Below are 69,109 nucleotides of genomic sequence, written 5' to 3' on the forward strand. Positions count from 1 at the left end.
TGCTGAATAATATTCCTCTGCCCTGATGTACCACAGTTTTTCTGAAGGATACACAGCTGAAGGACGTCTGGGTTGTTTCTGAGTTTCGGCAATTATGAATAAAGCTGCTGGGAACATCCGTGTACAGGTTTGTGTGTGGATGTAGGTTTCCAAATCTTACAGGAAATATCAAGGAGCGTAATTGCTGGATCCTAGGGTAAGTACTTAGGTTTCAAAAAAAGATGAAGTGAGCAAAGCATATTTCCTTTTCCCCAACAGTCTTGGCTATTCCTAATGAAATTCCTAGGTTCTCTGACCTCTCTACTTAAAAAAAATCCTTCTCTGTATTTAGAAAAAAATGTAATAACTTTTAACTATCTTGGGTAAGAAAAAAGATATACCAAGAATGAGAAAGCATACTATGGATTCACTTAATAATAAAAAACTTGTCTGCCACAGGAAAACTAAAAGTTCATATTTTTTGGAGGTGGTATTAACCAAATAATGACGTAAATATGTAAGTATGTACAACAAAAAGCCTTATGAAGACAAAGGAGCCATGAGATTCTGTAAGATGGGGACTTAATCAAGTGGCAAAATATTATTTTACTTCAGCAAAACATAGGGAGGGTTTCAATGGACCTACCCTAGTTTATAAATTACTGTTATATAGAGAGCTTCAGATTTAATTACTTAGCAAATATGATAAATAGGCAAAACGGTCCATATTATTCCTCAGTGCCTGTACAGTCTAAATCACAGGAGCTTAATTATTGTGTCACTCCTACAAGGTTATCCTTGAGTCTTCTTTCTTTCATGTCCCACCCATTAGCAAATTATTGGTTAAATTTTCATTTATACCATTTTTCCTTTACACATTGCTATTAATCTGTACCAAGCCCCATCAACTCTTGCCTGAACTGCTACACTAGCCTCCTAATTAATTTCCTGCTTCTGCTCTAGCTCGCTCTCAATTTATTCTCTATACCATAGTCACAGGGGTCCTTTTATTGTGTCACTCTGAAAACTTTCTAGAGATTTCCATTTTACCTAAAGGAAAAGGCAAAATCCAATAGCTGCCTACAAATCCTTCAAATCTAGTCCTCTCCAGTCTTTCTTCCTTGCTATAGCCAGCCACATTCTGCCTCGGGGCCTTTGCACTTGCTCTTTCCTCTGCTGGCAAGGCTAGCTCTCTCCCTTTAGGTCTCTGCTCAAGGGTCAATTGATCAGGGAAGCCTTCCCCCAGGGCACCCCATGTAACACTATGACACCCATACACCCCCCTCCCCCACAGGCACAGAATCCCTATCCCCTTTCCGTGCTTTTTTTTTTCTATTTTAGTTAGCAATATTTAAATAACATAGAGATTCATTGTCCTAGCTCCTCCACTAGGGCATACACACCATGAGGTCAGGAAACCATGTGTTGGCCCTAGCACAGTGCTTGGCCCATGTGGCGTTCGACACCTGCCCAGTGCTTCTGCTTGCCCATCTGCATCTACAGCTCCAGAGACAACTGATCGGCTTGTCGCGAAGCTCCTTTCCTTATGCTCCTTTTGTAGGAGACAACACTCGGCCCCCACAGTGAGGACCCCAAATCTCCCCCCGGCACCCATCTGAGAGGATAAAGAGAAGAGACGTCGGATGAGCAGCTCTCCGAGGGCCTTAGCTCCTCGACCATTGTGGAGGCGATCTGGCCAGGCTCGTGAGACGGTTGAGTTCAGTTTGACGGAGAAGGAAGCGCTTAGTTTAGAAACCAGGCTAGAAAGAATTGAGAGGAATGCTGGCCGGCCTGATTAAAAACACGTGCTTATGTCTTCACCTTTTCTGTGTCTAAGGGTCACCGCTTTTCGCCCTTCTCGTCTGGGGAAATCGCTAAGGGCCAGCCAGGGCCTCCTGAGGCAGCGCCGAGGAATGGCCACCAAGGGTCCCAGGTGTCTACCTCAACAGCTCTACCCACGTTTTGGTTGTTAGCCAACTGTGCTCAGCCAGGGACAGTGTAAATATTCTGCGCTGAAAATGCATTTCAGTGTTAGTAGGAAGTGCTTTAACCTAACTGGGACGTCCTCAACCGATCACCTCCCAAAGAACGGACAACGAGCATCCATCATGGCTGCCGGCAACAGCTTAGCGACAGGCAACCGAGAGAAAATGGCGCCGGGGCGCGCGGCCAGTGACCGTAGGCCCAGGCTGGCGCGGCCATCTACGAGCGCCAGCCAGGGCCCCTAAAGACCTGCCCGGGCTTAAGACGCCTGAAGATCCTGACACTTGGCGACTGCAATATGGAGGACAGTTATTGTGTCTGCAACGCAACTTGCACAAGGAGGCCCGGGTTCCGGCTCGCGTTCGGAACCCGGCAAAATCCTCTATTCTCCAAACAGAATGCGTTACGCACACTGCGCATCTTCGCAATAGTGGGCCGGGTAACGACGCAAAGAATGTTACGTCGCACTGGAGGCTCTTCCCCCTCACCCCACCCCACGTTCTAGTTCAGGTGGCGCGAGAGCTCTACGCCCGCTTCGTACTTTATTTTTCTTCTATCGACTGCAAAACGTGCCCGTCTGCGCAAGTGACGTAAAGTGCTTCCAAGAATACCCTTAGTACTCCGCCAAGCCCTCGGGCTATTCCAAGGCGCTGTTTACGTATCGTCTCCGACGTACGTAGCGTTAAGCTGGAGCAGTCTCAGCGCCGGCCGCCATTTTGTGCAGTCGCTGGGAAGGAAGGAGACGCCTAAACCGCGGCACTGCCGGGTTTGAGCGTAGCCAAACCTACCCACTGTTTTTATAACCCCGATTCTCTGTGTTTTGCTCCCGTCTCCGACGAGAGAGGCGGCGACGGTGGCGTCTGCGACGGGAGACAGCGCGTCGGAGCGAGAGAGCGCCGCGCCTGCCGCCGCCCCAACAGCGGAGGCGCCGCCGCCATCGGTCGTCACCAGACCGGAGCCGCAGGCCCTCCCGAGCCCGGCCATCCGTGCCCCGCTCCCAGATCTTTATCCGTTTGGGACCATGCGCGGAGGCGGCTTTGGGGACCGGGACCGGGATCGTGACCGTGGAGGGTAAGGGGGGAGGGGGAGAGGGAAGGCCTCGAGTGTGCGTGGGCTGGGGGGAGGGGGAAGGTTGTTTGCTGAGGGAACCGCAGCCTGCGGCCGAGCGGGAGACCTGGAGCGGACTGCGGGCCTGGGAGCGACGCCTCCGACAACGGGAGGCGAGGCGTTCCTGGGACATAAGAGCGGTTTGGTGGGTGGGCCTGCTCCCCGGGATCACGGGTGACCCGGCGAGGTGGGGGAGGCGGCCTGGCGACGCCCCAGCCCCTCCTTGCGGACCGCCGTCGTGGCGGGGAGCGGGAGCGGCCCCCGTGCGCCGCAGACCTGGCCGGGCCTCGCCTCGCTGCCCGGCTTTCGAGCCCCGCCGATTTGGGCAAGTCATTTGATCTCCAGGCCTCCGCGTTCCTCTGTAAAACACGGATGTTCTTGCTGAGAAGAGGAGGAGGTCTCCGAGTGCGGCCTGGGAAAATCTTGATGCCAAATGGCTTCCCTTACGTTATCTGTCGCCAGAGAGGACTGTGAATGGCACTGCAAAGTAGAGACCAAGAGCCTGATTCCTAGTTTAAATACATCTTTAAATCCCCTGTAGTCGTATTTCAGATAATTCGAAGGGAGCACATTGGACAGTGAAGCAGGGGAATTGTTCGCCATGTAAATGATCATATTTGAGGAGGGAGGGTTTTTTTTGTTGTTGTTATACGTATAAGGGTTCCTCCCCATAGCCCGTTCTTTTTTCCTCCACTTGGCCTGGGTATATTCCCAGCGTGGTTAGAAAGTTTTCGATGGGATCATGCCACAGTTGAAAGTTAACAAGATTAAACCTGAAGTCTTCCCAGATAACAGATTGAGATCTTAACATCAGTTAAAGGAAAAAGTTGATTAAGAGATTGATGTTCCTCTGTGCTGTTACTTTTTTGTAATAAACCTCTTATCTCTGGATGAAAAGTAATGGAAAGCCAGTTATTGATACATACTTGACCTTGTGCAAGATCCTGGACCTTTGTGAGCCTAGTGGGCATCATCATTGCCTTTACTTTGCATTGTTCTCGGGAATTGAGGTACTATGTGAAATTGTGTCTCAGTAGTAGGTGTTCTGTTAATGATATTTTCTCCAAACATTTTGTCTTTTGTGGTTCAAACACAGGACTCCCATTCTAGTCACAAGCACTTCAATTATCACCCAAATTACAAAATAAAAAATGTATACCTTGTTAGGAATGAAAATACATAATATTAAATTTGGAGGGCTAGAAGTGGAATATTTGCTTAGTGTTTCACAGTATAGCTATATTTAGAAGTGAATTTCAGTGCAACCACTTAAGACAAAGAATTTGACATTACCCAGCAGAAAATGACCTGGTAATTCCTCTCTCAAGCTTTATACCCCAGACGGTAAAGCCCAGAGAAATCCTTGTACATGTACCCCCGGGATTCATGGACAAAAATGTTTTTACCAACACTGTGACAGTATTGGAAACCATTCTTATGTCTGGATAAAGTGTGGGTGTCCATACAGTAGAATACAATACAGCAGTGAAAAGAAAAGTACATCAACATGGATGACTCACAAACAAGTGAAAACGCAAGTTGTGGTAAAAAAGGATGATACCTATAAGAATACATAGGACAAGACTCAAAAAGCAAAATTAGAGGTGGTAGGTACAGGGTTTGTAAACTTGAAATAGGTAGAGGGAGCTACCAAGGTACTGATAATGTTCTGTTTTCTTGGATGTAGGTGTTTGGTTTAGAAGTTTAACCATATATGTTTTAACAATAAAAATTAATTGGAAAAAGTGAATTACTGATCCATACTTAACCCCATATTGACTATCAGATGACATTTTTTTAAAAGCTTTAAAAACTTCAAACAAAATGGCAGTTTTTTGTAAGGTCTGTGTCCTAATTATCCATTTACCATGAAATTTCACTTATGGTTTGAATAGCTATATTCTTTTTTTAAATTATTATTTCTTTAAAAATTTTATTATTTTTTATTAACATATAATGTATTATTAGCCCCAGGGGTACAGGTCTGTGAATCACCAGCTGTATTCTTAACTGAATGTTAACGAAGCTGAAGTGGATTATTTTGAAAAGGGAATGGAAGTGTGGTCAATGTACATGTAAAATCCAAGTTATGGGCCTTGTACATTTAAACTAGCATGATAATTTGCATGTAAATACATAAAATTTCAGACCTGCATTTATTGCAAAGCAATCAAAATAATTAATGAACAGTATAGTATGCCAGGGATTAGGATGTGTGTATCTTTAAAGGATGGCAAGAATGTGCTCAAAAATTCTGTAAGAGTAAGAGACCATCTTCAATATTGAGGGAAGCTTTAATTAGAAAGGTGGAAGACAGTGTATTTTTAAAGAACCCCGTGTTTCAAATTACATCTGTGGTGTAGAATGATAGATCTTGGTTAAATGGTCAGGGCAATAGAGAGATGAGAAAAACCTCTTTCTTCTTTGAATAAGCCTTAAAAGGAATGTCACTTTCCAGAGTTCTGTGTTCTTGTGGATCATTAGTTTGAGGTCTGGGTAGCATTGGAATGCAGGAGAAGCATTGAAACAGCACCTTCTAGGAGCCACATAAATTATTATAAACTAGGGTGACAGTCTCTAAAAATTGGTATTAACAATTCTTTGTAAGCTTGACAATCTAAAAACTTGGCTTACCTATTATAGGTAATAGGTTAGCTTCATTTGTAAAAAAGGGGGGGGGGGTTGATCCAGGTGGTCTTTAAAGATGATTGTTGTTCAGTATTGAGCTTTGGGCGTGAGAGCAAGGTGAAGATATAATTGATACTGTATCTTCAATATATGTATGTATCTTAGCTTCTGTTTTGATTTCTGATCTCTCTTACCAGTTCAGTAGTGTAAATGGAATCCGTCAAGTTCTGCCTTTTGAGTGAAGACACTTAGTGGTCCCAAGAAAATTTTCCCACTATCAGTCATTGTATGTTTGTATTTAGAGAAATGTCTAGCTGAGTAAGTTTTAGGAACACTTTGAATTCCAGGAAATTGAGACCCTTTAAAATAATACAGCTACTGCCTGGGGCACCAGGGTGGCTCAGTGGGTTGGGCCTCTGCCTTCGGCTCGGGTAGTGGTCTCGGGGTCCTGGGATCGAGCCCCATGTTGGGCTCTCTGCTCGGCGGGGAGTCTGCTTCCCCTTCTCTCTCTGCCTGCCTCTCTGCCTGCTTGTAATCTCTCTCTCTGTTAAATAAATCTTAAAAAATAATAATAATAATACAGCTACTGCCTATCAGTTACAAAGTGGAACCGTCAGCAAGATGATGTTATGAATGGCTTAGAGTGGAAAAAGGAATCAATTCAAATTCAGGAGTAGGGAAACTGAGTGAAAACACAGTGTTAAGTGTATACTACTTGTATAAGAAGCAATGCCCCACACTTTAATAGGTCGAAGTATGGAAATAAAGACCCATCTTCACGTTCTGGGAAAAGTTGGAACATTGTGAGTTCACCTAGTGGTCATTTGTATTCCAATTGAACTTGTCTGTTAGAAATGTTAGATAAAACAAAGATTGGCTTTAAACGTTAGTTTTTTAAACCTTAAATAAGGGGTGCCTGGCAGGTTCAGTAGAGCATGTGACTCTTGATCTTGGGGTCGTGAGTTTGAACCCCGTGTTGGGTGTAGAGATTACTAAAAAGAATGGACTTAAGTACAACCTTAAGACGTACTTTTTATGGTAAATTTATAGTTAATAATACTATTTCCCTGGGAACAAAAAGGTGGGGATGAAGAGGAAAAAGGTCATAAAACAGTTCTCGCTGTTCATTAGCATACTAAACGGAAGAGTAGCCTGCTGGTCTTAGAGGGGGCCCTAGTAGTTTTCTTTAGATTAGCAGGCAGTAGGAGTGCTTATCACAGTTCTAGATAAAAGGTTCAAGATACTGTTCCAAGTATGGGGCGACTGGGCTTGAAATACATTTTTTTTTTAACCTGTCCACAGTGTTGCCTTTAATTGGAACATAAACTAATGTCTTCCCTTGCATATATGTCTCAATATTATATAGGAATAGAGACTTCTGTTATACTCAATTTACTATCTCCAGCACCACTTAAAACTACTTGGTACAGTGACTATTTGCTCAGTGAATACAGTTATGCCAACTTACGGAGTGATTACTATGCCAGATACTTTCTTAAGCACTTTATCTTCATCTCAGTCTCCAAAGTGATAGTATTATGTCTACATAAGAAACTGGAGGGGTGCCTGGGTGGCTCAGTGGGTTAAGCCTCTGCCTTAGGCTGAGGTCATGATCACAGGGTCCTGGGGTCGAGCCTCACATTGGGCTCTCTGCTCAACAGGGAGTCTGCTTCCCCCTCCCCTCTGCCTGCCTCTCTGCCTGCTTGTGATCTCTTTCTCTCTGTCAAATAAATAAATAAAATCTTTAAAAAAAAAAAAAAAAAAGAAAGAAACTGGAGTACAGAGAAGTTAAATTGTTAAAAATCATACCATAAAAGGCAGAATAAAATTTCAAACCTTTTCAGTGATTCTAGACTCTGGTTTTCTAAACATAGGAGTTTGATTTTTTCCAGCTATTGTAATCATACCTGTAACAATATTACTGGATAGTAAAGGAAGTTCTATAAACTTTTTCTCCATACCTTTGAATAAGAATTTTTTAAAAAGAAAAAATATTGTTCGAGGGGGCTGGTAGTATCCTAAGAGAAAATCTTTTACTTGTTTTATGCCACCTAAGGTATGTTGCTTTTAAAATACTAATAAACTAAAAATTTTGATGTTTCTAGATTCGGTGCAAGAGGTGGTGGTGGCCTTCCCCCGAAGAAATTTGGTAATCCTGGGGAGCGTTTACGTAAAAAGAAGTGGGATTTGAGTGAGCTCCCCAAGTTTGAGAAGAATTTTTATGTAGAACATCCAGAAGTGGCAAGGCTGACTCCAGTAAGTTTTGGGGATTGATTTCTTTATTTACCTTTTCTATACACAGTAATGACCAACTTGACATATTAGGCATATGATGGAAAGAGCACTTGGTCCCAAGTTCCACTATTTCTCCCTCTTCCTAGTTCTTACCGTGGGCAGATTACTTTTAATATTTCTGAGTATCTGTTTTTCTCATGGGGAAAATGCAACTCTTATCACTTGCTGCATTGACTCACAAAGTTGTGGAGGGGGTGCTTACAAATTGGTTGAAGTTAAATATGTATGAAAGTGCTATTACAGCTGTTAGAGGTGTATTTTCCAGTGTAATCATGGATTAGATCATTGTTTAGCTTGACGGGAACATAAAGTTTTGCATGTTTGGAATAACTTACTTTTTTTTTTTTAAACTGTGTTTTCTTCCATAGTATGAGGTTGATGAACTACGCCGAAAGAAGGAAATAACAGTGAGAGGGGGAGATGTTTGTCCTAAACCTGTATTTGCCTTCCATCATGCTAACTTCCCACGTAAGTGTTCTTCAAACCAGGATTGTAATTGTTAATTTTTATTGAACAGTACACATGGGTAATGGGTTATTTAAAGGTTTTGATTCAGGTTCAGTATTTTGTTGAAGAGGCAAGTAGAAACCTTTCACAAAGATGGTAATATATGTTTTGTTTTGTTTTTTAACTTCAAGGCTGGAAGTAAATGCTGTATTGTTGCATACGAGTTTTTTATGCTTATCTATAAATTCTTTATTTTAAAACTTTGAGTTTTTCATCTCCCTCTAGAAGTTTTGCCTCTGCCTTTTAGAAAACAGAAAGAATTGGCCTTCTAGCTGGGTATAACTTGGCAAATAATATGTGACCAACAACCGTGTGCCCATGCTCTGTTAGAGACGCTAGGTTCGTGGTTTTAAAGTATTGAGGGAAGGGGGATAGATAGCTAAAGCAACAGTCCTCTGAGGTAATACTCAGCAGGTCAGAGATTAAGCAACTAAAGAAAGAAATGGCACTTTTCTTGGAGAGATAGAAAGCTGGGTAAATCTTTTCCTTTGATGAGTTGAACAGTTTTTTAGAATTCTGGCTGTGTCCTTAGTTGTACCTAAAAGTGCTGACATCTGTTCCCTTACAGAATATGTGATGGATGTGTTGATGGATCAGCACTTTACAGAACCAACTCCAATTCAGTGCCAGGGATTTCCTTTGGCTCTCAGTGGCCGAGACATGGTGGGCATCGCTCAGACTGGCTCTGGGAAGACTCTGGCGGTAGGTACCACCAGCAAGGGAATGTTAACATGATGGTAACTTACTTTGCTATTCTGATTATCCTGTTAATTCTTAATTCTTAAAAAATTCTAATTCAGATAGTATAGGTAATATTTCAGGTTTCTTAGCTATGGGAAATGTGTGCAAGTATTTTGTGTTCAAATTTACCTTGCACATAATGTGTAACAGCTGTGAGTTCTGTTTTCACTTTTGCGGTTAGGTGTTATCAGTTAACTGTGATAATTTAGAATAATGGCTTAGTTTTGGAATAAAGACTATTGTTCTTTCTCCCCTTCTCCCCCAGTATTTGCTGCCGGCGATTGTCCATATTAACCACCAGCCGTACTTGGAAAGGGGAGATGGCCCAATTGTAAGTGTGTTCATAATTCTTAAAATAAGCACAATTTAATGATAACTGTGTTTCAGGCACTGTGCTTGGCCTGTGTTTTCAGATTTCATTCTCCAACCCACCCTCCATACCTGGAAATGAAGTTACCTCCACCTTACTGAATAAAGTTTGATAACAGCGCTGTTAAGCGATCAGTCTAAAGTCATACAGCTGTTAAGTGGCTGAGTTTGAATTTGAACCAGTCTTACTCTTAACCGCTATGCATACTGCCTTCTACTGCTTCATAATACTGCATTTATTCTGCAGTAAATTCTAATACAGTTTCGAATTGCTTGTTGGTTCTGTGAGGAATAAGGAAGTATGAAATGATGTCCCTGCCATGTATATGTAAGTCAGATTTAGGTTGTGTATTATTTGTGGTTAAGTAATAGTTTTTTAAAAGATTTTATTTATTTATTTGACAGAGAGAGATCACAAGTAGGCAGGGGGGGTAAACAGTCTCCCTGCTGAGCAGAGAGCCTGATTTGGGGCTCCATCCCAGGACCCTGAGGTCATGACCTGAGCCGAAGGCAGAGGCTTAACCCACTGAGCCACCTAGGTGCCCGGGTTAAGTAATACTTTTGTAAATGTTTATAGGGTAGTATGGTTTTCTGGCTTGATTATTTTCACTTAAGCTACTTTGTGTAAAATGTGTGTAGTGGTTATGGAATGTTTTTTAATACCTTCTTAACCTGTTTTTTAAACATTGAGGGATGCCTGACTGGCTCTTTAGCTCAGGGTTGTGAGTTGGAGCCCCATGATGGGTGTAGAGGTAACTTAAAAATAAAATCTTTTTTTTTTTTAAAGATTTTATTTATTTATTTGACAGAGAGGGAATGCAAACGGGGAGTGGGAGAGGGGGAAGCAGGCTCCCCACTGAGCAGGAAGCCCAATGTGGGGATCAATCCCAGAACCCTGGGATCATGACCTGAGTTGAAGGCAGACGCCTAACAACTGAGCCACTGAGGTGCCCCTTAAAAATAAAATCTTAAGGGGCGCCTGGGTGGCTCAGTGGGTTAAAGCCTCTGCCTTCAGCTCAGGTCATGATCCCAGGGTCCTGGGATTGAGCCCCACATCGGGCTATCTGCTCAGCAGGGAGCCTGCTTCCCCCTCTCTCTCTACCTGCCTTTCTGCCTACTTGTGATCTCTCTCTCTCTCTGTCAAATAAATAAAATCTTTTTTAAAAAATTTTTAAAAAAATAAAATCTTAAAAAAATGAGCTTGCATTTGATACGTTTTTACAAATAGGTACGTTGTTACAGTGTGTCTGGGTTCTAATTTTGTGTTGTGTATAAGTCATTGTTTTTTGCCTACACGTCTAAGAGCTTAAGCTAGAAGTCAGAAGTGTCTGCTTTGCTATTTCCTTATTCGTTTTTTTCCTAATAGTTAATCCATGGTTAAAGCCACTTGTTCATTTTGTAAGAGTTGTTTAGTTAAAAGTAGGTAACAACCTGTAAATCCACTCAAATAGCACACAGACTATTAGGCATCCTGTATCAAAAGTAAATCCCATATCAGAAGCATGTGTCATTTCATAAGCTAAATATTCTCCGTTTTTTGCCACACTCCAGTGTACTCGTCTTAACCTGTGCTTTTCACATCTCCTCACATATTTTAAAGTATCAGATTAGACAATACAGAAAGAACTTAGATGACCTTTTGGGTTTTTTTCTTTTTTAACGGGATGGGTGTCTTAAACGTGTGTTTGTTTTAGTGTCTAGTTCTGGCTCCTACCAGAGAGCTTGCCCAGCAAGTGCAACAGGTGGCTGATGACTACGGTAAATGTTCTAGATTGAAGAGTACTTGCATTTATGGAGGTGCTCCTAAAGGTCCTCAGATTCGAGACTTGGAGAGAGGTAATTTTAAAAATTAATGATTTTTCTCATTTTACCACTTTTTATGAGTGAAGTTGGAGAGGAAAATAAAATAGTGGGTTCTTGGGGGAAAAAAGTGTTTCAGCAGCTTAGAAATTCTCAGTTGTGGTTAAATTGCTATTAAAGGAATGTTTAATGTAGTTAGAGACTGAAACTTTGTGGTGATCTGATGATTATACATAAATCTTGTTACGTCGTGCTTTCCAAGTATTGTGTTAAAATTTAGCTAGTGCTCTGCAGCATCGAAAGTGCCACCAGAGCTGGCACTTCTTAGCTGAGACTGGTACAGTGTTTATAAAGAACTCTTAATTGGCTACATCTTTGGTGGTGTTTTACAGGTGTTGAGATCTGTATAGCTACTCCTGGACGCCTGATAGATTTCCTGGAGTCAGGAAAGACAAATCTTCGCCGATGTACTTACCTTGTTTTGGATGAGGCTGACAGGATGCTTGATATGGGCTTTGAACCGCAGATCCGTAAAATTGTGGACCAAATCAGGGTGTGTAAAACTGATGATACCCTGTCTTTATGCTCATTGGCTGTCACAGTTCTTAGCCTAAAGGAAAGCTTTTCTTTTCCTGGTAGCCTGATAGGCAGACATTGATGTGGAGCGCGACCTGGCCAAAAGAAGTAAGACAGCTTGCAGAGGATTTCCTTCGGGATTACACCCAGATCAATGTGGGCAATCTGGAGTTGAGTGCCAACCACAACATCCTCCAGATTGTAGATGTCTGCATGGAAAGTGAAAAAGACCACAAGTAAGATTTTCCTCTTTCGATAATGCTGTTAAAGCTTTCCTAATAATCCTCCCAAGAGTTAAAGCACTGAAGAAGTCTGAAATTTTTTGAGGCCCCAAAAGAGTAAAAGCAGCACTAGCTTTCCAACTGTCCATTCTTTATCTCATTCTCCAGAGCATTGTGGTTACAAGCAAGGATTCTGCACCCTTAAAATTAAGTCCCAGTTCACATAGTTATCAGCTGTATAAAAAACATGAAAAGAAAGTACTACAGCTTTGGGGAGTTGATATTGTAGGCGTAGCTTTTACATTATGTATGGGGAGGTCATCTCTGAATGTGTGCATTTTTACTCGTCTTGTCTTCAGGTTGATCCAACTCATGGAGGAAATAATGGCTGAGAAAGAAAATAAGACAATAATATTTGTAGAAACAAAGAGACGCTGTGATGACCTCACTCGAAGGATGCGCAGAGATGGGTGAGTTCTGCGCGGAAGTAATTAGCCACAGGTTTTATATATATAGTTCAGTAGGACTTTCTAAGTTGGTGTGACAGATATTCTATACTATTTCAGTAATATCTGACATGCACTTGGCTCTTCGGATGGACAGGGTAATCTATTCACGTAGCCTAATAAACCTTGAGAATTCTGTGTAGTAGTGCTTTTTAAAGTTTAGTTCACCTCTCTTTAAAACATTTCTGAAATATTGGTCACTTTTCTTCTGACAGTTGGCCAGCTATGTGTATCCATGGAGACAAGAGTCAACCAGAAAGAGATTGGGTACTTAATGGTGAGTTCAGAACTGAACATTGTCCATATTCTGTTCTAGGGGTGGGTAGACTTTCTGTAAAGGGTCAAGAAGTAAATATTTTCTGCTTTGCAAACTGTACAGTGGCTTGTGTCACAGTCATTGGCTCTGATATAATAGCAAAAAGATGGCCATAGGCACTATGTAAAGAAACAGTCTTGCTTTGTTGTAGTAAAATAGTTAAGACAGATATTGCCAGATTTAATCTGTAGGCCAGAGTTGGCCCAGCTTTGCTCTTGTTAAATGAGTAATAGGGACATTTTGTAACATCTCTACTGTCCTTGAAGGTCAGTAATACTGGCTGTTCATACTTTCTCGTAACTTAGACCACCCTTTATTTAATAAGATCTTGTCCTTGTTAATGTTCTGATGTTTATCAGCCTGGAGAATTACCTAAAACCCTATGCTTCTGGGGTTTGGGGGGGTGGTTTTTTGTTGTTGTTGTTTTTAAGAGAGAGCTGGTGAGCAGGGGAAGGGGCAGAGGGAGAGGGAGAGAGACTCTCAAGCTAACTCTGAGCTCAGAGTCCTATGTGGGTGTCAATCTCACGACTCTGAGATCATGACCCAAGCCGAAACCAAGAGTTGGACACTCAATAGATGATGCCACCCAAATGTTCCTACTTTGGGGATTTTTATGGAGGCTTCATAGCATAGGCCTGATTGATAATATTAATTCAATCTCTAGTCCCTCTTCCCTTCCCCAGGGATGGGGGGTGAGGCTGAAGGTTCCAGGCTCCCTTATAAGCATGGCTTGGTTTTTCCGGTGACCAGCCCCATCCCGAAGCTCTCTGGGATTCCACAAAGTAGTGTCTCAGCACAAAAGACAACTCTCATCACTCGGGAAATTCTGAGGGACTTGGGGTCTCTGTGTCAGGAACCAGACAAGGTCAAAGACCAGGAATAAAAGATTCCCCTAATCATCTCTGTATAAGGGTTTTAGGAACTCAGGGCCAGGACTTGGGGGCAGAGATTAATATACATACTTTGTTATTGCAAAGGAAAGTAGTGTTTCTCCTTTGATTCCGCATCTTAAAATTGCTTCCTCCTCCACCCCCTACTTTTGGCTTTATTTCATTTGGAAGGTAACCTCAGTGTGGTAATTTCAGGGGAAAAAATTATAGCTCATTTTAATTTTGTTATAAATTGCTACACAGAAAAAAAAATAAATAAATTGCTACACAGTTAATAGTACTTCATTATTAGAGGTGGTTTTTTGTCCGTTGTTCCTTTGCTACGAGTGAGTATAATAAAGATTTTCAAAGAAGTACTGTTTCCCTTGAATTCAAAAGAGTTTGGCATGTTCTGACACCATTATTTGAAGTTTAAACCTGGTAAAATAAAAAGGCCAGATAGTTAGGAATGTTTGTATGGTCATTTTATAAAGGTAACCACTTAGCCTTGGTTGTATAACTTGGCTTTCTTGGCACTCTGCTTGTTTTACAGAGTTCCGTTCAGGAAAGGCGCCCATCCTCATTGCCACAGATGTAGCCTCCCGTGGGCTAGGTTTGTATAGATAGGGGTCTCTGTCAATGGTATATGTATCTTTCGGTTTAAAGATTTGTTTGTCATTTCAAACTAGAGTTTGTATATACGTGTGTTGAGATAATTGTTTACAAGAGAAGAATACAAAGTGTGATTCCCCCCAACTTTTTTTAACCTTGGTTTTTGTTTTTTTGTTTTTTTGTTTTTCCTTTTATTTTCAAAGTCTCTTCCTGCTCCTGACAAATAGGCTTTGGTCTGCAGCAAGGCCTAGGCATGACTGTGGAAACGGTTAGAGGGGCAGGAGACATTCAGTTGAACAGCTCAGCCTCTTCCTGGTTTTATTCTCTTTTCTGGCTGGGTAGAAGGAGCCTGATTGAACCTAGCTGATAGAAGCTGTGTCCACAGTTGTCCTCCCTATACCAGTCTATCTGTACCAGATGTGTATGTGGAAGCCCAATTCCATGAATGCTAACACAGTATATTCTTGGGATTTAGTAAGTCTATAAATAATGTTATTCAGCAGTTAAGTCTACATTGCTCAATTTTATTTACTGGTGTAAAATTATCATGGACACTCAGTTATCCCCTCTTCCCACCCATGTTCTATATCATCAGTGTGCTGTTTCCCAATGTAAGAACTTCATTTGAAGCTCGTGTTCTTCTGGAGTTTTCCACCCATTATGATTTAAGATTTAAAGAACAATTTTGTGTTACTTTATCCCGTTATTCTGAGGTAAACAGGTATAACTCAAAACTTTTGTATTAGAAAAAGATGACATTATCTCTATCACAAAGATATTTTTAAATTATTGGCAGGTATTTAATTTCTTGCCTAGTAATTCCCTTACAGTACTTAACATTAAGGGGATAAGTGTTCAGCCGGAGTACAAAAGAATGAAGGCTTTCTATACATAGCACTCATCATTCCCTCCTTCAGAGGTGGTGACCTGCAGCCATGACTGAAACTTGACTCTGCCCTCTGAGGTCATGTCTGGATCTGTGCGGTTAGAACTCGGGCCTGTTGGGAGAAGAGGCTGAGGCCTGAAAGCAGTTTACACAAAAGCTTTCAGTGATGGTGGTTTTTAAACAGGCTTGCTATGTGCTGGTAGCTTCTTTGTGCATCTTGCCTAGACAATTAAAAATATTTGTTCATTTTCCCCCTGCATTTCTAAACCAAATCAATTGGCTGCCATTAGAATAATTTAGACTCTTACCCCGCCCCCACTCATCCACGTGAGGGGAGAGGGAAGGTACCTGAGTCTGTTTCTTGTTACTCAGCATCAGTGCTTGTTTCGGGCCCCTTGTTTGCTGCCTTGTAAAAATCAAAGGAGGGGGAAAACCCACCAAAATGGCAGAATGCTGACCAAGGTCCTACAAGATCCTGGAAAGTGAAGGCTTCTACCTCACAGACAGGGGTGCAATTTTCAGCTGAGTCACCAGGCCTTTTTTCACTTCCTGTCGAGCGATGGCCTCTTAAATGTTCCCTTCAGGTAAGTTCTTCCCTTCCTGTAGTTTTAACGATAGTCCTCCTCAGGAAGCCACTAGTCCCCTTTCCACTGGGATAGTTTTAATTTTTTCCTTTTTTTTTTTTTTTCTTTTTGTTTAAACTACACACTGTGAAACTAAAAGTATTGAATTTATTTTGTTTTGTTTTTTAACAGAAGCTTTGCTAGCAGCTGCAGATCACTCAGTACATGGCCGAGGCAAATCTGCATTGGCCCGAAGCCGCTCTAGATGAGCCTGTTGGTTCCTTTCAGTCCCGCCCACTTAGCGATCGGATGCTCAGGCCATGTCCTAGGGCTTGTCAGACAGAAAGTTGTTCTCCTAGGCAGCTGGCCAAAACATTAACTTCTCAATTTCTTATCCTGCTACAGCATCTTCTCTAAAGGCAGCAAGATTATATTGTGGCAGCGCACAAGTAACATCAGGGCAGGCTTGACTGGAGAAAACCAGATTCTGCGCTTGCTCCTGTGTGCCCTGAGCCAGCCCTGTGTGTACACACAGGACACCTTTCTAGTGTGAAGACCTGGCACCATGTCTGTCCCCTGTTGAAGCCCTCCAGAAATACTCCCAAGTCTTAGTTTCTGAACTGTTGACTCCTGTCCCCAGTGCTTTCTGCTAGGAAAGCACAAATCTGCGCGTTCAGTGCAGTCCCTCAGCTTGCTCTGCTGCCCATGTCAGACACCGTGGGACTGACTAAGGAGCATTATCCCAGCTCCGAAGACCTGGCCATGGAGCATAATTCCCATCCCCTCACCTTCCATCCATCCTGGCCCTGTCCATTTTTGTTTTTCCTTTGTTGCATCAACGACCCTAGCCGGAGACTCACGCTGCCCCCTGTGATAACTGCCTTCTCGTCTTTCTGGTGTGATTTCAGGACTTTAGGGGTCAGTAAAGACTGAGGAGCCTTTATTGTAATAAGAAACAGACATTAATGCCCCTTTCTTCACAGGCCCTTTAACAACAGCTGAATTTTTTTTTTTAATCATCTCCCCTTTTCCCCTGAAATTAATCCAGTCTGGGCAATAGATGCAGTCTGACCCTTTGGATGTAACTTACATTTTTTTTATTAATTATTTTTTTCTACAATCACCCCAATTATCCTTGGGGGAGGCGTTGGAGGACCTGAAATTTTTACCCGAACCCAGGTTCTCCGGCGCTTGGCAACCAAATGGGGCTACAGAGAAGCATCTAAGCCAGTTCACAGAGCGAGCGTGTGTGGGGACTTCTCACTGCCACGGACCCTTGATGCATGCTCCCCGCGCTCCAGTGGTCCCGTGTCAGAAGGCGGAGTTTTCGAAAGGAGGCCGCCAAAAATAAAAGGCAAAGAGACGGGATCGGCTGCAGCGGTTTCCCAAAGGAGGAGGGAGTGTGCATCGGTCTGGTAACAAACAGAGAATGTTTTTTAATTATTTATATCACAAAAATCTGTGTTTTATCTAGGATATTTTCTGAATATTCTTTGTAAAATGCAGATTTTTTTTCCACAAAACATTAGGATTCTTTGTTATATTAGATTTGTTTGTTTAAGTAGGTAAAAATATACATTTAGCTGAAAGCATTACACTAACATTTACATACTTTAAGCATTAGGAGGTTATTGAACCCAATTCCCAGCAGTGGATAGAACATTAAACTATCTCAAGGTTTCATGGTTTTTCCCACCCTCTTTGGCTATTTAATTTCCCAGGTTATGTAGACAATCTTCGATAATTGAAGCAAGTAACTGAGTTGAAATAACCTTGAGTTGAGCAAAAAACAAAAACAAAAACAAAACACCTCATTTGGCAGAGCTGGGCTTGGTTTGGTAGTACAGTGAAATTTTAGTGTAATGTGCTCTTGCGATAATTGAAAGGGGAAAGCTAATTCAGATAATTCTGCAAAGGAAAATAGGTGTGTACTTAACTTTGACTTTGATGAGTTTTTTAAAATATGAGAGCAAACATTTTTTAATCTAAATATTTCAATTAAGTCTTCTTGAAAATGTAGTAATAAAGTATATGAAGTTTCTTTTTTCATTTTGCTCTGTGACTGGTTTAAAGGTAAGTTTGTTATACTACTGGTAGATTTTGCCAGGCTTCTCCCAACAGAGTAGAAGTAATTTGACCTTGTACCTTATCGGTAGTACCACTTACCTTCTGCATTTCCAGTGTTGAAAAGGAACTGGAATTTGGTGACGATTCCTGCCGGTATATTGGTTAAAATACAGAGGCAGGAGGAGTTTGGATGGTTGGATGGGATTCCCTTGGGGTTTTACAGCTTGATAAAGATGCCACTTCCTGTGCATGTCCCGAGAATCATTAATCCTCTTTTACTCTGTTGGGATGAGTCTTTTTTTGTTCCTGTTCAGAGTGGTTACTAACTTAATCTTCTTTCCTCTTGCTGTCATCTGCATTCGTGCTTCCCACCTGTTGTTGGCATGTCCTTTACCTTCTCTTTCCCTGCCGCACCAACCTCCACACTGACTCGTCCTTGGCTTGGAAGATGTGGAAGATGTCAAGTTTGTGATCAACTATGACTATCCAAACAGCTCAGAGGATTATGTGCACCGTATTGGCCGAACAGCCCGTAGCACCAACAAGGGCACCGCCTACACCTTCTTCACGCCAGGGAACCTAAAGCAGGCCAGAGAGCTGATCAAAGTGCTGGAAGAGGCCAATCAGGCTATCAATCCCAAACTGATGCAGTTGGTGGACCACAGAGGAGGCGGCGGAGGAGGGGGTAAGGGTAAGTCCTGGAGTTTTCCAGGTACTGCCAAGGTATCTTTCTGTGCTTATTGTGCCCCCCCCTTTTTTTGGAAGTATGTTGCTCAATAACGGGACAGTGATTAGTAGTTTTTCATAATCTCTCTTAAGTAAGACCATGTGAAGGGTAGGGGTGCTGTCAGGATTGTCCTTTTGCAGCCCAGTATTTCCGTAGATGGTACTATAAAACTGACCTTTGTGTTTTGAAGTACATGGTGCATGTACTTCAGAATTAAGCTGAATTCCGGTTGCTTTTAATACCTTCAAAAGCCTCAGTGTATATTAGGTTTTCGGCTTTTCAGGGGAAGAGATGAGTGATTTCACACTATTCTGTGGTCTTAGAAACAGGTGTAGTTAATGGCTCTGAAAACTGGGTAGTTGCAAAATATATTAGGATCAGAACTTCTTGACTACCAATTTGGTTATTATTTTGTCCCAAACTCAACTGCATGCTGAAGCTGTTAAAATTACCCAAGAAGTTTCTTAAATAACAAGGTTTTTGTTTTTTAAGTGGGTTTGGAATTGTGCCTAGGATCCCAAAGCTTTGTGAGGTAATTGCGATGCCATCAGGTCCACGAAGGAACGTTTGAGAACCACTGCGTATTAGTAGAGGGCCTGGGGAGGGTGGTCCGAACTTAGCCGCTTGTCTTTTGTTTTTTAACCTGTGGTAAGTCACCTAAACTTCTTTCCCATTGTTCCTGCATTTTGAAGATTGTGTTTCTTGGTAAATCCTCAAAGGGGAAAGGGACCTAAGATGGTGAGAAGTGGAATGTTCATTGTTTTGAGTATGTCCTATTAAAGAACCAATTACGGGTATAGTTTCAAAGTAACTAATTCGGAGGCTGGCCTAGCTAAAGAGCGAGAAAGAATGTTGAATACTTTGCATCTGGTTGTGTTGGGTTGTATATTTGGCATTACTGGCATTAAAAATACCTCGTGTCCTCCCCTCAGGAGGTCGTTCTCGATACCGGACCACGTCTTCAGCCAACAATCCCAATCTGATGTATCAGGATGAGTGTGACCGGAGGCTTCGAGGAGTCAAAGATGGTGGCCGGAGAGACTCTGCAAGCTATCGGGATCGTAGTGAAACCGATAGAGCCGGTTATGCTAACGGCAGTGGCTATGGAAGTCCAAATTCTGCCTTTGGAGCACAAGCAGGCCAATACACCTATGGTCAAGGCACCTATGGGGCAGCTGCTTATGGCACCAGTGGCTATACAGCCCAAGAATATGGCGCTGGCACTTACGGGGCTAGTAGCACCACCTCAACTGGGAGAAGTTCACAGAGCTCTAGCCAGCAGTTTAGTGGGATAGGCCGGTCTGGGCAGCAGCCACAGCCACTGATGTCACAACAGTTTGCACAGCCTCCGGGAGCTACCAATATGATAGGTTACATGGGGCAGACTGCCTACCAGTACCCCCCTCCTCCTCCTCCCCCTCCACCTTCACGTAAATGAAAAACCACTCAAGTGGTAGTGACTTGTGCAGACTTAACTACATTTAAAGGAACGCTGTCTTTCCTTTTTTTTTTTTTTCTCTTCCCCTTTTTTCTTTCTTTTTCTTTTTTTAATTTTTTCCCCAACCATTGTGATTTGTCTTTCATGCAGATTAGTTAGAATTCACTGCCAGGTTTCTTCTGTCCGCCAAAATGATCCAGTCTGCGATAACAGATTTTGTAAAAACATATATAGAGAGCTGACTGGAGAAGATTTTTTTTTTTCCCCAACTTCTTGCATGTTGAGGATACTTGAGCTATTTTTCATCTTAAAAGAAAAAGTAAGGTATTAGGCCCTTTTGTGGGAGCCCATTTTCTTGTCCTGAGTTGGGGGGGTAGGGGGGGAGGGTAAAGGGTTGAATTCTGCAGAAGAAGATGGCATCTGTGCTTTAGGTTGCTTTCCTTACTGGGTTAGAAAACCAAGAGGGAATTCCCCGCACATTTTCTGTAATGTTTTTTAATGTTCCTCAGGCCTGGTGAGTTACGACAGTGCTTTCTTTGCCATTGTCCTTTTGGCTGATCGCTTGTTAAGTGCATTTGACAGTTTAAAAAAAATTCCTGATTGGTTTTGTCTCCCTCCTATTCTGCCTTGCCCCTTCCCAATTACTGAAAAATAACCATTTTAGTCCGGTTAGATATTGAATTTTTGAGTTGAGTGTATCTTTTAAATTAAAAACCCCAAGTGTTTATTGCAATGGTTAAATGTAGCATCTCAGCATCTGGTGGGAGCTGCCTGTCTCTCTTCCCCACATAACCAGGGACCATCTGTGAAATTCATTTTCCGACTAGATAGCCGCTCGGAGCAGAATGAACATAAATGCTCACTGGAAATTCATTAACCAGTTAAATAACTTAACCAGTTAAGTATGCATTCACCCTGCAGTATAAAAACCACCTTTGATTATAAACAATATACTCTGGCAGATTTTCTTTTTAAACTGTTACCTGTAGAGCTAGAATGAAAGCACCTCTTTGCTAGCTGCTCAGCCCTTTTGGCCAAATTATCTTGAATAAAGAACCTTCAGGGTCTGTTAAGAAAGCTCTTAATTCTCTTCATACTCTTCTCTGCAGTGCTTTGTAACAGCTTTTGGATGCAAATTTTCTTCAGCATCCTTTTGCACTCAGCTTTTTACAGGTAGGTAGTGCTTAAGGAAAGTTACAGAGGACTAAAGCCTAAGTCCTCACTTTTCTTCCTGAAGGTAGGTGAGTTTGTCCCCTTCATAGTGATAACTGTTTTACTGAGACCTCTGTAGCACATGGGCCTAGGAGGAGTTTTCTGCTCTCGTGTTCACTGTAACAGGACAGGGAGATCAGACAGCCCCAGACCCTCTTCCATATCCAGTGTTAGAGTATTAATTCGTTGTGCTCTTACTGGGTGTTTGTGAATAATGTAGTTAAAGGGGGAGCGCTCCACTGCATCCTTTGGCTAAGGCCTGAGGGTGCCTGCTGGTTTGTAATATCTAAATACTTGGGTTTTTTTTGTTTTTCTTTTTAAAATTCTTCAGGGAGAGAGAAGGGATGGTTTCTGAGGGGTTCTGAAAAGTGGTTGAATGTGCAACATACAGGTAGGTTGTCCAGCATAAGCTGAAATGTACGCATGTAAGAACTCCGAGGTGGTGTCTCTCCCCTCCCCCCACATTTTCTTCTTAACTTTACTTTCTTTTCCCCCTTCTTCAGTTTGAGGCCGAGGGAGGATGGTAGGCACAGGAAAACTTGACAAAACTGCTCTGTGCTTTTAAAACCAAAGTGCCCCCTCTCTCCCTGCCAAAAAGAAAAAAATCACTATTTTTTGGTCTAAGCCCTGACCAGTCCGTTACAGATACTTCTTTCTACACCAAAACTGTTTTTAAACAGGTGCCACCACAAGGGGTGTCGTCTTACTCTCTGCAGGTCTTCAAGCATCCCTCTGTGGGAAAGGTCTCTGGGCAAGCAGGTGGTACTTGGTCTGCTGCTTGCTTCCCTTTTTCCACCAGGGATGTTGTGGTCATAAGTCAAAACAACAGCATATTCCAAATCTCAAAAGCTATCGTGGCCTGAGCACAATTGAAATCTAGCAGAGTTTTTCCTATGTAGCTTTAGAGTAACTCTTCTGCTTCTTTGTCACTCATAATTCAGGTTCTGCCTTTGCCTCAGAGCATGAGCAGAGGAGTCCTCATGTGACGCTAGTTCTATTGCAGTCCTGGGTGAAACTCCTATTTAAGCTATGGGGCTGCTGCTCCCCAGTTCCTCCCTAACAATTCATTGTGTGGACTTCTCTCATCTGAAAGGTTGGTGGCTTTTGCTCGGGATCAGTGCTCTGTTCACGTTCTTGCTGGTCTCTGAACACATTCCTGTTGCGTTAAGACTTGAAAGATTTGTAGATGTGTGATGTTCAGGCACAGGATGCTAAGAGCTATGTTACTCTTCTTAGTTTGTAAATTGTCCTTTTGATACCATCTTGTTTTCTTTTGTAGGTATAAATAAAACACTGTTGACAATAAGGTGTGAGCTTTTTATTGCTTGAAAATTCCGACTACAATCCAGTGGTAGTTGTCTTAAACAGTTTTTACTTGCTTCAAGACCAAGTTTGGGGGTGTTGAACTGAGTAACCACCTTAGCACCTCAAAATGTGAAAGGGAGGTGGGATCAATGATCTTAATGGAAGAATCAGAGTCCCAAAGCAACAAAACCAGACACCTGGTAGGTAAAAAAAACTCAGGCAGGTTTTTTTCTTATTGGTAAATGGTTGCCATGGTAAGGGTGCCCCCCTAGGTTACTGAAATTAAAGTACTGGGTAGAGCTGCCTCGAGCCGTAGCAAGACCCTCGTCTGCTTTACAGGTGAGGCAGAAAGCGGAGTCTAGCTAGAGTCGGGAAGTTTGGCTTTTACTTGTGGCTTAAAGACAGATGAGAAGTGAAGTAACACTTCACACCTGTAAGACCAGATCACCTGTGTATCGCTCCCTAAAGCTTGCTCTGGAAAGTGATAAACCGCATGCTTCCGATACTTGAAGTCTGGTCTTTGGGGGCATCTGCTGTATACACAGGTCTCTCTCCAGACGGGACGGACTCTTCCTAGCGTGAGGCTCTCGCTAGGACATTGGGGAGCAATAGTTTGACCCATATGTGGGTTAAGCACCTATGATTTATTGATACCCAGGTGACCTGGGGCCCCATGCTTGTATAATTCACCCAGGTTTTTTACTGCTGCTATAATTTAAGGGACAGATTCGTGAGAACGTCTTCTACATAGAATGATCAGTGCTTTGCAGAAATCCACACTAAGCATTGTTCTCATTTTAATTTTAACATTCGGCCCGAGACCTGTATTAGTCCAGAACATTTCAGATCATTTTGTTCAGTGTCCTTACTAAGGCGTAGAACCATCTCTGGGACCCTCAAATTGGCATTGGAAGACTTAACTTCTTTCCTTTAAGGACTAGAAGAAAATGGAGATAAATTAGAATTCATCACACTGATGAAAAGACTCCCTTACTAACTGCAGTCTCTAGTTCGCAGTTCATAATAGGTGACTGGCTGTTCAAGCCAAGGGGGACACTGCATCCCAGCATAACTACAGACTAACAGACCACAAAACTACAGTAAACCACCCCCCCAATCTTGGTTACTGATCCCACTTTCCTTTAGGCTGTAAATTTGACTTCCCTTTCTGTTCATACACGTCCAATGCCTCTCCACTCGAGTGGAGACACACTGGGTGACCTCCTGAACAACCGCACACACCTGGGTGACCTGAACAACCGCAGCCGCCCCATGCCTGGTCTCCCTACCTGCTGCCTTTTACTCTCCGCAGCAGCTGCTGGGCTGGTTCTTCAGCCTTCCAGTGGCTGCACTTGGCAATCACAGCGCAAACCCGTAACCCCTGATTCTGCTTGACCTCAGAGCTCTCCAGCTTTCTAGACTGTGACCACACTAGACTTCTAGTCCTTGTCACACCAACCTGGTACCATTCTCGGGGCTCCTACATAAGCCCTTCTCTGGAATGTTCCTCCTGTATTTTCCTAACCCAAGTATTCGGTCGTGTGTCCTCCCTCAGTTCCCTTCTCTCTACGCAGCATGCACGGTACATCTAGTATGTAACTGCTCTGTGCTCTTTGATGGTACTTGTTTCCTGAAAATGCTCGTTCATCTTCCATCACAGAAAAGAAAAGCACCGTGAGGAGCAGAGACTTACGTCTCTACATTCACTTCCAGATCCCCTCATACTGAATGGGTAGCTCCCTGTGCCCGCGCCAGCAGCCCTGCTCCGTTCTGGCACCTACCTTTGGTCACATACAGATAAAAGAAGTCACAGTAGAAGATGGTCTGTACCACTCCAGACACCACTGCAATCTGGTCGTAGAAGTTCTCTGTCTGGTACCGTCTGATCCAGTTGGCCAGGTAGAGCGCCCGGTACAGCCCGAGAAAGAACAGGTAGTGAGTAGTGATGGTCTCAGCCTCTCCGGTTTTACTGATCATGAAGAGCTGGGGCAGGATGGCCACTGATTCCAAGTAGATGGAGAAAGTCCAGAGGATCTGAGCCAAAGAGAGAGGTGGCCAGAGGAGGTGGATCAAGACCATGAAGGGGCCCATTTCTTTAAAAGAATGTAATTACTAAAAGAGTATGTTTACTGGAGTAATCTAGTGAAGCAAAAAGTTCCTGAAATAATCAGTGTCTCATTCCACCCTTGTCTCTGAATATAAAATATTTCTAAAAGAGGAATGCAAACTGTTGTTTGTTTTTTGTTTTTTTTTTTTTTACATCCCATGAACATTTCTTTAAAACATAGTTTTTAATTGTTGCAGAACCTTATTGTCTAAACTGGTCTTAATTGAAGCCATCGTTTCTCAAAATGCAGTCCGTGAACTGGCTTGCAGTCCCCCAGATTCTTGGGCTGAGGCCCAGATCAGTCCAGCCCGGACTGCGCTCTAGAAGCCACCTGTTGGACAGAAGTTCTCAGTAGCCGTAAGTTGGTGCTGTGATGCGTACGGCTTTGTGGACATAATGACCATCTGGATGTCCCCATTTTCAAATTACCAATTTTTAAACTTAGAACAATATAGGAGTCATTGTCCTGGCTGTACCAAAAAGCAAGCCCAGATACTACAGAGGATCCGGAGGGAAGGATGTCAGGGAACATGTTTACCTTGCCTTTCAGAATTAATACTCTGGCTCCCTTCCCTTACCTCCAGGGGAGTAAAACTGTAGTTCTCAAGGAAGGAGAGGCCAATGACAGGGACCAAAAGAAACTCCAGGCGGAATGTGTCATTCTCACTGTCGAATGTTTTCCGAAATTTCCCATAGATCATGTACACTGTGATATAGGCACAGAGGAGAAAAACCACCTAACAAGGGAAAGAGACACATGGGAATCAAGTCATTTTCCAACCTGTTTGCTGGGCTTCCAAGCCACCCTGAGTTGGGACCTTCCAAATCAAGGGCTAGTGCACTGGCCCAAGGGGGACAAAGCGAAATGTGTGTGCAATTTCTCCTGAGTCACTGGCCTAGATTCTGAAGCTAATGACCCTTTGGTTAAGTAACTCGATGCTTCTAATGAGGACTGAAGGCACTAACCATGACGACTCGGCGGTGCCCAGGCTTTTCCTTAGTGCAGAGCGTTAGGGAGAAGCCCGGCATTGGTCTCTGTCCAGGGATTTAGCAGTGGCTGGAATTCCAGGGCTCTTAACTCAAATTCCTGGATCGGCCTCAGTGACTTGTGAGCATTCTTGCCCTGGGACTGACAGCCTTTGGATCAGCTGATCCTTGCTCCTGCAGAAAAGCTCTCTTTTTCTAATCACAGTAGCTGCCCTCCAGCATGTAATGGTTTTATGGTTTGGCAGAGGTTCGCAAGTTGGTGTGTGCATCAGAATCACAAATGGCTGCCTCTTTCCCTCCTGCCCTGAGTTCCTACTGATTTCGTGGGCCTAGGTAGGCCTGAATATCTGCATTTCCAGAAAGTTCCTATGTGATGCTGATGCTGCTGGGTCCAGGAACTCACTGGGCTAGAGAACTCCTATGTGTACTTCAAAACTCAGATTAGTTTCTCACCAGAATGCCAAATATGCTTTGTGTCACCATAGCCCCGTGGGAACACATTCACTGCCATCTGGGATCACATGTCCTATAAATGTGTACCAGTCTCTTTCCCCTCTGGGAGATTTCTGTAAAAGGGTCCTGACTTCATGTCCACCTCTGCATCCCCAGCCCCTAACTCAGGGCCCAGCACAAAACATGCCAGAATGAATGAATGAATGAAGTGGTGATCACTTCCTCACTTCATAAATGTAGAAACACCTTTCTGAGGTTCCTACAATTCATTCATCTGTACCGAGGGCTGGGTCTGCAGTCCCTCTCAGCGCTGTCCAAATCAGATCCTCGGGTAAAGGAATGAACTAAGTAGGTGGTGGTTGCTATTTCTGTGTTGACTTTACATGAAGAACATGATTTTAGGACTTCAGACTGAAGTTCACACCATTCAACACTAACAACATCGTAACGTCTCTGATACGGAGGGGAAAGAGAACTTGCCTTGGTTAAGTATCTTCTAGGCGCTAGGCCATTTACATATACTCTCTCAGATGGTCTTCACAATAGTCCTGCAACACAGAATTCCCCTCACATAGCCTTTCTTCTTAAAAAATGGAACTATTAGATGATGTGCCTAACTAAAGACGACATTTCCCAGCCTCCTCTGCAGATAAGAATGGTCACTAAAGTGCAGGTGAGTTACTGGGTACAGTTTGGAGAAAGCTCTTTACAAAGGGCTTACCCAGCTGGCAGACACCCTATTGCTTTCTCCACTTCTAACTCCATCCTGCCCAGAATGTGGTGTGATGGTAGGGAGTTCCAGCATCCATTTTGTGACCAAGAGTTAGACACAACTCACTGAGCTACCTAGGTGCCCCAATAGCCATCATATATTAAACAGTCAGTAAAGGTTGGTGATAGAGGACTGTGCTCTAGAAGCCATCTGTTGGACAGAAGTTTTGGCTCAGCTATGATCTTGGGGTCGTGAGATTGAGATCGAGCCCAATCCCTGCTTCAGGCTCTGCACTCAGCGGGAAGTCTGCTTGAGATTCTCTCCCTCTGCCGTTTGCTCCCTGTCCCCCACTCCCCGCGGGCTTGCATGTTGTACACACACGCTGTCTCTAAAAATAAATCTTTTAAAAAATATATATGACGGCTACTGTGTATTTGCAGGTATTACCTCATTTAATTTTCACCACAAGCCCTCTGATGTGACTACTAGTATTATCTTCACCTTGTAAATGAGGAAAGGGAGGTACACGGAGGCCAGATGCCTTGCCCAAGCCCGGGTCCCATGCAGCTAACAACACAGGATTCACATCCAGGTCTGCCTGCCCCACAGCCTGAGTTCCCAAGCACACAGTCTCGGTTTGTCAGCCTCCGCAGGCCCTGCCAGCACGGCCACCCCTGCCCCTCACCTTCATGACTGTGTTGTAGATGGAGATGAAGTTGGTGAACAGATCCAGGTACCTGGTGGTGAAGACAAGGGCAAAAAGGATCTGGCTCTTCCCAGAGATGCCTGTGGGCAAAGGAGGACAGGAAGAAGTCCAGAGCCTGAGCTGAAAAGTGTGCAGGGTATCCAGTCCCATACAAGTGACAACACCCTGTCCCTGCATGGTCCCTCTCTGAGGGTCAGCAACAGCCCTTCCCGCTGGATCCCTGAGTTCCTCTCATGCACACAGACACCGAGTTCCCAGGGCCCCAGCACGGGCCTGCCCAGGTTCGGCTCCCGCCTTCAGTGAGGCTGTGGGATGGTGTGGAGGCTTCTCTTCGCTCCACCCCCAGAGTTCCATGACGGTCCCCAAAGCTCTGTCTTTTGCAGAGCAACTCACAGACTTTACAATGTGTCGACTCACAAGGGAGACCAGAGCAGGTGGAGGAAAAAGCAGGCCCAGTGGAGCGTTCCGTTTTATTTTCCAAATTCTAAAAATTAAAAATGCTTTCTTTTTTACTTATAAAAGTTCTATTTTTACCCTTCGTAAAACTAAAAAGAGAATACATAGATATAAATAAGAAAGCCGCAGTCACCTGAATCCCAAAGACTCAGCGGGCATCCTCCCAGATCTTTGCTTGTGCACACCTACGTGCACACATCGAGTTGCCACAACTGGGGTCATGCTTCTCACGCTATCTCCTCACCTGCTTTGGTCTCTCTTTTTTAACTTTTTATTATTTTGAGCTACTTTTAGATTGGCAGAACTGTAAAGATAGTACCAACCGGTCCCACACACCCTTCACCCAGCTTCCCCTAACGTTGACATCTTGCTTAACCACAGGACATTTGCCAAAACTAAGACATTCACATGGACGTGGCACGGCCAACCAAACTCCAGGCTTTAGTCAGGTTTCTCCCATCTTCCCACTGACATCCCTTTTGTGTCCCACAAAATCCAGGAATCAGCACTACATTTAGCTGTCACGTTCCTGAATCTCCCTGTGGCCACTTCTGCCACATCACGGAGGTGGGTCCAGGGCACTACCCCCCTTCTTATCGCCCAACAGATAAGCCCACACACACCAGTCTGGACACCTCAGCAAACCACTCCCAGCCGTGATGCCTGCGTTTCTGATCCAAAGATCAACTCTGTCCTCACTCACCCAACCTCCCCAGAGCCAGCTGAGGACAGTGTCCAGAACCACGTCCTTCCCATGGCTTCTGCGACCATCCACACTGCTGGCTCACCACCCCTGGCCGCCCCTGTCCTCGCCACCTGATCGTTGGAGGGCTACCCCGACTTCTCCCTGTCCCTGCATCAGGGATGTCCCGACTCCAGACACTCCTCCAAGTTCCAACCTATCGGCGCCAGCCTGACCTACCTCCCCATCATCCCCTCAAGCCCCTCCTCCTCTCTCCCCTCCTTTGAGAATGCCACCATTGTCCCCTCCATGCTCAAGCCAGGAAACCAAGAGCCATCCTAGGGTCCCTCCCCTGTGTTCCTCCCCCTCTGTCTTCCCAAGCTCCACTACCCCCACCTCCATGCCCCCTGTCTACCCAGCACCCTACCTCGTGGTCTCACTGGTCTCCCCAAGTCCGTCCTTGCTGCCAAACCCCACTCCATTCCACTTACCGACCAATGGCCTATAGGTAAGGAAATGACTGGGGACTTTGGCACCGAGAAGTGACATTACTTGATTAAGGGTCTGGTTCCTTTATTGGCCTCAGTGGTGCCTTATCTAGTCCTCTGGGGCTGGGACACTTTGGGAAGAGGGGACAATTTTATTTCTTTTTAGTTTTAAAGATTTTTATTTATTAGGGAGAGGGAGAAGCAGGCTCCCCGCTGAGCAGAGAGCCCGATGTGGGGCTCCATCCCAGGACCCTGAAATCATGACCCGAGCTGAAGGCAGAGGCTTAACCCACTGAGCCACCCAGGCGCCCCGAGGGGGGCAACTTTAAAGACTGAGGATGGATACTGCCGAAGCCCCTCATGTTCTGGAGGGCGTGGGGGGCCCGCGCCAGCCTTCCTACCAGCATGGCAGGCCTGAGCCCCACCGTCCTCACCGTGAAACGAGCCAGCTCACACAGGTGGGACAGGACTGACCGGAAGCCTAAACAGGACTTGGCCAGATCGAGAGTGCCTCCCTGGGGGCCTGGGCCTTGGACTTGCGGCAGTGGGGCTGGCTCGGGCGGAGGGAGCCCACCCCTAGGCATGGGGCGTGGAGTCCAGTCCAGGGGGCAACGCTGACCTGAGGCCAGCCCTGGGCTAGGCTGCTGCGGCCCCGTCCCACAGAGACCTTGCAGAGAGGTCCTCAGCACCATTTAGGAGGGTCCAGGAGGGGCGTCTGGTAGGGGCCTTCCCTGCCCCCACGGCCTTCCCCCACCCCTCCCCTCTCTGCGCCCTTGACCTGCCAAGTTCCCGGGCTTTGCTCACATTTTCCTCAGTGCTTGGGAGTCCTGGCAATCTTGAGCACAAAGGTTTTCCCACTCCCTGGGACGCAGTGAAAAATTTCCACCAGCGCTAGCCACACACACACAGACCCAGGACGTGGGAGCGAACAGGAGCCGGTCCCTGGCCAGAGTCCCTCAAGGGGCCGGGGGAGAACATGTGAGCACATATGGGACCCATGGAGCCCTCCCTCCACTTCACACATGGGGAAACTGAGGTCTGAGGTCACACGGTGCGTCAGTGGCTGAATGAGAACTAAGTCCCAGGGGACTTAGTGGGGGATGGGGAGGGGTGGCCAGTGAGGGTCTCACCAGGCTCCGCATCTCGGGGTGGGCAGGGCTAGCACTGGGCACCCCACCTCAGATCCCAGCCAGGCCTATGCCCACCCCTCTCCACACACGCACGGGATGCACCACCCAGCTGCCCTTCGCCTTTCCCTGTAGCACTCAGCACGTCTAACAAACCGTATCATTTACTTGGCTGTTCTGACCGCTGCCTCTTGGCAGTCTCCCAACTGGAATGCCCGCCCCCCGGGGCCGGGGCCCTGCCCCTGTGGTCCCAGTTATGTCCGGGGAGCCTAGGGCCGTGCTGGTAGAGCGGGTTGGGGAACAGCGCCCCCTCCCGGTCATGGTTGCTCATCCCAGCTCGGGGCCCTCTGCGGAAGCGCAGGGACAGGCCCAGCTAGATTCCTTCCCCTCGCCGGAGCTGCCTCACGCCCCCGAGTGGGAATCTGAGGGGCCGTGAGGGCCTGTCTCTCCAGAGGCCGAAAACTGGAATGGCCCGCAGGTCCGGAACCACTCCGTCTGCAATGCCTCCCACGCCAGCACCCACCCCTCACCCTCCACAAGCCTCCCGGGCTGGCCAACTCCCCACTGCTCTCTCTGCCTCCTCTCTGGAGGGGCCACACAGCTTTCGGAGTGACCTGCTTCAGGTCCCTTCTGGGCCCCCTCCCCTGCTCCCCAAACTTCCATCACTCCCCAGTCCCAACTCCCTACCCCGAAAGACAAGGCCCCCCTGCCCCTCATCTCCCTTACAGACCACCCCCAAATCAGGCTGCTCACTCTCCCTGGGACATGCCCTGCCTTCTGCGACCTGTGGGCTTTTGTGCCCCCAGTGCCCTCCACGCAGCGCACCCTTCCTGGGCGACACCCTGCCCGTCCTCCGGGACCCAGCGGATCTGCTCCCTCCACGAAGCCTTCGGGGGGGTCTGCTCTCTGCCTCCTTGGCCCCCGCCCAGCCTGCACACTCCTCTGTACCCCCTTGCCCCCATGCCAAGCACACGGTGGGCGCCTCGGGACCGCAGGGGACAAAGATGGCTGCAGCAGCCTCTTAATGCACTGAGTCTGTGGGGCCACCACCAGCCCCACCTCGAAACTTCTCCAACCCCCCAGCCGGGCTTCCAGACTGCTGGGCCAGAGGGGGACCTCTCCTGCCATCCCTGGGCTTCTGCTCATGGGCAGCTCCCTGCTCACCAGGGCCAGGCCAGGTGTCCCTCCTGCCACATCACAGCCTCCTGCGAGGAAGGGAAAAGGGCCCGGGAGGGGGCAGGGGAGAGTGGTGGGGAAAGGAAGGAGCAGGCCCCGGGAATTGGAGGCCACTTCCTGTGTGCATACCTCCCCCACCTCCCGATCCCACCCTGGGCCTAAGGCCTCCAGCTCCTCCAGAGCAAAGGGAGCCACTGGCAGGGCAAGAGGGTGTCACCTCCTCCTAATCTCCCTCCTCGTCCCACCAGCAGTGGCAATGCCAAGGCGCAGGGAAGGTGGGGGTGAGCGGAGGCACAAGCCCACCCACCGGCCCTTTCTCCGCCAGCCCTTCTTCTTCGATAAGGCACAACTTTGAATTGTCTTTGGAAGCGGAGCTGTGCAAAAACAAGTTTCTAGCACCGCCAAGCCGAAGCCCTCGCGCTGAAGGGAAATTCGGGAGCCCCCCATGCCAGCCTTGCATGGTTTGCCCGACCGAGCCCTCCCCCGGCCCCCCCCAACCCGCCGCCCGGGGTGACCCTCACCCGCGCAGCTCTTGGACCTCCAGATCTTCCCCAGGAGCAACATCATGGCCAGGAGGTGGCTCAGGTCGCCGAGGATCCGGAACACGTTCATGGTGCCCCCGGCGGCCCCGCAGCGCGCGCCGCCACCTCCCGGGAAACTTTCTGGAGGGCGAGGCGGCTGCCACGTCCCCGGCCGGGCTCTGGATCCCGCGCGCCGCTGCCCGCGCTCCGAGCCCCGCGCTCCCCGCCCGCCGCCCCCTCCGCCAGCGCACACTCCCGGCCGGGCGGTGACGTGGCCGACCGGCCACCGTGCCAGGCGAGCCAGGAAGCGCCGCCGCCCAAGATCCCGCCTCCCGCCGGGCCCAGCGCCTCGGGCCCGGGGCGGGGCGGCCGGGGCTAACCGGGGGGGCTTCCGGCCGCGGCCTCTGCCACCCCCGTCCTCCCGCGGCCCCCGCGGTCTCCCGCGCGCCACCCTGAGCCAGCCACGGAGCCCCTGTCGCCTCTCGGTCCCCTCATCTGCATCCCGGGTTAATAAGGCGTGGGCCAGGGTGGAGTGGGGGGTTCCGCGGGCTGGCGCCTGGCAGACGCCTAGTGTGCTGGAAGTACCTCTAAATGTGACCGTGAACCTGGGGTTCAACTCCTCCTTGCTGGGGGTTGGCTTCGCAGCTCTCTCACCTGTTCCCTGGGAGGCCCACCTTGTTCTGCCCTGACCAGCAGGAGGTGAAGTCATGGTCCTCAAGTTTGGAGTCAGGCTGACCTTGGGCCCAGCTTCCCCGCTGTACACCTTCCCATCTTGGCCTCAGTTGATTCATCTGTAGAATGAGGTTACTGTACGGAAGATGTCAGGGAGATCCTGGGCCCCCCTAGTGCTTTCCTTTCCTTGGTACAAGATGATACACAAGACCACAGACCAGGAGACTCCAGAGGGCTGTGGGCTGTTGGCCACCAAGGTGGGAAGCAGGAAAGGGCAAGGGCAAAGGGCCACCGGCAGACAGGACTCCTCCCAGTGCTGTGTGGCCTGAGCAGGTCTGCCCACCCTCTCTGGGCCTTGGTCTCTGCATCTGTAAGAGCGGACCGCATAAGCTAAGGGCCCTTATTACCACCCTCCTTTCGACCCCAGTAGGCCCTTGTCCCACCCAGGCCCTTCATCTCTCCCTAAACACTGGCCTCCTCCCACCCCCATCCCCACCACAGCCAGAGAGGCTTTGCTGCGATGGGATCTGCCACTCCCCGACTCGACTCCTCCGAGGTCCTCTGAGACTGAGTGTGGTCTGAGGGTCCCGCAGCACCTGCATCCCGGGCTGGGAATGTGGTCTCCAGCCCCAGCTCAGCCTCACTGATTCTGAATCTGCAGGTGAACGAGATCACCGGCTGCTTCACGGGCACATGGAAGTCTGCAAGGCACTGATCTCGACGAAGCTGTGAGGGAGGTACCGCCACTATTCCCATCTTACACTGGGGAAACTGAGGCATGAGAGGTTAAGTCGTGCAAACTTTAAGTAGTGGAGCCTCGATTCCAACATACAGTCTGACTCCAGGGTTTACGAAGTTCGTGTGTTGGGGTGTGTGTGTGTGTGTGTGTGTGTGTGTGTGTGTGTGTGTTTAAGACTTTATTTTAGGGGCACCTGGGTGGCTCAGTCCTTAAGGGTCTGCCTTCAGCTCAGGTCATGATCCCAGGGTCCTGGGATGAAGCCCCACGTTGGGCTCCCTGCTCAGCGGAAAGCCTGCTTCTCCCTCTCTCTCTGCCCCTGCTTGTGTTCCCTCTCTCGCTGTGTCTCTCTCTGTCAAGTAAATAAATAAAATCTTAAAAAAAAAATTGTTTTTAAGTGGACTCGAACTCATGACCCCAAGATTAAGAGCTGCTTGCTCCTCTGAGCCAGCCGGGCACCCCCAGGGTTTATGCAAATAAATTAATACATTACACTGTGGGTCATCATAGGAGATGATTGAGGTCTCTGCCACCAGAGGTAGGTGAGCAAGGGGGTGGGTCCCCATTTGTCAAAGATGCCGCAGTGGGGACTCCTGTCCCGGCAGGGACATCGGGATGACAACAGCCATCAAGTAGTTCTCTCCATGTGGCCTCGGCCTCGACAGACCCCCTCTGCAGGGCGCTTCAAGTCCTCACCTCGCAGCTGACGGCTATGGAGGTCCAGGGAGGGGAGGTGCATGGGCCAAGTCTCTCTGGGAGGAGAAGCCAGGCACTCATCTCGGGGCTGTGACAGATTCTGAATGGGCTGCTCTGTTCCCTGCTTCCCCCCACCATCCTGCCCAGATGCCTCTCTTCCCGCGTCGCCCAGAGAAGGCGGTGGCTATTTAAACCCCTCAGGTGCGGCTACGGTTCTCGGCCCTCCCAGCTGGCATCTCCTGCTCAGCGCCCACCTCCTCCCCAAGCCAGGGAAAAGCACGTGCATTTGCCATTTGGTGAAACATCTGTCCTCCTGAGAAGCAGTCCCAACTGCCGCGGGGGCTGAAACAAGGCTAGAATTCTCCTCTTCCCTCTCTTTCTCCAGCCACCGCCACCTGCTGTCCCCCTCCCCCACCATCCCCCAGGAGAACTGACCGAGGCCAGGGAAGGTCTGAGAACCATGGTGGTGGAAGGGACAGAGCCCAGGCTGTGTGGCCCCAGGGCCAAGAAGGTCTTGTCCTGGACCTGCCATAGTGGACTTGAGCCTGCCATGTCCTCTCCTTAGGCCTCAGCTTTCCCATCTGCTAATGGGGATAAGAAAGGGGAAAGTATTGCCAACTGGTGACTGGTCCTCTTTGCATCTAGTCTTTCCAGTCTCTCCAGGAAACCGATATTCCCTATGCCTCAAGACAGAGAGCTCATCACCCCCATTTAAAAGATTGATTGATTGATTGATTGATTTTAGATAGAGACAGGCCACAAGCAGTCGTGGTGGGGGGGGGTGGCAGAGGAAGAGGGAGAGAAAATCTCAAGCAGACCCCACGCTGAACACAGACCGCGACTTGGGACTCAATCTCATAATCCCGAGACCATGACCTGAGGCAAAATCAAGAGTTGGCCACGTAACCGACTGAGCCACCCGGGCACCCCATCATCACACCCATTTTACAGATGAGGAAACTGAGGCTCAAACTTGTCTCTTGCTCTCCCAGGTCACATAGACCCCTCCCCCGAAAGGTCTACCACTCTGTTCTTAGTAATGAGCCCTGCCTATGGAGAAGGAAAACCAATGCTCGGCCCTCGCCCGTGCCAGCACTTTGGCCACCGGCACCATCAGACACCATCTGTCCCTGATGCTGGGTGGTTCTGGGCGCGTTCCTCATCCCTGCACGCCTCACTTTCCTGACACCCCAAGTGTGTCTGTTGTAGGAACGTAGTTGGGGGGAAGCCAAGAGGGAAATTTCCTTCGGCTCAAAGAGGGCAAAGGTTCTTTTTTCCTCATTAACAAAGCGAATTGCATATTCAAAGTCAAAGGAGAGAGAATGGGGGAGTAACTCAATTATAGGGGGAAATGTGCGTAATAATCGCTTCTCCTTTCTGGTCCTACCCCTTTGTTATACTTCACCGCCCTACCGAATAGCCTGCCAGCTGTCTCAAATTCTGTGTGGAAGGAGGACGTGGATGTAGAGTGAAAACCACTATCCTGGGATACTCCCCCACCTCACTGGCTGCCTTTCGCTGGGCGGGGCTGTGGAAAGATTGGGGAGCTCTGGGCCCCAGCTCCTGGGACTCCCTGCAGGTCACTAGGGGCCGCTGTGGCTTCCTCCAGCACACGCGAGTGAATGCTCGCCTGTGGAAGGAAAGAACTCTTCCCAGGCAGCCCCAGGAGGTCCCACTCCGGAGGCAAGGTCAAGTCCATTCCCTAACCTAGCCTGAGGGCAGCCTTTCTCTTCCTGCCCTTCTGCCCCAGGTGTTTGGGAAGCATCCCCGTCCCCAATATCTTTTGAGTGACATGTACCAGGGCAAGGGCAGTCCAATTTTTGCACAGCTGGAAACCAAAGTTTCAAAACCTCTCCTCCACTTTGAGTTCCAAGCACATTTGCAGAAGACCAGCTGTGTGCTGCTGCCTTACAGGCTGAACCTAGAGGCAGCTTCAAGGAGCCCTTAGGGCACTGTGGGAGGTGGAAGGTGGTGTCTGTGCCTGCGTTAAATATGGCACAGATGGAGAGTAATTACCCTTGGTTGGCAGAGAGTTGAGACGAGGACTGCAGTTAGGAAGGCTTCAAACGATGCCCCAGTGGGTTTTGCAGAATGAGTAGGAGCTTGCCTGAAGGACAAAACCTGGGAGAGAAGAGCAGGAGTCCCAAATAGAAGCAACTATGTGTACCAAGGCACAGAAATATGATACAACCCACTGTCCCAGCACGTATTATTTGTACAGCTCTTTAAAAGGGGCCAATAGGGGTGCCTGGGTGGCTCAGTGGGTTAAAGCCTCTGCCTTCAGCTCAGGTCATGGTCTCAGGGTCCTCGGATAGAGCCCCACATCCGGCTCTCTGCTCAGCGGGGAGCCTGCATCCTCTCTCTCTCTCTGCCTGCCTCTCTGCCTACTTGTGATCTCTCTCTGTCAAATAAATAAATAAAATCTTTAAAAAAATAAAATAAAAGGGGCCAATAAACAGGAAGAAGAGAGGGGAGGGGGGAAGGATGAACGTCAAGGTTAGACAGATCTTTGTCCAAGTCTCAAGTTTCACCACTTACTGAGGAGCTGTCGGAATTCGGGCAATTCGTTTTACCTTTTCAAGTCATACTGTTCTCGTGGGTAACCTGGGTATAAACCAAGTACTGATTTCATAGGTTAGTTATCAGAGGCGAAGTTAGCTAGGTACCTAAAGCGCTTTGCAAGAAGTAAACCACTCGGCAAAAGCCAGTCCCTTGCTCCCCTTTAAGGGACACCAAGGCCCAGAGGGGTCCCCAAAGCAGAGCCAGGAGAAAACAAAAATTCTGTGTTCTCAGGAGGCGATCGCTCCCTCTCCGGTTTATTCCAGAAGTGCAAAAAAAGACAATTAAAAATAACCTCTGAGCCCGAGGATGCCTTCTGGAGTGTTCGTTAGAAGTGTTCTGTGGCTCGCTCCAGTGGTGATTACCCGGGTTTTATGCATATGTGAAACTCCAGCGGGCTGTACTCTGATGTATGACAGTTTGTAAGTTACACCTCAATTAAAAGAAAAACATAGCAGATCTTGCGACGCGGCCCCCTTCGCCGCAGGCGACAGGTGTATTCCTGAGACACCCAAGACCACTCTCTGGAGCGCGGGGCAGGCCCAGCGCCCTGAGCTCTGAGTCGTGCGCCGCGCGCCTGGGCCGCGGCGAGGTTCCCAAGGCAACCGCAAGCCGCTCACCGCGTCTCCGGAGTGACGAGGCGTCAGCGAAGACCCGGAGCCCGGATCACGGAACCGGAGCCACGGAGCGACCGGCGCGGGGCGTGGGGTGGGGGTGGTGGCTGGGGAGAGATGGTGGCGGGCAAGGGCGGAGGGGAGCGGCTGGTGCCCTTCGTCCTTGCGCTGGCATTCCTGAGGGTATCTGGCAACCACCATTCCCTAGCCCTGAGGCCACAAACTGCTGGGTGAATACACCCCTGGGATTCACTCTCAGCTTTCCAGGTGGGGAGCTGGACCGCTTGGCTACTCCCCGATACCACGGAGTGAGTCAGGGGCCAAGGCAAGCCCTGCACCCCCGTGGCCTGCTTTCCAGCTTGGGCAACCCGGCCAGGTGGAAGGCTGGTAGGTAGAGCTGGGTGCTGGCACCTCCTTGGGCTCTGGCTCCAGCTCAGCCAGTAACGTGCCATGTGGTCTTCAAGTCTCCTCTCCTGCCCGGTCAGAGAGATGGGACAGCACCACCCATAGCTCAGAGTAGCTGTTACCAAGTGTGTGAAAGAACGAGTGTAAAAGTGGCTTATAAACTGTAAAGTGTCGTGCACCTGTTAGGGACCATCATTACTGTCACTCTGTTGTCTTGTCCTTATCAGTCTGGCCCCATCTGTGGGCTTGGTGACAGCCGGATGCCTGGTAAACCTGAGGCTCCCCACTGTCTATGCCCAGAGGTTTGCAGTCTCGGGGTGAGAGTTCCCCTCCCGGAATTCCCCCCTTCCCAGGGAATGGACCCAGGGTAGCTCTCCCAGGCATCAAGGGATCCTTTGGTCCCCAGACCGCCTGCTAGACGGATTCACAGAGACAGCAGCCTCCATTCACCCTCCCGTACACCTCCTCTTAATCTTCTACCCTGTGGCTGGATCGTAGAAGTTCCCCACGAAGTGAGGATGTCTGGAGAGCCCAGGATGTGGTTCCTGCCCAGAACCCGATAGTAACACCCCTTAATGCTCTTTGAATGCCACATGCTGGGCATGTGGTTGTACAAGTTATGTATCCATGTGCTGTGAGACTGTATACACATCAGGCTGCGTGTGTGTGTACCTGGGCCAGGCACGCACGCATGCACTGGTGTTTGTGTGTACTTAGGATTCATACTGGAGCGCGTGTATGTAAATGTGTGTATTTATGGCTGCGTGCTGTGTGCCTGCAGGTGTGTGTTGTGTGTCTGAGGCATATGTATTTATCCGTGCATCTATTTGTGTCTTTGGTGGTGAACGTGAACATCAAGGGGGCATCTGTGGGTTTGTACTTGTGGTGTGCGCAAGCGGGTGTGTAAAACTGTGAGGTCTGTAATCGTGCACGTGTGGGAGTGCTCGGGGGGTTGGGTGTGGGGGCTCTTTTCTGCCCCATCTCCCCTCATCTGGGTGACCTTCCTCCAGCTGAGGACTGTGGCTCAGGCCACAGGCGTGCCCGGGTTCGCCCTTGACCCCTCTGCCCACCTAGGGCTGCCCAGGTCACCGGCTTGCCCCTCGTCTTCGGGGCCATGGGGGCAGCGGGAGCGAGGGCGGGTGGATGAACCTGGGTCCAGGGTTCATGTGCCACCCCCCCCCCACTGGCGTCCTCCCCTCCCCACAGCAGGAGCAGCAGCGGGAAAGGTTGGCGGAGGGGGCCTATTTTGGGAGCGTCTCCTTAGCAACAGCTGCCGCGGCCGTCTGCGGCGGTTTTTCTATAGGTGCTAAAATATTCCACCCTGGTGACTACTGAGTGCTGGGGGGGTGGGCGAGGGTGGGAGTGGAGGGCGGGAGAGACCCCTGCAATCTTCCATCCCCAGGCCAGAGCCTGTCGCGATGGGTCTTGGCCCTCTGGACTCCCCTCGCCCCTTTCCCCCACTCCTTCGGTCCTCGCCCCTCAGGTCTGCTGGGATTTTGGAGTTCGGAGGCAGGCCAGTTGTGTCCCAGGCTGACTTCTCATCTCAGCAGCTGGGCTGCCTCTGTTTGTCCCATCTGTAGAATGGGCTGGCCAGACTTTAAGGAACTCTCTAAGTCCCAAACCCCTAGACTCTGTGACTTTGGCGTTTTGAAGGGGTCCATCCGGGATGCCTTCCCTGCTCCTCTCCCTGCTTGGCCTAATCCATCTCCCCCCGCAGTCCTCAGGGCCCTCTGTACAGGCTCTCGAGGCCTCTATGAGACCAAGGAGGCCTGACTGGGCTCCTGGGGTGAGCCAGCTCATGAGCGTGAGGGCTCTGCTGGCCTGAAATGACCTTTCCCCAGAAACTAGGATCCGATTTCAATTCTGGCTCAGACTCTGACTTACTCCCTGAGTGACCCTGGGCAAGGCACTTCCTCTCTCTGTGTCTCAGTTCAGTTTCCTCACCCAGGAACGGGGGAAAGTCATAGAATCTCCCTCCTGAAGACGTTGTGAGGATCAGATCTGAGAATGGAAAATGGGCTGGAAGCTTTGGCAAAATGTCCAGTTAGACAAATGTTTTATTTACCATCATTACGCATCAAACTTCAGAGCACGTCTCACCCGTCCAGAGAGCCGGCCCTGGCCACATAACAATATGACCCGTGCCTCAGTTTCCCCATGGGTAACAAGTGCCTGCATCATAGAGTTCTTGTAAGGATTAAATGAGATAGTGCTTGCGAAGGCCTAGAATGGTGCTGGGCCAATGGTATCACCCCAGGGGGCCCTGTTCTCCACACTCCTTCCAGGGGGCGCTTCACAGTTGTTCAGCCCATATTTGAGAAGGGTGCCCCTCTGCCCCTCCCTCCTTCCCCCCACACCCCACTTTTCCAGGGCAGCCACCAGGCCAGGCCTCTGGCTAGGTCAAGAGACCACAGGTCATTTGCCTCACCCTCATCCTCCTAATTTCCATGGAAAGGTGTGATAGTGACCAGGCACTTACCGGCCACTAACCCAGGATTCGGATTGCCGAAGTTCATCCATCCATTCACACCAAAGATTCCCGGGAAGGAATGCCAGTCCTGGCTGCCTGCCTGCGAGGACACCGCAGAGTAATGAAGGAGACGGGCATGGAACGGGTCATCCGGTGTGGGGCTCCACACAGTGTTGAAGGGAGGACTGAGAAAGGATGGTCACGTTTATTGAACACCTACTATGAACTGTGAATTTCTTGTGCATCTACCTCCCCTAATCTGCCTCTGTGAGGCGGGGGTAGAACTGTTAGGGACCCCCTTTTACAAACAGGTTCAATAAAAAATTGGAGTACCAGGGCCAGATGAATGAGTGAGTGGGTAATGAATGACTTCTGCTGGGGGCACCAGGAAGTCCTCCCAGGGGAAGTGGTGGGGAGACTGAGCTGAGAGAGCAGCAGGGATTCTCTGGGCAGAGAAGGCGGCAGGGCACTTTAGGCAGGAAGAACAGCACGGGCAAAGGCAGAGAGGTGTGGAAGCATCTGGTATGTTCTGGAATCTGTGGGAATCAGGGTGTATGTGTGGTTATATAGGGTGCTGGATAAGGTGGGGCCTGACTGTACATCATACTGGGGAGTTGGGACTGGATCCCAACTGGAGGTGGGGAGGATCCATGGGGAAGAGAGACAGTCATGGTGGTTAGTGTGCTGAACTCATGCTCAGGGATCAGCTTGGAGAAGATCCTGGAGGAGATTTCATCTTCAAAAAATTCTCAATCTCTCTTTAAGGTGCCTAAGTCTCTCCACCTCTTAAATGAGACTAGCCACAGATGGCCAGGCTCCCAGGGAAGTTCTTCTGGCTGTCTAACTTAGGTGTTCTCTCGACCTCCACCCTAGCAAAGGAGTACTTTCCTTCCTCAAAGGGGGGCGGGGCTGGGGGGGCAGGATGCCCAGGGAAGTGGCTGACTGAAGGGGGGCTGCTGGGGGCTGTGAGATGCTGGAGACTCCTCCCCATGGCCCAGAGTGTGGGGCCAAGCCTGGGGCACACTCAGACCAGGATCCTCCCCCGTAAAGACAGTGTGGAGTAATGGGGACGCAGAGAATAAGAGACTGGGGTTTGGTCCGGCTCTGCCACCTGTGGGTGACCTTGGACAAGCTCATTATCCTCTTTGGCACTCAGTCCCCCAGTCTGGAAAATGAGGCGGTGCTGTCTAGGTGACTGTAAGGGTCCCCACAGCAACGCCACCTCTGTCTTCCGGAGCACAGTGCGTAGGGTCCTTAAGTGCCGGTACTTCAGGAGCGGAAGGGAATCGCTGAGCAAAGTGGCCAGGAGCCTCCAGACCCAGGACAGACCCTCTCCCACCCACCCCTTCCCGGTCCAGAGGAACCCTACCGACCTGCCCCTGGGGGCTAGAAAACCCGGGAGCGGATTCTCGGAATGGGTTCTGGGAGGAGCGCTCCTGGAGGGAGGAGGAAAACCCGGGCAGGATTCGCGGTAGGAGCGGGGCCCCGCAGCCCCCAGCCCCCGGCCCTGCCCCGCGCGGCCCGCCGACCCAAGGGGGTTTGAAGACCCGCTGGGCCGCGGGGAAGGGGCTAGGCGGGGCCAGGCGGGCCGTCCGGGGCCCCGGGGCGGGGGGGGGGGGCACGCGGCCTCCGCACTGGGGCGCGGGTCACGTGTGAGGAGGGGCGAAAGTCTCGCAAAGCGGGGCGGCGTGCCGCGAGTTGGGAGTTCTCGGCGCGCCGCGGGCGGCGGGAGCTCGGGCTCCCGGGCGAGCCGGGGACGCGGCGGAGGCGCGGGCCTGGGTCCGAGACAGCGGGGGCCGCACCGAGAGTGGGAGGGAGAGAGAGACAGAGAAGGACAGACGGAGACCGGGAGGAGGACAGATAGAGACGCGCAGGGGAGAGAGCCAGGGCAGAGGCGGAGGGAGGCAGGGGAGACACTGGGAGGGCGGCAGGCAGAAGACAGAGACCCCGCAGGGAGAGACGGAGAGACCCGCACGGGGACAGAGGAGACCGGCAGAGGGACAGGGGGACGGAGACCCGGGGGTGGAGGGCAGCCGGGGTGGGAGGCAGCGGATCGCGGTCCGGTCGGCCGCGGGGTTCTCGAGGCCGGGGCCGGAGGCGAGCGCCGCGGGGCAGGGAGCGGAGCGCAGGGCGCGGGGACAGCGCGGAGTGACAGCGCGAGAACAGCGGGGGGCGGCGGAGGGCGGGCGGCTGCGGCGGGGGCGGGGGGCGCGAGCGCGGGCGGTCGAGAGCCATGGGCCCCCGGACCCCCGCGCTCTGAGCCGGGGCCCGGCCCGACGATGCTGACGCCCAGGCGGCGCCGGGGGCGCGGCGCGGGGCAGCGCTGAAAGTTGGGCGGCCCGCGGGGAGCGGCGCGGGACGGCCCCGAGGCGCGGAGACCCGGAGACCGACGGACAGACCCACCGGCAGCCGGGGAGGGTGGGCGGCGCCGGCCCGCCGAGTTCGCGGGGAGGGGGCCCCGGGAGTCCCCTCTCCCCGCCCGGGACGCCGCCCGCCCGACCGCGCCGTGGGATGTAGAGCCCGCTCGCCGCCTCCTGGACCTTCGTCGGACCCTCCGCCCCGCGGTAAGCCGGGCCCGCGCCCACCGCTGGCGCTGTCCGTCTGTCTGTCCGGCCGCGTGCGCGTCTGTGTGTCCCGTCGAAGGCGGGGGGCGGTGGGAGCCGTCGGCCCCGCCCGCTCGGCGCCCCATCCCGCGGGTCTCCGCCGCCAGGCGCGCGTTTCGCGCGGTCCAGCGACTCCCTGGGAGCTGGCGAGCTCTGTCTCTCCGTCCGTCGGTCCGTCGGGAGCGTGAAGGTCTGGGTTGTGGCCGGAAAGGCGGAGACGGGTGGGTAGAAGAGGGCTTGACCTCCTGCCCCGGCCACGACCTTTCCCTGCCTCCACCCACCCCCAGTTGTCAGCCGGTTCTGAGGAGCTTCAAGGCAGGTGACTCGTGGCAAAGGGTGTGGGGGGGGGTCCCCTTTCCACTTCCCCAGCTGCAACCTGTTTGCAAATGCCCCTCTGATCTGTCGGAAAACATCCCACCTCTCCTGCTTTGAGCACCTACTTTGGGCCAGGTGACCCCAGGGTGGGTGGACAGGCATCCAGTCCACGAGGTGGTTCACATGTCAGAGCTAGAGACCGAGGCTGTGGAGAGAGGCAAAGACGGCTCTTCTGTCCCTACAGGAGAGCCCCAAGGAAAGAGAGGTCTGAATGAGCCCCTGAGCAGGGAAACTTCCCTGCCTCCCCGCGGTGTCAACATTCCACTTCGGCCACCTGTGCTTAGGCTCTAAGAGGGGGAGAGAATGTGGGGAGATGGCAGGTGGGAGTGTGGCGGAGGGACTATGAGGCAGGGCAGGCTGGCGAAGTTGGCAAGCCAGGGCCTCGAGACCAGTCGGGTGCCGAGCAGCAGGTTGAGGGAACGGGGAGCTGAAGGATGGAGGTCCCAGGCCCACGTGTGCAAGACCCAGAGAGGAGTCAGACCCGTGTGTGTGTGTGTGTGTGTGTGTGTGTGTGTGTGTGTGAGAGAGAGAGAGAGAGAGAGAGAGAAATGCCTGTTCTGCTTCTCCCCACATACAGTCCTGTGACTTCCCAGGCTTCCAGAGTTTGGGGAGCTATGGACAGGACTTTTGGGGACCTGAGAGCCACAGTGTGGCCCTGCCTTGGCCTGGGATGAGAGCAACAGGAGACAGAAGAGGGTGGTGGGATAAGGTCTGGGTGGCAACATGGCAGGAGCAAAGGCTGTTGGCCATTGAGCTGACCCATATCCAAGTTGGAGTCTGGAGGGCTGAGCCTAGAACGTTCGACCGTTCTCCACAGGGTGGAGGGCTCTTTCTGGGGTTTTCCACACTGGGAAGTGGGCTTCACATACCCTACATTCAGGCTTCTGGAACTCAGCTCCCTAGCTGGGGGACCAGCACCTTGAGCAACGCCCTCTCCTCCCTGACCCTCCACTTCCATATCTGTGGAATGAGGACACAGCTCTTTGCCCCACTGACTTCCAAGAGCTCAAATGAGCTGAGGGCTGTTCACGGGCTGGGGAAAGTGCTGGGCAGATGGCAGTAAGGACTCATTTTACCTTTGGGAAGGTGGACAGCTAATGGGGAGAGAGAATATAGCCTCAAATAGAGGATTGACCAGGAAGGGGAGTGTCCAGAAATTAGAGGAGGATCTGGGCCTTGGGAGCTATTCCTCGGGAATCTATGGTTACCCTTGAAAAGGTAGCTCCTCTCCCAGAAGAAAAAAAAAAAAAAAGCCTCTGGGGTGACTGGGAACAGACGGAGCTGGCCTTGAGTATCTGCTGGGTGACCTTGGGCAGCTGGTTTGACCCCTCTGGGCCTCAGTGTCTTCAACTGGAGAATGGGGATGTTGGTACTGACTTCACTGGTTTGCCAGGTGATTTACAGACCATGTCAGGTCTCTGAAAGCAGCTTGCAAAAGCCTGGAGCATAGTAGGTTCTTAGACATTTGCAGAACACAGAATGAAGTAGCTCCAGGAGATGCTGTGGAAAGATTTCTTAGCTTAGGATAAGAGGGAAGGGGAGGAGGAACAGTGTAGGCTTACAGGGCGGGTTGGTTCTTAATGTGGATCTGGGGGAGGCGGGGGCGAGTGCTGAGGGGGGTGTGAGGAGGAGGGGGCCCCTCTGCGGGGACCACTGAGTCACGAGGACATGTAAGCGACATGACAGCCAGCAACACGGTAACCAGGAGACTAGTGGCGGTGGGAAACGGAGCTGGAGCGGTGTGTTGGGGGGCGGGCAGGACTGGCAGTCCTGGGGCTAGAGGGTCCAGGGAGGAGCCAGGCTGGTGTTTCAGAGTGAGGAGGGGACCCTGAGGTCAGGTGGGCTGGGGCAGACAGGGGGCCAGGGTGGAAGGAGAGGTGGTGAGTCCAGGGTCTGCCGGGCAGGGGGGCTTCTCCCGCACCTCCCCAGGCTCCTCGCTCCTCTCCTCCACATCTCCACTTTTCATGCCTCTCCCCCCTAGGATGCCAAATTTGGCTCACGCAATCTGTCGTCTCTCTTCTGAGATTGGCACCGGGACCAAAGCCGAGCGGCTTACATGCATTACATCACTGCCGCTCCCCCTGCACGAGGAGAGGGAGGGACGGAGGGCCGGGGGGCAAGCGGCCAACCCTCAACTTTCATTCCCATCTTCCTGCTCACTCTTGCTGCCTCAGTCCCAGGTGGTGGGGGCTTCCAGGAGCAGCCAAGCAGGGCCTTGAGGCAGGACGAGGGCTCCGATCTTGGAAAGATCCCAGGGCCAGGGCTGGGAGGTCAGACCATGTTACTGTCCCCCAGGGCTAGGTGGCACCTGGGAGGCAGGGAGCCTAAGTTCAGGATGATCTGTCGTTGCCTCGCTGGGTGACCTTGGGCAGGTCCCCCCCACCCCATGCCCTGTAGAGTGTCTACATCTGTGTGGAGAACAGTTGGCCACTCGAGATCCTGGTGAGTCTCCTGGAAAAGACGCCCTTGAGCCCTGCTGCTCTTCTGGGCACAGAGGAGGAGTCCAGAATTTTGAATGGTTCTCTGACTTTCAGCAAGTAACTCTACCTCCTTATGCTTCCGTCTCCTCACCTGTCAAATGGGGATGAGAGAACCCTCAAAGGTACGAGATGGGAAAGAGATAGTGGACGTGAAGGTGAGAGACAGGGGAAGAGATGGGGTCTCTGGCCCTGAACCCCCAGACCCTCAGGGGCCTGGTAGCTCCCTGCATGCTGGGCTGGGGGGTAGGGGGGCGGGGACAGTAACCCAATATGGACAGAAGTCTTGGAGCTTAACTCACTGGTCGGAGGTGCTCATTTTACAAAAGTGGAAACTGAGGCCCAAAGAGAGATGTAGACCCCCACCCAAGGTCACAGTAGTGGTTTGGGAGTAGAGGGAGTAGAGCTGGGGCCCGAACCCGGGGCCCTGGTTCCCAGCCCTCCCTGGAAGTAGGTGGGCAAGCAGGCAGATACACACCCTATGGAACACGGTACAAGACAGGGCAGGACCCAGGAGCTTGGAGGGCCCGGTTCTCACTTTGGCCTCCTCTGTTCTCCCTTCTTCCTCCCTGGCTCCCCTCATCTCCACCATCCCTGAGCATTAATCCCATCTGTTGTTCTGTAAACTTGAAGAGCTCCCTTTTGGGCTCATTTTAAAGCGAGTCCTAAGCAGTCCCAGGCAGGGACAGGCTAGATTTGGGGTTAAGGTAGAAGATTATGGCCCCTTCTAGAAGATTTCCAGAGGTGGAGATAGAGGGACAGGCTAGATTTGGAGTTAAACTAGAAGATTATGGCCCTTTCTAGAAGATTCCCAGAGCTGGAGGTAGAGAGAGACAGGGAGCCTCTGTGGATGTCTTGTGAGATAGTGAGCTCCTCATTCCCAGAGCTATTTAAGTAGAACCAGATAAGTACCTGCCAATAATTCTGTCCCGGTGAGGTGTGCTTTATGGGTGAGGGTGCATGACATCTCCACCTCCAAAGTCCCAGGAGTCTTTCATATCCCAGGAGAGGCTGGGGGGGCAGCACCAGTCACTTAGCCGCTTTCCAGCAAGGAAACTCACATCCTTACGCCAGGCATTGGGGTAGGAGCTTTTTGCAAAGGCTTTCCCTTGTAATCCTCCCAACAGCCCCACTATGTTGATATGGTGTCCCTGTGTTACAGACAGGGGAGCCATGGCTCAGAGAGTCTGTGATTTGCCCAAGGTCACACAGCAGGGAAGTGAGTGAATGAGTCTGGATTTGCGTCAGGCCAGTCTGATGGTGGGGTGGGGGGGGGGTGCTGTCCCTAGGACTTCCTTGAGAAAAGAATGGAAAAAGTCCCTCCCCTGGGCTGGGGTTTGGCAGGAGGTAATGTGTTGCCCCCACAGCACGACGCCCCCTCAATGATCCTCTGGGGGGGGCTCCGTTCTGAAGACATGGATACAGACAAGCACCCAAGGAAGAACTCACTTTCAAGGGGGAAGACTAAAGCAGAGGGACAAAGAGGGACCTGTTCAAAGGTGCCCAGAGAGTCAGATTTGGGCCGGGGGGTGGGGGTCTGTTCCCCGCCCTGGTGGGTCAGGAGGGGCCTTGGGGCCCACGATGGTGTGAGCTCTGGGACCGGAGGGGCCGGCTGTTCGGTGGTCTGGCAGAGGGCTGAGAGCGCTGGCTCCAGGCAGGGGACTCGGCCTCGGGAATGCAGAGAAGGGCGCAGGAAGAGAACCCAGCAGGGACAGCTGGTCCACCTCTGTCCTCCCGCGTCCTGCCCCAGCGCCACCCACAGATGTCAGTGTCGTCTGCCCTGTGAGGTCACGGGGAACCTGTGGGTGGGACCTGCCTGGCAGGAGAGGAGGAGCTTGGCGCCTGCCGCCTGGGGTGTGGCTCAGATGCGACCTTAGGTCCGTTCCCCACCGTCTCGGAGCTTGCTGTGCTGTGCCGGCCCCAGCGAGGGAGAATCTGGACCGGGTGCTCTATTTCCGCAGCGTAGCTGCCGGAGCGAGCGCGGCCATCTCAAAGTGCTCCTCCCATCCCCACGAGGACCCGGGGCCCCAGGGCAAGGGGCAGGCAGGAATCCTGGAGGTTGGCATAACCTTTAAGCCTCCGGGGCGACTCAGCCCTCCTTGGGGTGTGGGGGGGGGAATCTCTGGGCGCAGCCCTTCTTCTCCTTTTCATCTTTATTTTTCTCCTGCTCCCTCTTCCCCTCGCTACGTGGGCTGATCGCTGCTCAAACTTTTAATTCAGATGGTAATTGAAATAATAATACGGGCTGAGGCCCCTCTGCTTGTGACGCCGCAGCTGGTGCAGCTCAGCTATGAATAGACCTTGAGTCACACACGCGCGCTCCTGCCGGCGCGCACACACACACGGGGCTCGTGGGGTGGTGGGTGGGGTGCAGCGTGGGGGGCAGGATGGGCTCGCGCTCCAGCTGGTTCTGGGTCTCAGCCCCCCACTCCCCCTGCTCTCAAAGGCCTGGGACCCTCCTGCCCCTGCCACCCACTCTCTGGTCCCTAGGGTGAAGCTGGGTGCCTCGGGACCTCTGCGGTCCTCTCTGTTTACAGAAGGGGACACTGAGGTCCAGCAAGGGGGAGTGGCTGGTGGGACACAAATAGAAAGTGGCTGGGATGAGGTTTGAGCTGGTGGGTTTTGCTTGATTCTAAGACCACCATTCTGTTTCAGGACACGCAGGTGGGCAAATGGGGGAGGGGAGTGCTGGGATGGGGCGCTGCCCCCCCCTGCCCTTTGGCATCCCCCCCCCCCGCCCCGCCTCAGTCCTCCCAGCACACGCTCGCATACTCTCTTGCCCTCTGGCACACACTCACACAGCTCTCTCACACACTCCCTCACATGCACTCAGAGGCCCGGTTGCTCCGAGGAGGTGGTGCTGGCGCTCGGTGGCTGGGTGGACAGGGAGGTTTTCTTGGGGGGCTGGAAAGGGGACAAGCCCCCATGTGCCAGGCTCTAGGCTAGGCTTTGTATCCGTGGTTTTACTGAGTGCTCCTTGCCACCCTGCAAGGGCCATCACTCCCACTTTTCAGTTGGGGAAATTGAGGCTCGGCTAGAAGCCCGAGTTTGCCCAAGGTCCAGCAGGTAGAGACAGCCCTATACCATTGTCCTGCTGGAATGCTCCCAGTTCCAGCCACTCTGGGACCATCCATTCGGCTTGAGGAAGGAGGAAACATGCATCTCTTCCAGCCTGGGGATCCCCTGTCTCTCCAGGCGCCAGTTCCCCCATTCCTCCCTGTGACCCCCCAGCCAGTGATTGACTAACTTTCGTACCGGCAGCCGGAATACCCGGTCTCAGTGGGCCGGGGGAGGCAAAGTGTCCTTGGGGGGCACTGGCAGGTCAAGGAGAGAGGCTACCAAGACAGGTGGTCCTTGGTGTTTGGACCCCAGCTGGAGTGGTGTAGGGAGAAGGTGTGGTCATGGTCATGGCCCTATCGGCTGGGAGCTTTGGGCTAGGCCTGCTCAGGTGGACCCAGCAGGGGCCTCTGGAAGGGCAGAGGGGAGATGGGGCTGGACATGGGGAGTGCAAGTTGAGCAGAGGCACCCCTGGGCCTGGGAAGATGGGGAAACACTCCCCAGTGTTTTCTGGTGACCCCATCTGCTCCTGTAACTGCTTTTTCTCCCAGACTGCTGGGACATGGAGCAACTGAGTTCAGAGACCCACAGTGAATCACCCAAGGTCACACAGCAACGGTGCCAGAGCTGGGGCTGGACCGGCCCAGGGCTGCTCCTGACTCCTCTGCCTCCCACCCCTGGGACTGCCAGCACCTGCCCCCTCTCTCAGACACTCCCTATCTTGGGGAGGGGTAGTTAGAGGAGGGAGGGAAGAGCCACTTCTCTTCAAGCCCCTCTCTGGGAAACCCCCAGACTGGAGGGAGAGAAGGGGCAGCAGACAGCCCCCTCCCCGGGTCACAGCTGGGGCAGCTGAACAAGGAAGTCAGGCAGGCCTGGGATTGAATCCCAGCTCCACTCCCCTTTACGCCTTGTGACCTTGACTGGGTCACTGTACCCCTGGGAACCTCTCCAATGGGATGTGCTTGGCTTTTCCCTTTTATTGCCCTGTCTGCTGTCAGAGTGCGCCCCAGCTCTACCTGGGCTGCAACATGGGAGGGGACCTGAGCTGGGCCAGGGAGAAGGGGGTACCATGACTGTGAGGGACTAATCCCATTTTACTGATGGGGAGACTGAGGCCTTGAGGAGGGAGTTTGCCCAGCCTTGATTTAGTGGCAGAATTGGCTCCAGCTTTTACCGTCTGGCCTCTGAAAACTCCCTCCTCCACACCAGCGAAGTCTCTCCCCTACCCGCCCCTGCAGCTCCTCTCCCAATCTCGGCCTCTACCCCACACTCTCACTGTAGGCCTGAGAAGTCTGAGCCCTCTGCCCTGTGACAGTAAAGGGGCCACTCAGCCCAAGGGACAGCTGTGGGGGCCAGAGATTGGGAAACTCCATGGGACCCTCTAGGGGAGGCACAGAGCTGGAGGTGGCCTGGTCATGGGCAACAAGGTGGGAGAGGGCAGAGGGGGCCCAGTCACTCTGACACAGGGGTATCAGAGCCCCCAACACCTCTCTTGGTAGGGAGCTCACCATCTCCTGGGGCAGCCCACTATGTCTGGAAGGTTCTACTAATGGATACCTATTGGTTCTACTAATGTAGAACATTAGTAGATGGTTCTACTAATTGGCTTTTACTCTCAGGGAAACAGCCCATTCCCTCCCGGAGGGGCAGCTAGCTTCTCCCTGCTCCCCAACGGCTTTTCTCCTCTGGCCTCCATAGTCCCAGCTGTGCCCTGTGGAGGGGAAACAGCTCTGGGTTCAAGTCCATCTCCACCCCTGAGAGGCTGTGTGGCCTTGGGCAGCTGATTTACCTCTCTGAGCCTCCATCCCCTGACCTATGGGGTGGGCTTGTGCCCCTACCTCTGTGGGTTGCTGGGAAGATCCATGAGCTTTGAGTGTAACGCACCCCATCGGTGACAGGAGCCATTGTGTGGCCCGACCAGTCAGGGGTGACTCCTGCTGACAGCCAGGTCCCAGCCCCCGTGCACACCGGCCACCCGCTTCAGACGCTGCCTCTCTCGTTGTCCTGGGTGTCAGTGCCCGAACTCTCTGCCGAACCCTCCAGACCTGCTTGGGTGGGGGCAGGGCTGGCTGAGCCCCAGCGCCAGGCTGTGCAGCTGCAAATCCTCAGGCCACCTGACCTTGGAAAGAGCCTCTCTGGCTGGGTTTCAGAGCCATCCCCCAGACACTGGGCAACAGGGAGGAGAAGAAGCCAGGTGGGGTAGAGCGTGGGCATGGCCTCATGCTGGAGCTGGCTTGGGTCCCTGGGCTGACAGGCCAGGAGAGAGGAGAACGGACGGACAGCCAGTCATGGGAGGGAGTTACAGATATTAGCTGCCTGAATAGCATGGCAGAGCCTCACTCCCCACACTCTAGTGGGCTGCCTGAGGAGGGAGTGAGCTCCCTGTCATGGGAGGTGTGCAAGCAGCTGCTGAATGACATCTGTTAGGGGGATGGCGGCAGGTTCTAACACAGGGCCAGAGAAAGGGATCAGACCCAGAACCCAGAGTCCTTATTGTCTGGGCCACAGTATGAAGGTCCCGTGACCCTAAGGGTCTAACAGACTGTGCCAAGCATTCCATCATGACCGCCAACAACTCTCCCAAAAGCTGTGCCCTCCAAAAGCCCGTGGTCCTAGCATGGGCAGTCGCAGCTTCAAGACCGGCCCTAGAGGCTTGTGGCCCCCCGCCCCACGCCCTGCCCCAGCCCCAGGGGACACCGGAAAAGAAAGTAGACAAACCCTAGATCCCCGTCTCAGCCAGCTCAGGGCTCCTGAGCACCGGGCAGGCCAACGTTCTTCGGGGTGCGAGCAGGTCCTGATCCATTAGTGGCTGTGAAATGAACTGAGTGAGCTCTCTACTTATTTTTTTAATAAAATAAAAAAGAAAATGTGAAGTCCTTGGTATGTAATGAGGGCATTATTTTGCAATGCTCTTGTTACCGTTTTAAAAATATATATGTTGTATAATGAGTAACGATGTACAATGTGTTTGTTTTTAATCTGGGTCTTGGTCAGAAAGTTTCAAAGCTCCCGCCCTGTCTAGAAATCCTGGAGTCAGCGCTCACAGAGCCTGAGGTGTGCAGATCCCCTTTTTTCTAGGATGCTAGAATATAAGTACCCAGATCCACGAATGCCACTCTCCTGTCCTCAGATCTCCCTTCCCTGGCCCAGCAGTCCACTTCGCTTGGGGCTGTCAAGCCACCCAGTCAGCCACCCCACCCCATGGCCCGGGGCCCACTCTCTGCCCAGCTCGCATCAGCCCAGTCGGGGGCCCAGGCCTGCTTCCTCCTTGCATTTCCCGCTCTCCCCACATTTTCCTGGGGACCTCTCTCTAAACCCTCTGGCCTTGGGGACCCTTTGCCTCCTGTCCTCACATGTTAACACACGGAGCTCATCCAAGCAGGTTTGTGTCTTGTCTTACTCCCTTCTCTGCCCCCAGCACATAGTAGGTGCTCAATAAACGGTCCTTCATTCCACGGGAGGTACAGAGCTTCCCCTGAGGAAGGCGCCGCGCTATGCCATGGACACGCTGGGCAGGGGGACAGAGGCCACTCCAGCTCAGCACAGGTGTAGGGTGGTGAATGAATGAGTGAATGAATGAATGGAGTCTGAGAGTTTCTGGCCTTAGGAGCCAGGGGGACAGATGGCCAGAATGGTAAGCACCCTGCACTCCTCCTGGTGTAGCCGGCTCCCCACAGGGACAGTCACTCTGGTCTGGGGCTGAGCAGGAAGGCTGGGGCAGGAGCAGAGGCTGAGCGTTCCCACCCCCGTCCCTGGGCCTTCAGAGACCTGTCTGCCTGCCTTGGCCTCCCCCTCCTCCCCCTCCAGTCCTTGGAGCTTCTTTTATGGGTCTAGAGTCCTGGGTGTGAATCAGGGACCCCCTGCTCCCCCACCCCCACCCCGGGGGTTCCCTTCGGAGAAAAGGTGGAGAAGCCCGGGCTCTGTGGGAGGCCGAGGCAAAGGCCCCAGGCCTCTGCCGTCATGCACTCGCTCCAGTGCCACCGAGGCTCTCCTTCTGGCCTCCACTCAGAGACCACCTCCGCGGCGGGGAAGTTCTCCCTGACTACGACGACAAAAATAGCGCCTCCCTGATCACACGCTGTCATAGCCCCTGCTTCGGTCCCCCAAGGGAATGATGACAACGGAAATTATCATGTTTCTTTGTCGGTCGGTCATCGGGTGTTTGATCAGTGCCTACTACGTGCCGGGCGCCGGGGTTCTGGGGTGAAGCAGAGGTTCGAGATCCCGGCATTTAATGGTAATTGTACGTGAAATGGGTTTGGCTGGGAGAAATGCCGCAGACAGAGAGCGCCCAGGGGCCTCCTGGAGGAGGCAGCCTCTGACTCAGACCTGAACAGTAGCAAGGTGTGAGCAGTGGCATCTGGGAGGGTTTCAGCCAGAAGGAACAGCCGGTGTAAAGACCAGAGAGAGGAATAAATTTGCTGTGTTCAAGGCACAAGAAGAAAGGCCCGAGCAGCGCAGGGGTAGGGTGGGGTGGGGTGGGAAACGGGCCAGGGCCGTGTGGGAGGAAGTCCCAAGAGCTCCAAGCGGAGGGGCCACGGGGGTCCTCAGCCCATGTGGACATGGGACTTCAGGGGGAGAGGTGGCGGGGGTGGCTGGGGGAAGAGTTGTGTGGTCGTGGCGTGGCCTGGAGCAGGGTGCGCGCTGCAGGCTGGGTGGACAGAGTGTGGGGCCGGCGTCCAGGCCCCAGCCCCCCAGTTCACCTTCTTGGGGAAGCTCCTGAACCCCGGTGAGGATGAGAGTGACAGCACCCACCGCCGGGGTGAGGATCAAAGTTGTGGCCGGGCTTGGCCCACGGTGGACACTCAGCATTAGTCGTTCTACCATTATTATGGCGATTGGCTGGGGAGAGGATAGGAGGTGACCCTCACTCAGCCCCTTCAAGAAGGGCTCCTGCCCTTTACGGTTTATAAACTCTTACCGTCCGCCCCCGTGGTTCTTCTTCACAGCATGCCTACGAAGTGGGCGTTATTCCTCACCATCTTATGGATGTGACTCAGAGAAGTCAAGGCATTTTCCCGTGGCCACACAGCACCGAAGTAAAGCGTTCTCAGGCTTCCTGGGATCACAGGCCCTTTTGAGGACCTTATGAATGCTCTAAGCCTTTTCAGAAAAATACACATATGTATGCACTAATTTTAAAGCCTTCTATGTGTCTTTTTTTTTCTGTAGGTAATACATTCATACGGCTCTAAAATTAAAAAGACACAAACAGGAATACAGTGAGAATTCTTCCTCCCACCCATCCCCAGCCACCTGCTTCCCCTCCCCGGAGGCAGCCAGTGTCACCAGCTCCCTGGGGCTCCATCCACAGACAAGCCCAGACAAGCAAATATGTGTGTCTATAAATTTCGTTCTCTCCTTTTTTTTCCACAAATGGTAGATACTATACTCAATGTTCATCACTGTTGCCTTTTTTTTTCTTTCTTTTTTTTTTCTGCTAAAAGACACATCTTGAAGACCCACATGGCTCCTTCCAGGGCTCCCTCCTTTTTCGCCGGCTGTGGAGTGTGCCATTCTCCAATGGCATCGGGCTGCCTCCGGGCCAGGCTGGGCAGACAAGGGGCCCAACTCCCCTCCCGCGTGACTGTCTGCGGGCTAGGGTCCCAGGAGAGCACCCAAGCGTCGCAGACAGTCCCATGGCTCTCCGAAGCCACCCAGGGCCACGCGGGGTGAGGCGGGAAGTCAGCCTGGGGTTTGGCTCAGACTCGCCTTCCCCGCTCGTCCGGTCTTCCCACATCTCTTGTGAGAATCCAGGGAACCCTGCGCCGGTGTGGGTAACAGGTGTCAGCTCCCATGCCCACCCCCCCCCATGGCTCTGGGAGACCCTCTCCCCCACTGTCAGCCCCGGCTCCTGTGGGCTTGTTTGCTGAGGGAGCGAGGTTGGGGTGGTGATCTCCATGCCCGACCCCTTTCCCAGCTGGGGCACGTGCCCTGGACATGGGCTGTCCCGAGGCCTCTTCTGCTCCTGTCCCTGGCCCACTGCAGTGGCCATCCCGAACCCCTTGCCTTCTTCGGCGCCCGTGTCCTCACTTCATCCTTGGCTGGGGACAGACAGCATCCGAGTGGAAAAGGGCTGTGGGGCCGCCGGCCTCACATGGTCTGGGCTGGTCGGGGCCCCACCAGGCAGATCTGCTGGAACCCCTCTTCTCCTGGCTTTCGGGGCCCTGCTGTCCGGGTGCTGCTGTGACTGGTCCTGGGCCACGTGCTGGGGATGCCCAGCGGTTTGGGGGCCCTCTGCTCTTCTCCCCAGCATTCCTGCCCCAGGTGGCTGCAGCCGCTTGCACAACTTCCCACGCCGCCGCAGGTGGTCGGCATCAGCCATCTCCACCCCGACCTCGGGGTGCAACGACCTGCAGCTTCTCCACCTGCACATCCCGCGGCGGCCACACATGGGAAACCATCGCTCCTTAAACTGGGTCCTCCTTCAGCGTCCCGTTGGCGCCTGTTCCCAGCACCCCTCTTCCCAGCCGCCTATGCAACCCGCCTCTGTACCCTTCAGGCCACCATCTGGGCCTTGTGTGCATGGACCCTGCGTGGGGCCCCAGCACCTCTACCCCGTGGGTGCCTCAGGCCCAGACAGTGGAGGCCTCTGAGGCCAGACCAGGGTGGGGGAGCCACGGGAGCCACACGAGGAGGGTTGGGTATATTTTTTTTCTTTTTTTAAGTAGACTCCCCGCTCAGCATGGGGCCCAGTGCGGGGCTTGAACACATGCCCCTGAGATCAAGATTTGAGCTGATGGCAGGAGTCAGACGCTTCACCAACTGAGCCCCCTGGGCACCCTGAGGAGGTTTTATTTCTTAAGCCTGGTGGAGGATACACAAGGGTTTATTGTATTATTCTTTATTCCTATTTGTCTTAAAGACTTCATATGAAAATTGGAAAAATCTAACCAGGCAAAACCCAAGTGTCTGCCTGCCTGTGTCCTGTGGCTGTGAGGGTGACATTCGTAACCCTTCCCACCCCCTACCTCTGGGGCCTCATCCTGGGCAAGTTTGCTCTCTCTCCTCTTGCTCACCTCACTCCCACCAAGTGGACTTGCTGCAAATTCTCGACACGCCAACCCCCTTCTGGAATGTTCTACACCCCACCTTTCACACAGACACACAATTTTCCTCCCCACCTTGACTCCCAGTCACTACTCAGGCCTTAATTTCCATGTCACTTTCTCAAAGAGGCCTTAGGGGATCCCCACCAAACCAGAACCCCTTGTCCTCTCTGTCACAATCGCAGCACATTTCCTTCAAGCAGCTTACCACCATTTCTGACCACCCAGCTGTGCAGATGCTAGAATGTGCACAGCGTCTCTCCCTGGCTGACCCATAAGCTGGGCGAGTCCACGCCTGGGTCTGACCCACAGCAAGGGTGTGATTAAGTAGTTATTGACCGAGTAACTTTGGAGGAAGAATGCGCCCAGCAGACCAGGCCCCGAGAAGCCACAGTGAGGCTGCGGAGGGTGGGGCGCAGGGGTTGAATCCTACCACTAAGGAGAGCTGAGATTGTTCTGGAAAAGGGGAGCCTCCAGGGATCTGCTCTCACCATCCGATTCCTGTATAGGAGAAGGGCACAGGTGTTTGGGGACAGTCCCTTTGGTGGGACTGTCAGGCCAATCGACGTGGCTCCTGTGGGGCTGGTAAGCTGTCCGTGGGGGCAAAAACCAGGCACTGGCTGGGCCAGAAGGGGCACGGCTGCAGGTTGAACCAGTGACCCTTGGGTCCTGCAGCCACCAGCTCCTGCCACTTGGCTGTGACCAGAAGGCCTCTCTGGACGTTCCCGGGAACTTACTTTCTGAGCCTGTTCACCGGCTGGCTAAGTGGCTGGGCAGGAAAGTTGCGGGTTGGGGTGCGGAGCTGGAAGAATGAGTCAGTTCACCCCACAGTGCTCAGAGCCGCCCTGGGAGCCCAGAGTCTCCTGTGTGTCTGGCCCTGCAATCAGGTCCCAGGTCCTGGCTCTAACTGGCCCTATGACCCAGCTTCTCCTTTCCCAGAAGGACTGACTTACAGAGGCTGGCACATAGTAGGGCTTCACAAACGTTTCCTAAGTGGCAGAAACGTGCGATGTGGCCGTGTGTCCTTGGGCCAGCAGAGACAGGCATCTAATGAACGTGCTCTGGCCTCAGCCGCCTGTGTCCAAATCCTGGCTCCACCCCTAATGGGCTGTGTGACCTTGGACAAGTTGCTGGACCTCTGTCTGCCTTCGTTTTCTTCCTTCTAAAGTAGGGATCATAACGGTAACTTCCTCTGAGGTCACGGTGAGCAGGGCAGGAATTGATCAGCGTAAAGCACTCAGACGGGGGCCGCCACAGAGGAAGTGCACGCTCAGGGCTCCGCGTGGGGTTTGCAATGTCAGGCCGGCGGCCAGGGCACGGAAAGTGTGAGGGAGGAGCGGCGCTCGTGGGCACCCACTCTGGCCCGCACCCCTGTGGCCACTGGCAATCCGCATCTGACCCTCTCGACGGCCGAGGGAGGTAGGCATGACTGCGTTCCTTCGCGAGTGAAGACACCCGGGCTCGCAGAGGTCGAGGGGATCTGCCGGAGGGGGCGGGACTGCTCCCACTTCCAGCCCAGCCCCCACCCCGGGAGAAGGTGGCCACTGTCCTTGTGCGGCCGCTCCCTGGGCTGCTGCGGGAAAACAACCGGGGCAGGGCCACGTGATGGGTGCGGGGCGCTGTGGTTCAGATTCAGGAAGAGGCGGACAAGGGAAGGACTGGTCAGACCCGGGGGTGACTTGTGCCACTTAGCAACCATGTACGCTGTGCTGGGCACGTGACGTGTACGGTCCCGTTTATTCCTCATTACGGTTGTATGAGGTAAGGGCTATTGTTAGCCTCACCTAGAGAGAGATGATGAGTGCGGGGACCAGAGAGGCTCAGTAATTGGCCCAAGGTCACACAGGCAGAAAGTGGTACAGAGTCCACTTTGCACTTGGGTCAAAGCCAGGGCAGGGGGAAGGTATGGGCTCTTGAGACTCATGAAGAGGAGGTAGTCAGACCTCCTGGGGTCTGAGGAGCAGGACAGGGGCCCTCAGAGGGCTGTGGGGAGGGGACTCGCTGCCCCAATGTCCCCCGCGGCTAAATCCATCTCTGGCTCCCTTTTACTGTTTGAGGAGCCCAGCTCAGCTGCCAGGCCTCAAGCCCTTTTCCACCCCCGTGCAAAGCCCTGTGTGTCCGAGCTGAGTGAACCCTCACCCAAACCAGGCTGCTCGGGCCTAAAAGGCCTCAGTCAGAGCTGGAGGACGGGCAGGCCCTGGGCTCCTCAGGAGGCTGGGAAAGGGGACAACGGTGCGAATTCCTTCCATATCCCCCAGGGAAATCTGCCCACCTCCTAGAACCTGATCTGGGTGCACTGAGTTAGCCCCTCACCCCACCTCACTGTGCCTCACCTCTTTGGCCCTGGGCCCGCTCCCTTTCTTAGAAGAAGAGTCAGCCTCCCTGTCCAAGCCCCAGAGGCGTTCAGGGATGAATGGGGCTGATGGGACTCCGGAACACCCACCAGCTCCCCCGCCTTATTTCAGACTCTGTGCCAGGCGCCGTGTTTCATTCCATCTTCCACTCTCCTCCCAGGGAGCAAACACGGTCTCCCATTTCACAGATGGAGAGAAGGAGCACCTGGCTGGAGCAGGTGGTGAAGCCAGGACCTGACCTGGGGCCTCCCGGCCTCCAGTCCCCAGTCCCGTGTCACCATCACCGTCATCATCGTCATCACTGTCATCACCACCACCAGCATCTGCACATTCCATGCATTCCACCTGCAAAGCCCTGTGGAGCCCCCAGCCCGAGTTTCTATTCCTGGTGGTTATCACACTTGGATCAACAGGAGTCTGGGGAAGTAGGTACTAGTGCCATCACGTCCGCTTTGCAGATGAGGAAACTGGTCCAAAGAGGACACGCTAGGACATGACAGAGCTGAGACTGAGGGCCAGGTCTTGCCACCTGAACACAAGGGCTTAGCCAGCATGTTCTCCTACAGCGGAGAAGGAGCCGAGTGGAGCAGACAGGCAGGGAGAGCCAAGGGGCTCAGAGGAGGCAGGGCTGCGGCTGGCGGGGCAGTCAGGGAAGATCAGAGACCAGAGCGGCTGGGCTTGGGGCTGGGTGGGGGCTGCGGAGAGACCTGAGGGATCTGCATTGAGCGGGGCGTTGTGGGGGGCGAAGGAAGCCCAAAGTCGGAGACTGGGGGCCAGGGTGAGCCAAGGAGCTGGAACCAGCCAGACCGGAATGGGGATCCCAGCTTTGCCGTTGCTGCTGGGCCACCCCCATCCTCGTCCCTACTCCCCCCACCCCCGGCCTGTGATTTTTCAGCTGGGGAGAGAAATAATAACCCTGCTTGTTGCTGCGGTTGGTGCTTAATAAATACTTGTTAAGTAAACAGAGGCTTGCAGTGACGCTTCGGGGAGATAGACCAGGCAGGGAGCTGACACTTCCAGAAGGTTCCTTCCCTGAGAGCAGCCTCCGAGAAGAGAAGGGCGATAGGTTCAGCTGGGCCCCAGGGCTGAGCAGTGTGACCTTGGGCAAGTCACTTCACCTCCCCTATTGTCCCATCTAGTAACAACGACATGCATTAAGGCCCTGCAGGCCGGCTAAGTGTCCCCTTCCTCCTGCCTGGCTGGCCCAGACTTAGAAAGTGCCTTTTGGGCTGGGGGCCAGGGTGACATGCCCCTGAGCCACCAGCGGTTCTCTGGGGTATGGGGTGGGTGCACATGGGGAGATGTGTCCTCACAGTCAGCCGGGGTTGCCAGAGTCCCCGTGGGGCTGCTGTCACTTTATCAGCTTTCCTTTGGCAAAGGGAGTTGTGGGCAAGGAGGGGGCATTCGGTGTCACAAAATCAGAGGAAAACCTAATGACAGGTGTGGGGTCTTTATCCTGCCTGCTCTGGACTCGTGGCAGGCAGGGCGTCCAGCCCTCCCCTGGAAGGAGCAGGCTGGCAATGGTGACAGCGAGTTGACAGCCCTGCCGGTCACCTTCACCATCTCCCTGGGGCCAGAAGGTCCTTGGCTAGCCACTGCCTCCCTGTGCCACCACCCTGCTCTTGGCCTCAGTTTCTCTAGTTGTGTAGTGAGGTCTGGACTAGGGGCTCCAGATCTGGGACATTGACAGCACTGTAAAATTAAAGGAAAAGAAAAAAGTTTGGTAACTTTGGTCACTTTGCCAAGAAAGGATGTTGAGTGCAGCTGGCATCTCCCATCCCTATCATTTCCCCAAGATGACCATGAAAGGAGTCGCGGGATACACTCAGGATCAAGGGTAGCGACTGGCCGAAGAAGCTGGCCCGGAAGGGGAAGGACTTGTCCAAGGTCACACCACGAGGCAGTGACGGGGGCCCAGCCTCCCGGAGCCTCCACCGCGGGAAATGGGCTGAAACCGAGTTCTCCCAGGTGTGTTCATTTTTCTGGCACACTTGTTGGAAGAGAATGAAGACCAGCTCTTTGCCTTCCGGAAAAGTATGGTTTCATTGTAGACACGATCCTGGGGACGTGGTCTTCCCATGAGAACACCTGTCTCCAGGGCGATCCCCAGTGGTCAATGCGTCTTGCCCTTCTGGGACCCCCTGTGCCCCTTCTCTTGGGCACTTTGTCTTTGGGCCTTCGCCAGGAAGCCCCTTGTGACAAACAAGGGACAAAAAAACCCTGGCCGTCTCCCAGGGCTGTCACATGAAAGCACGATGCCAAGCTTCGTACTTTTCAGGTTTCGGTCGGGCTCAGTGTGGGTCAGCCCACGCCCTGCCAGGTGAGCCTCTCGTTCCTCCTGCAGGAGTCAGCGGGGACAGGAGCCCTCGCTAACTTGAACGGGTCCCTGCAGGCAGGGAGAGGTGGCACATAGGCTCCTCTGTGGCGGAGGGCGATGGGTCTGGGGGCAGCTTTCCCATCGGCCCCAGAGCGGACATTTCTGAGCATGGCTGGGCATGGCGGAGCAGAGCCGTGGGCATGGGGCCTGGAATGTCGCAGGGGCTTGAGAACACTGCTGTGACCAGCAGAGGAGACGCAGGGGTGCAGGACCAGCTGTGCCCCCACTGGGCTGAGATGTGAGGCTTGTGGGGATGGGGTGATGGACAGGCAGGGGCTGGGGGTGAGGGCTGAAGCTGGGGTGGGGCCATGCAGAGCCTCAGGGCTGAACCTGGAGCCTGGGGTCGGACTGATCCTGCCACTCCCTCCCAGGACCAGGGGAAAGTGGATAGTGCTGGTGAGCGAGGCCAGCAGCCTAGAACATGTGGGGACCATCTCCCTCGCCCTCAGCCCTGGGCCCTCCTAGAGAGTGGGAGCCCCATAAAGAGCCTTCTCCTGCAACAAACTCTACCCCAACCCCTCCGGGGAGGAGGCTTCTCTTTCCAGGAGCACCTTTCCCTCCCAGGAGCCCTGGAGCGGGAATGAGGAGCCCCCGCTCGCTCGGGGCTGGTACCCTCTGCCTCACCCTGGGACCCTGAGCAAATCTATCCCAGGTCTGCGCTTCCTGGGCCTCAGCTGTAAAAGAAGGGTCTCGAAGGAAGTGCTTTCTGGTTCCTTCTTTGGTGCTACTGGAGGCATTCGGGACAGCGGGACAGAGCACAGAGGGAGATGTTTAGTGAAGGAAGTCCTCCTTCTAGAAAACTAGAAGGTGCCCCTGGCCCCCACTTTCTTCAGGGCTCCCACCTGGAACCCTGGCTGTTAGGCCTCTGGGGGAGGTGGCAGACAAGGTCAGGCGCTCCCAGTCAAAGTTATGGCCTCCTAAGGGCCAGCACTGCCCACCCACATTGTCTGTTAGATCTTCAGACCCGTGGGTGTCACTGGTCCTATTTTACAGATGAAGAAACTGAGGCTCACGGCCGCCAAGTGACTTGCCCCCATGTCATGCGGTGGATGAAGGACTTCAGCGCAGGGCTGCGGGCCCCGGGGAGCAAAGGCGGGAAAGGGAGAAGAACCCAGAGGAGGGGGTGAGGGCGGGGGAGGTGGCGGGGGGGGGGCGGGGGCAGGGCTGACTCTCCCCAGGCCTGACGGAGGGAGGGAGTTTCTCCCGGGAAGAGGCACAGGCAGGCACCAGGCTGTTGATCTCTAAATTTCAGCGTTGGCGCGGACCCGTTGCCGCGGCAACCGAGTTGTCCTGAGCGGGGAAGTGTATAAACATTGCCACAGATGCACAATTAGATCAGGAAGAAGAATGGAACAGAAAATAGAAACTTCCAGCCTTATATAATTCTGGGCCAAAACGTTACCGGGAGCCCAGGCCCAGGCCCAGCCCTGCCACTGGCTGGGGCCCCGGGCAGCACCCTCTCTCCCTCTCTCTCCCTGCGCCCCGTGGAGGGGAGGGGTGGAGGGAGGGTCTGCCCTCTGCGGGCCCAGCTGGTGCTCCTGCCGCCCCTGAGGGGTGAGGGCCGCCTCCACCGAAACACAGCTGAGGAGGCTGACAGGCAAAGCCTGCCTCTCGCCAGCTTCCTCCTGCTCTGGAGAGGCGGGAAGGAGGGCAGGAGGGTGGCTGTCTCTAACCGAGCACCCGCTGTCTCCTCGGGTCCTGTGGGGCAGGCTTTTGATCCCCATTTGACAGGTGAGGGGAGATGAGTTTTCCGAGGTGTCTCCACGGGGCAGTGGGTGTGTCTGCCTCTGCCTCCGGACCCGTGAGCCTTCAGGTGTTGACAGCACCTGCGGGCTAAGGTTAGACACACCTGAGCTTGGATTTACTCACTAGCTGTGTGACCTTGGGCCAGTCGCTTCCCCTCTCTGAACCCTGCTCCCTCACCGGTGACATGGGAATTGCTATGCCTACCTGGGAGCCAAAGCTTGGGGCTCCCCCTTCCTCCATCTTGACCACGACCATTGCTGTCTTCACCCACTTCTGTTCCCAGCAGGTCTGGGGACAGGACGGGAACCGACATGGGGCCACGGGTCCCAGCACAGCCTAGTGGGACTTCCTGTCACGAGGCAAATGTTCTCTGTCAACTCCGTCTGGTCGCAGCAGCCGTTAGCCACAGGTGGCTGCTGAGCCCTTGAAATGTGGGGAACTGAAGTTAAAATCGTATTTCATCTTGAGTCAATGTACAAAGCCGCAGGTGGCCCTTGGCTGCTCTACGGGACAGCTCGGGAGGATGTCCTGCCCCAGAGAGGGCCAAGTAGGCAGGGGCTGAGCCCAGGAGGTGACCGGGGGCTGGAGCGTTCATAGCTCCCTCTGCTCAGGGTAGGGGGCCCGATGGTGGAGCCAAGAAGGAAGCTCCCCAGACGGGGCAGGGGGGCCCGGAAAGGTTGGAGGGAGGAGCACGAGGGCCGTCCTGGTGGCCTCAGCTTCTGGTGCTTGGAGGCGCTGGCTCAGGCCCCCACACTCCCTCCCCGTCCTCAGAAGCACCTTACCCGCCACCTACTGCCCGCAGGGGCTCCAGGAGGTCCTGGGTCCCAGGCCAGGCTCCTCCCCTTCTGAGCATCTCCGGGTGGGGTGGGAGTGGGGCTCCCCTGGCGCCAGCATCTCACCTGTCGGGCTTCTCCTCCCCAGGCCCTGCGTCTTCCCAGGTGACCACGCCGGCTTCAGGACATGCACGGGCACAGCCGCAACGGGCAGGCCCACGTGCCCCGGCGGAAACGCCGCAACCGCTTCGTCAAGAAGAACGGCCAATGCAACGTCTACTTCGCCAACCTGAGCAACAAGTCGCAGCGCTACATGGCGGACATCTTCACCACCTGCGTGGACACGCGCTGGCGCTACATGCTCATGATCTTCTCCGCGGCCTTCCTCGTCTCCTGGCTCTTCTTCGGCCTCCTCTTCTGGTGTATCGCCTTCTTCCACGGCGACCTGGAAGCCGGCCCGGCGGCGGCGGCGGCCGCGGCGGCGGCCACGGCGACGGCGGCGGCTGGAGGGGGTGCCCCGGCGGCCCCGACGGCCCCCAAGCCCTGCATCATGCACGTGAACGGCTTCCTGGGCGCCTTCCTGTTCTCGGTGGAGACGCAGACGACCATCGGCTACGGGTTCCGGTGCGTGACGGAGGAGTGTCCGCTGGCGGTCATCGCCGTGGTGGTGCAGTCCATCGTGGGCTGCGTCATCGACTCCTTCATGATCGGCACCATCATGGCCAAGATGGCTCGGCCCAAGAAGCGGGCGCAGACGCTGCTGTTCAGCCACCACGCGGTCATCTCGGTGCGCGACGGCAAGCTCTGCCTCATGTGGCGCGTGGGCAACCTGCGTAAGAGCCACATCGTGGAGGCGCACGTGCGGGCCCAGCTCATCAAGCCCTACATGACCCAGGAGGGCGAGTACCTGCCGCTGGACCAGCGGGACCTCAACGTGGGCTACGACATCGGCCTGGACCGCATCTTCCTGGTGTCGCCCATCATCATCGTCCACGAGATCGACGAGGACAGCCCGCTCTACGGCATGGGCAAGGAGGAGCTGGAGTCGGAGGACTTTGAGATCGTGGTCATCCTCGAGGGCATGGTCGAGGCCACCGCCATGACCACCCAGGCCCGCAGCTCCTACCTGGCCAGCGAGATCCTGTGGGGCCACCGCTTCGAGCCCGTGGTCTTCGAGGAGAAGAGCCACTACAAGGTGGACTACTCGCGCTTCCACAAGACCTACGAGGTGGCCGGCACGCCCTGCTGCTCGGCCCGGGAGCTGCAGGAGAGCAAGATCACCGTGCTGCCCGCCCCGCCGCCCCCGCCCAGTGCCTTCTGCTACGAGAACGAGCTGGCCCTCATGAGCCAGGAGGAAGAGGAGATGGAGGAGGAGGCGGCGGCCGCTGCTGCCGTGGCCGCGGGCCTGGGCCTGGAGGCGGGCTCCAAGGAGGAGGCGGGCATCATCCGAATGCTGGAGTTCGGCAGCCACCTGGATCTGGAGCGCATCCAAGCCACCCTCCCGCTGGACAACATCTCCTACCGCAGGGAGTCCGCCATCTGACCTCCGGGCCCGGCCCTCATCACTTCCCACAAGAGCCTCTGCTGGGGGTGGGATGCCAGGACACCCCCTCCACACTCAGGACAGAGCTGACCCTGGCTCCACGGGCCTGCTGCAGGGAGCTGGGGGCTTCAGAGACTGGGGAACCCCTTCTCAGTGACTCCAGAGCCCAGGCCTGGGAAGGGCCCAGGATACCCCCTGACCTGTCAGCCTACCCACTGGCCTCTCGGGGACCCCAGACCCACCACCTTTTTCCCACTGACACTTCAAGGACGTGCCCCCTTTACTCTCAGAACCTTGGGGAAGGCGGCTGGACTGCTGGGGGGTGGGCATCATGGGGTTCTGGGGTGGGCAGGGGTTAGTGTGGGGGGAGGGAGGGTGGGGTGCGTTTCTTTTGCATGACTGTGACCTGTTGCTCTCGACTTTCTTTTGTAAATATCTATAAATGGAGAGATGGAGGCACCAAATCTGCCTTCTGCCTTCGTACCTGCAGGACAAGGAGGTGCAGTCCCTCTCTGTGAACCACCCCCCTCCCGGGCCCAGCGAGCCTAGCCCCTTCCCCCGCCCAGCAGGCTGGTCCCCAAAGCCAGCCATCTTGGCCCCTGGATGTTGGGTTTGGGTGCAGAGGCGGGACCCCGAGGGGCAGGATGAGGGCCATCCCTCCCTGTGGTCCCTCCAGATCCCCGGGGTCCAGCCCAGATTGACAATGGAGTTTGTAACTATATATTTTTAATAAAGTATATGGTCCATTAGGGGTAGGCTGGTTGAAGATGAAAAGCACGGAAGAACAGATAGAGAGAGACCGTGATGCGAGAGTGTCTGTGTGTGGTGTGTGTGTGTCCCTTGCCAAGACACTGAGCCCTGGAGGGGACTTGACCACCTGCCATGCTCCTTCCTGGGAGCCAACGGGAAAGATCCTGGGCCGGCTTCGGAGGACCTCGGCTTGATCTGGAGCTTTGCTACTTCGCTGACGTGCGGCTGCCAGCAAGTCGCCCATCTGTTCCTGGCCTCAGTTTCATCATCTGTAGAATGGGATGAATCACTCCTCCCTCCCAAGAGATGATAGGCAGGAAAGCCCTGTGTGGGTGAGAGCTGAGCCTCCATAACGGGCAAAGCGGGGGGTTGGGGAGGCCTGCTTACATCTACACAGGCTGGGCAGGTGAATCTGGCCTCAGGGCGCTAGTGGGAAGGGCTTTTGGGGGCAGCTGGGAGACCTGGTCCTAGTCGGACTTGGTCTCTGTCCAAGTCCCTCTGGGCGGGACTTTGGGTGACTCCTTCCTTTCTCTGGGCTTCGGTTAATCTATGCTCTGTAACAAACCACCCCAAAACCTAGACGACACTCCTGTGTTCTTTCTCAAGCTTCTGTGGGTGGACTGAGTGCTCCCTTGCCCGGTTTCTTGGGGCTCACACTCCAGCAGCTGGGGAATGTCAGCTCGGCCCGGCTGTAAGGTCCAAGACGGCCTCGCCCACATGTCAGATAGTCCGTCTGGCTAATGGCCGGGACCTCTCTTCCTCCAAAATCCTTCATGGCATCTCAGGGCAGCGACCTAAGAGGGTGAAGGCAGAAGCTACAAGGTCTCTTGAGCCTAGCCTTGAACTTGGATAACATCATTTCCACCGCGATCTCTTGGCCAAAGAGGTCACCAGGCCAGCCCAGATGCAAAGGGGTGGGAAATCAGCCTCCAGCTTCCGGGAGCCTGGGAAAAGTCACGTGGCAAAAGGTGTCCACACGGCGGTGGCATTGTGGCCTTCCGTGGCAGTCTGTCACAGAGCCCTTCAGCGCAAGAGCTCCTTCCAGCTCTACGTCTGGTCTGCGTGCCAACTGTGCACCCACCAGTCAAGGTGTGAGGGAGCAGCAGGAACCCTCGCTGTTCTGGGGAATCTTCTAGGTAAGAGTTGCCACTACCTCAGGAAGCTAAGGGAAGCCGCAGGCGAGCTCATCCACCGCGAGCTGCTGCGAGCTGCTTTGGGAATGATCACGTTTCACCAGCACCGGCAACGTGGCTGCCATCTGGGTAAAACAAGGTGTATCCGCGGCGCTTTAACGGTTTAACAAGAAGCCGAGGCCTCCGTCCTGGAGAAGGAAGCCAGCCTCAACCAATAACCTTCCCAGTGCCTCCCTTCACGGGACACCCTTCCCAGCCCGTCACTCGCCGAACTCTGACCGAATCCCAAGAGGCAGGCGGACGAGGACGGTGGTCTCAATCCTCGTGGAGGCGGCCCAGGAACTAAGGGGCTGGCACGAACCAAGGTGAGGACGGACAGAAGCCAGAGGCCTGCTTCCCTTTTGCTCAGCCTCTCCCGGGCAGGGGCTAAGTGAGGGGCAGGGGGAGGCCACTCAGCAAGACAAGAGCCCAGCTGCCCACGCTCTCAGAGGGGCCTTTGGTGTCCCTCTGCCAAGGTCTCACCTCCCACATGTCTCATCGGAGATGTCCCACTGTTCAGCCCTGCAGGCCTCCCCGGGAGGGCCTCCCCAGCCAACTTCATTCCCAGGGATGCTTTGGCCCCCCCGGGTGACCCGTGGTCACGAAAGAGGACCTCAGACTTAGGCACCCTCGGACTCAGAATCTTGGACCCAGAACGTATCTTAGAGGTCAACAAAAGGGCTCGACTTGGAGGACACGGGAGAGGCGAGTTTTGACAAGGGCTGGGAAAGCAAGGACCTTCCGGGGTGCCAGAGAGGAGTGCGGGCGTGGGCCCTGGGGGCAGGCCCGGGGGAGGGGCCACGGAGCCCGGAGGAGCCGGGAGGCAGCTCGGAGCTGCAGGAAGGCTTCCAGGCCACGCTGGCTGCTTGCAAACCCTTGCTCGCTCTGCTCCGTGCTGACTCACCTTCCCTCTCCCACCTGTTCCCCTTTCTGAGCCCTCCCACCTGCCTGCCCCCACTGCTGGCTGGCAGGCAGCTCCTCTGATCTCTCCCTGCACTGGGGCTCCTGGCAGTGCTGAAGTGGGGGGGGGGGGTTTCACTGTATCTGGTATCATGGAGCCCGCAGTCACGGGACAGGGGTGGCTGAAGGGGGGCTGCTAGCCCTTCTTCTCCGCACCCTGTCTTCCCAGGCGCATCTCTCCTCCCGGGCCCCCGGGGCCCTCCAGCTTTCCCCCCTTCAGTCACAGCCTGAGGGAGCAGTGGGCGGCGGGAGGGAAGGAAGGAAGGGGTATCAGGTGGGAGAAAGAGAGGAAGAGAGGTGGGGGCAGGGGGAGTTTAGAGGGTGTGGTCTAATGAAGCCGAAAACCTCCCCCTCATCTTGCCTCAAATCCCACCCCTCAGGCATAATTCCTGTAGGATCGTCTTTGTTTCTTTCCCGCCAGCTTCTGAAAAACCTGTTCCTTACAGATGTAACTCAGCTGTTTCACCCGGTCAGACTCCAGCCTCATCCTTGCTGGTCCTCAGTTAGATCACCTGCTGTGATGGGAGTAAGGCTTCTTCCTGCGTCTGGCTTTTCTCACCGCGGTTTTTTACCGGGGTCTGGCTTTCTTGGTATTGATGGAGTCTACAGAGTTTCCATTTTTAATGACTACATACTGTTCATAAAAGCCTAGAGCTCAGGGGGCGCCTGGGTGGCTCAGTCGATTAAGCGTCCCACTCTTGGTTTTTGGCTCAGGTCTTGATCTCCGGGTCCTGGGATCGAGTCCCGGGATGGGTTCCACACTCAGCACGGAGGTGGCTTGTCCCTCTCCCTCCCCCGCTGCCCCTCCTACTGCATGCACACACTCTCTCTAAAATAAATACAATCTTTAAAAAAAAAATCCTAGAGCTCAGCAGGACAACCCCTTACAGGTGGGCCTAGAGGGGAGTAACCTTGAACCTCACGGTCCTGAACCCCAGCCCAGGGCCCTTCCCAATCGTACCCACAGGACCGGCTACATAACTTGCGGCATCCACGGCAAAGTGAAAATTATGTGTCCCTTGTTCCGCAGTTGGGGAAATGGTGCCATTAAAGGCACCCAGAGTATAAAGCTCTTTCCTTTCTCCAGGTTACCTTCTCTGCGCCCTGTGCGTCCCACTGCGTCCTGTTGGACTTCACTCACAGAACACAAGTTCAAAGAGAAAGTGAAGAACGTTAAGACAGAGCCTACAGAGCATTAAACCCAGCTTCGGTCCCTCCCGGGACGCCGGCCCTCTGATGAGCCCTGCTGGCCTCCCCCGTCCGCTGCAGGACCACGATGAACGGCAGCTCTTCTCCACCATACTCGATGCTGGGGTCGGCGTCTGTGTCCCGTCTGTTTGGTTGTGTTCTTCTGATGGCTGGCTGCTCCGACGATGGACTGACAGAATTCTGGGCTATGTTTGCCAGACCGGCTCAGAACGCAACCCCAGCACGGGAGTGTTTCCGCAAGGACAAGTACATCTGAGTTCTAAGGATGGCAAAGGAGAAAAGTTTCAAAACCAAGCTCTCCTTCCATGTCTTCTCAGGGGGCTGCCTACTGAGAGGGTGAGGGCCGGCGAGGGGCAGTGCTAGCCAGAGGGGACAGCCATGGCACCAGGG

The 69,109-nt window shown here is 52.9% G+C and overlaps 3 protein-coding genes across 4 annotated transcripts; 2 read left to right on the forward strand and 1 right to left on the reverse strand.

Annotated features, from left to right (window-relative positions):
• Positions 1-2,641: 2,641 nt before the first annotated feature.
• DDX17 (DEAD-box helicase 17) lies at positions 2,642-20,864 on the forward strand. Of its 2 annotated transcripts, none has more exons than XM_080810740.1 (13): positions 2,642-3,033; positions 7,803-7,953; positions 8,361-8,460; positions 9,068-9,201; positions 9,506-9,571; positions 11,304-11,445; positions 11,802-11,962; positions 12,049-12,221; positions 12,566-12,676; positions 12,928-12,989; positions 14,451-14,510; positions 18,474-18,716; positions 19,685-20,864. In XM_080810740.1, exons 1-13 carry the CDS (start codon positions 2,984-2,986, stop codon positions 20,188-20,190), a joined length of 1,959 nt encoding a protein of 652 aa, XP_080666866.1. In that variant the 5' UTR covers positions 2,642-2,983; the 3' UTR covers positions 20,191-20,864. The 2 variants fall into 2 exon arrangements, with proteins under 2 accessions (XP_080666866.1, XP_080666867.1); XM_080810741.1 differs by having other exon boundaries at positions 18,474-18,710.
• Positions 20,865-22,706: 1,842 nt separating this feature from the next.
• KDELR3 (KDEL endoplasmic reticulum protein retention receptor 3) lies at positions 22,707-32,367 on the reverse strand. The gene is made up of 5 exons (XM_080810742.1): positions 32,123-32,367; positions 27,652-27,752; positions 25,393-25,551; positions 24,489-24,741; positions 22,707-23,644 (listed from the first exon to the last, which is right to left on the reverse strand). The coding sequence occupies exons 1-5, from the start codon at positions 32,211-32,213 to the stop codon at positions 23,604-23,606; spliced, it is 645 nt and encodes a 214-aa protein (XP_080666868.1). The 5' UTR covers positions 32,214-32,367; the 3' UTR covers positions 22,707-23,603.
• Positions 32,368-63,272: 30,905 nt separating this feature from the next.
• On the forward strand, positions 63,273-65,370 carry KCNJ4 (potassium inwardly rectifying channel subfamily J member 4; the record flags this gene model as incomplete). The annotated part of the gene is made up of 1 exon (XM_080812434.1): positions 63,273-65,370. The coding sequence occupies one exon, from the start codon at positions 63,273-63,275 to the stop codon at positions 64,626-64,628; it is 1,356 nt and encodes a 451-aa protein (XP_080668560.1). The 3' UTR covers positions 64,629-65,370.
• Positions 65,371-69,109: the final 3,739 nt, after the last annotated feature.

The sequence above is a fragment of the Martes martes genome, assembly GCF_963455335.1.
Source record: "Martes martes genome assembly, chromosome: 8".
In the NCBI taxonomy this organism is placed as follows: domain Eukaryota; kingdom Metazoa; phylum Chordata; class Mammalia; order Carnivora; family Mustelidae; genus Martes; species Martes martes.

Excerpts from the sequence above, each read along its gene's own strand:
- DDX17 (XM_080810740.1), top strand. The coding sequence starts at position 2,984 with ATGCGCGGAGGCGGCTTTGGGGACCGGGACCGGGATCGTGACCGTGGA. Across the intron at positions 8,461-9,067 it reads CCATCATGCTAACTTCCCAC|AATATGTGATGGATGTGTTG; the intron begins GTAAGTGTTCTT and ends GTTCCCTTACAG. Across the intron at positions 12,677-12,927 it reads CGAAGGATGCGCAGAGATGG|TTGGCCAGCTATGTGTATCC; the intron begins GTGAGTTCTGCG and ends TTCTTCTGACAG.
- KDELR3 (XM_080810742.1), bottom strand. The coding sequence starts at position 32,213 with ATGAACGTGTTCCGGATCCTCGGCGACCTGAGCCACCTCCTGGCCATG. Across the intron at positions 24,742-25,392 it reads ACAGTTTTACTCCCCTGGAG|ATCCTCTGGACTTTCTCCAT; the intron begins GTAAGGGAAGGG and ends TCTTTGGCTCAG. Across the intron at positions 23,645-24,488 it reads TTATCTGTATGTGACCAAAG|TCCTTAAAGGAAAGAAGTTA; the intron begins GTAGGTGCCAGA and ends ATTTTCTTCTAG.